This window comes from Passer domesticus, chromosome 13 (genome assembly GCF_036417665.1).
Source record: "Passer domesticus isolate bPasDom1 chromosome 13, bPasDom1.hap1, whole genome shotgun sequence".
Classification (NCBI taxonomy): Eukaryota; Metazoa; Chordata; class Aves; order Passeriformes; family Passeridae; genus Passer; species Passer domesticus.
In genome coordinates this window covers 5,441,712-5,510,532 of record NC_087486.1, presented here as the reverse complement: position 1 = coordinate 5,510,532, position 68,821 = coordinate 5,441,712, and the positions used below count along the sequence as shown (strand labels likewise).

At 49.5% G+C, this 68,821-nt stretch overlaps 4 protein-coding genes across 5 annotated transcripts; 1 reads left to right on the top strand and 3 right to left on the bottom strand.

The window, feature by feature from the left end:
* Positions 1–12,137: 12,137 nt before the first annotated feature.
* Positions 12,138–25,747, bottom strand: LOC135279999 (LON peptidase N-terminal domain and RING finger protein 1-like). The gene is made up of 12 exons (XM_064387663.1): positions 25,206–25,747; positions 21,458–21,576; positions 20,868–20,990; positions 20,534–20,659; positions 19,774–19,909; positions 18,883–18,976; positions 17,637–17,751; positions 16,881–17,002; positions 16,329–16,487; positions 15,700–15,862; positions 15,470–15,616; positions 12,138–14,347 (listed from the first exon to the last, which is right to left on the bottom strand). Exons 1-12 carry the CDS (start codon positions 25,570–25,572, stop codon positions 14,150–14,152), a joined length of 1,869 nt encoding a protein of 622 aa, XP_064243733.1. The 5' UTR covers positions 25,573–25,747; the 3' UTR covers positions 12,138–14,149.
* Positions 25,748–34,956: 9,209 nt separating this feature from the next.
* LOC135280473 (myb-like protein X) lies at positions 34,957–38,466 on the bottom strand. The gene is made up of 5 exons (XM_064388398.1): positions 38,065–38,466; positions 35,908–35,985; positions 35,689–35,813; positions 35,231–35,287; positions 34,957–35,073 (listed from the first exon to the last, which is right to left on the bottom strand). Exons 1-5 carry the CDS (start codon positions 38,192–38,194, stop codon positions 35,029–35,031), a joined length of 435 nt encoding a protein of 144 aa, XP_064244468.1. The 5' UTR covers positions 38,195–38,466; the 3' UTR covers positions 34,957–35,028.
* Positions 38,467–41,072: 2,606 nt separating this feature from the next.
* FAM114A2 (family with sequence similarity 114 member A2) lies at positions 41,073–51,490 on the bottom strand. Of its 2 annotated transcripts, XM_064388395.1 has the most exons (14): positions 51,362–51,490; positions 50,089–50,294; positions 49,779–49,875; positions 49,254–49,349; positions 48,849–48,961; positions 47,766–47,900; positions 47,441–47,599; positions 46,957–47,080; positions 45,915–45,994; positions 45,177–45,305; positions 44,823–44,962; positions 44,030–44,102; positions 43,429–43,482; positions 41,073–42,700 (listed from the first exon to the last, which is right to left on the bottom strand). In XM_064388395.1, exons 2-14 carry the CDS (start codon positions 50,290–50,292, stop codon positions 42,602–42,604), a joined length of 1,503 nt encoding a protein of 500 aa, XP_064244465.1. In that variant the 5' UTR covers positions 50,293–50,294; positions 51,362–51,490; the 3' UTR covers positions 41,073–42,601. The 2 variants fall into 2 exon arrangements, with proteins under 2 accessions (XP_064244465.1, XP_064244464.1); XM_064388394.1 differs by lacking the exon at positions 51,362–51,490 and having other exon boundaries at positions 50,089–50,782.
* Positions 51,444–61,802, top strand: MFAP3 (microfibril associated protein 3). Its single transcript, XM_064388396.1, has 3 exons — positions 51,444–51,548; positions 56,005–56,465; positions 57,828–61,802. Exons 2-3 carry the CDS (start codon positions 56,186–56,188, stop codon positions 58,571–58,573), a joined length of 1,026 nt encoding a protein of 341 aa, XP_064244466.1. The 5' UTR covers positions 51,444–51,548; positions 56,005–56,185; the 3' UTR covers positions 58,574–61,802.
* The last annotated feature ends 7,019 nt before the right edge of the window (positions 61,803–68,821 follow it).

Genomic DNA, 68,821 nt, shown 5'->3' with positions numbered 1-68,821 from the left:
TCCACCCCAGCTTGACCCTGGGCAAGCAGCCCCTTTCACAGTGCCTGGGAGCAGTGTTGGACAGGGCTGGGGAGGGCACAGCTCCTCCACAGGGAGCTGTAATTAATATCTGGGAGCTGCTGGCTGCTCCGGCAATGCCAAGCTATCCACGTTGAGCCTGTGCCATTCACATCCCTCCTGCTTTGTGAAGCGTATTTATTATTATCTTTATTAATTGCATCCTGCAGTGCAGTTAAAAAGGGAGGAGGGGAAGGAATGGCCAGTACTTTCCCACCATGGAAAAGCAAAATGCTACATTTTGTACTTGTTGAAAGCAAAAAATCTTTCGTTTCATGGAGTGTGAGATGCATTACTAATTGCACAATTATTTTGTTCCATGGCACTCGCAAAACAGAACTTGGAGTGCTTTCAGCAAATTCTGGTGTAGAGGAAATAAGGAATTGGGTTTTTCAAAAATGTACTAAATTACATGCTCTTCCTTTATGACAGTTATTTCTTGGGTTTCTAGGATATTTCTGCCCTAACCCTTCGAAAGATGTCAGAAGCAAAGCTTTGCTGCATTAGCAGTATGCCAGTGTGGATGCTGAGGAGAGGAAGGGGCTGAGCAGGGACTGTCCCCTACCCACCTCCCACCACCCCAGGCAGCAGCTGAGCCCCTCTCTGACAGGGGTCAGGCTGCAGGAGTCACTTGCTCCCCCTTGAAGGATGGTCCCATGAAGGCTGGATGATGCCTTGCCTGCCAAATCCATCCTGTGCCCTGCAGAGGTGCCAACAAACATCAGGAATGCAAAGAGCTGGAGCAGCTCCTGCTCCCGGGGGGCAGAGGGGATGATGCAGGTGCAGTACAACGCTTGAGGAGGACAATGTGTGTTTGCACTCAGTGAGAGGGACAGGGAGCTGGAATAGGACAGATGAGCTCCTTTCAAAAGGTGTGCACAGACTGCAATGTACAAATGCTCCCAGGGAGGTGGATTGTGCAGATCTTTAAATTTAGGGTCCCTAAAAGTTCTCCTGAGGTGAGAGGTGTGTTAGCCCCACCTCTGCAGTGCTGGGCTGCAGTGTGTCCTTCCTTCCATGGCTGCTCTGTGCCAGCCCAGCCTGCACGGTGTCCCACCGCATCCTGTCGAGACAAACTCAATTTAATAAACTGTAAAACTAATGACATTGAAAATAGTTCCGTGGACTTCTTTCCTCGGTGTGTTCCTCCCTCACTGTTCTCCCACCACACACATAAAAATCCAGCAGCTGGCCAGCCTCAGGTCTCTCTTCCAGCCCTGCCCTGGGCTGAGGATGTGCCTGGCAGCAAGGACGAGCAAGAGCAATCTCGCTCTGCTCAGCAGGTAAGCACAGATGTTTGGAAAACTAACCTCTTCAAGATGAGAAGAAAAATAAGTCTATTTCAGCGAGATTGATCTGCTGGCACCAACGGAGCAATCAGCTGGACTTCTAGGAGAGCAGCAACAAACAGCAAATTAGAAGGTGCCAGCCCGCTGAGAGTTCAGGCAAATTAGAAAGCAGAATGTGCATCTCAGCAGTGGCTGGCTGGGCTGAGCCAACTTCTTGTGGCCCTGCAAGCCAGCCTCTGACCCTGCTGTGGTGGCCAGTGGCCAGTGCCAGGCTGAGGGAGCCAGTGGTGCACCAACTGCAGGCACCAGGCACCTTCAGGCCAAGCTGTTCCTCCTGCCTGCCAAAACCCTGACTTGTTGTCAATTAGCAGTATTCTTAAACAATTAACTGTATTCTTAAACAATTTGTGCTTCTCTTAGAAACTTTGAAGTACAGCTACAACTACAAACACCAAAATGCCAACACCTGTGTACAGCAGAGCAGTAGCACAAGCAGTGCATCACCCTCCTGCTATAGCCTGCAGCCCCTAGAGCTGGATTTTCCTAAATGCCCCAAATTCCACCTAAATGTGCTGATTCTGAGTCTCTCTCCTTCTGACAGCTAGCTGCTCCTCGCTGGGCAGCTGAGGAGGAGAGAGTTGTGTTCAGAGTCAATCATTCCCACGGGGGTCAGGGGGGTCAATCAGCTCAAGTTCCCTTCATGGACTGAGAGGCTCTGATGACAGATGCTTCCACCAAGGCACGATATTTCAGGAGCTGTTGTTTAGCTGCACTAAGGAGGATCTGAGCACCCCACAGAAACTCTGCCTTTATCTGTAAATGCTGACCCAATGTATACTTTAAATTCTCATCCCAAGGGAAAGATGGTGCTGATGTTTTCCTCCACCAAACCTGAAATGGCTCCAAATGAGATGGATAATTAAACATCTCTGCTAAAGACCTCAGAAAAAAAATTTCCAGGTTATAACAGCACAGAGGCACATCACCAAGGAGTACAGATTGACAGTCAAATTCTGCTCAGGTAAAGGCAATTACAGCTGTGTTTTTTTCTTTCTCTGAAGTCACAGAATTTTAAAGAAATGTTTGTCCTTGGTTTTAAGGAGAAAAAACTTCACCTGATATTTTTGAATTCAGTTTAACAAGTTTGCTCTCATTCTTTCCCCCATTCCTGTTGAATAAAGGCAAATGCTTTCCATTTTGTTGTGCCACTTCTACCACAGAAATTAATGCTCCTTTTTGGCTGAAATGTCTGGAATGAGTTAAGCTATCCCTGAAAATTACTGCAATGCTGGGTGTGCAAGACAGGCAAAGTGAAGAGTCTGCTAACAAAGTGGAGGAGGGAGAATGCTTTTGAGTGCTTTATAATTGCTAAGACTTTTTTTAATCCTGTTTACATTTAACTTGGCACATTAAGTTCATAACCGTGGTGTGTAACCAGGTGCAGTAGCAATATACAAAATCTTATTAAGAGGAGCAAATGAAGAAGATGGAAGGATCTGGGATGGGAGAGGAGGGGCATTGAGATGGAATTAGCACCTGCTGATTCTCATCCTTTCTAACAATATATTGCTTGTCAAGAAACTTGAAGGGGACCAACTTCTTCCAGTTAACAATACACTTGAGAGAAATAATTGGAATGGAAAATGCAATGGCTCCCAGCATTCTCCAGAATGTCCTGGCTCCTCTGTTTTCCATGAAGTGAGCGCTGCCTTGCTGCAGCTTGGCACCATTCAAGGTCCCTCCTGCTGCTCTTCTCCCCTTGTTTTGCTAATTGCAGTGGTTTTTTAACAAACCTTAAATACAAAAGGGTCTTGAGCAGTTCTAGCTGGATTGAACTATTGTGTCAGCCCTGTCAGGAATGCTCAAAATAAAAGATTTAGATTTTTAACCAGGTTGCTATTAGAATGGAAACAAGGATCAACTGATTACTGGTCTCTCTTTAGGAAGTCTCTCACACTGGTGCTCAATATTATCAACCCCTTTACATTACTGCATGTAGGAATGAAATTTAAGTGTAATCATCCTTAAAGAGAGACACAAGTCCTGGACCCAGTGAGAAGTGACTTGTTAAGATAGCTCAGAAAGAAAAATAGGTGCAAAATCAGAAATTTAATCTTCACCTTGGAATTATTGCTGCCAGAGGACTAGAAAGACCTGTACAGAGAAAAACAATGGAGATGTGGGTATACCTCAGGGTTTCTCTTTCTGTGACTTTTCTGTGGTCAATGGGTACCTGCTCCATCCTGCACCCTCCCTTAAGAGGGGGTCGTGAGAGCCCTCCCTGCTTCCCAGCATCTTTGCAAAGGGAGGTAAGGTGCCAAATCAAGGGCTGAACCTGGGCTAAAATCTTCTGTCAGGCATTCAGAGAAATCCCCAGCCTCAGGCAGCTGGAGGCAGCACTGTTGGGCAGGTGAGTTATCCTCAGTCAGCTGGAGGATCCCACAATCCCAGTGGCAGGCTCTGCTGAGCATCCCTGGGGCAGCCTGGATGCATTATCCTGCTCCCAACAAAACCCTGGAGCCCCCCAGACTGGGAAAAGACACTGGGAAAGCAGCTGGACCCCATTCCCCTGCAAACCCACCCCTGCAAGCCCAGACCTGAGACAGCCCAGGCTCCCCATGAGCACCTGCAAAATGGAAATTCAGTTCAGCACAAGCCCAGCAGCCCAGCCAGCCTGAGCCTGCTCAGCAGTGGGGTCTTTTCCTTAACATAAGAAAACATCTTCTGCAGGAAACAGGGGAATGAGAGTTTTTTTTTCTGATATGTCATCTCCCTCTGCCACCTTTAGCTCAGTGCTAGCATGGAGCTGCCAGGGGGACTCTGACCTTTGTGGGAAATGTAAAAATCATTGAGGCTTTCATATTGTTTAATATTGCTCATTGATTAGTTTCCATCTCCCTGAAGGCAAGAGATTTGAGTTAGAGCCAGAGCTCAGCAGTACCCAGTGCTGTGGGTGGTACTGAGCTTTCAAGAGAGAGAGAAAGCTGACAAAATAAAACAGAGAATGACTTTGAAAAATAAGGACAAGAAAATTAATAACTCTCAGGGTGGATGTCTTTTTTCCTGACCTGGACTAAAATCTCACTACCATTTGCATAAAGCTTTAACTCCCAGAGAGAGTCAAACATTGACAGCTTTTTTCAGCTCCAAGCCATGGAACTCATTTGTTGCAGCTACAGAAATGTTATGTGGGCCTGGTTTTAATTTTTTTTTGTGCCAGAAATTGGCTGTATTTGCTGTGCCCACCCCAGAGCAGGCTTGTGGGTGCACCAGCCCTGTGTCCTCGCCGATGATCTGGGATGCTGGTGACACAAATCTCTCACTTCACCCCTCTTGGCAACAGGACTTTCAAGTCCAGCCTCAAGGAGGAGGCAGAGCTGCTGTTCAGGTGGCACAGCAGAGCAGCTGCCAGGGAAAAGTCCAGGAGAAACAGGGCACAGAGCTCAGGGTGGGGCAGTTTGCACTGACTGGAGGCCAGGGCAGCCCCCACGAGGATCTCCTGCTTCTGCAGACCCAGAGCATCCAACCTCACATAAATCCATCCCCAGCCAGACAAGCTGATGATGAATGGAGCAGAGCTGCTGAGTAAGAAAGGGCCCCGTTGAAAAGCCTGTTTAATTGCCTTGAAACTTGTTTTGAGGAACCATAGGCACTAATCTCCCTTCTAATAAAACAGCCAAGAATAGCCATGTCTGGGCAGCTCTTGCTACTTGATTAATCTCATCTCAGCTCTGGCTTCTTTCTCCCAAAGCTTCTTCCACAAAGCCCTGACTCGCCTCATTCCACTGACTCATCCAGAGCTCAGATCCCTCTGCTCCCAGGCTGGCTCTTCAGCCTCATTATATTTTTAAAGCCTGGGCTGGTTCTCTTCCTCCCTCTGTGTCCAGCCAAGTAAATGTTGGGATCTGCTGTGTGAGCCCAGGTTTCACACAGCCTGCCAGGAATGCCAGTGAGATCCTCTGCACATCCCATGCCAGGCTGGCCATGCCACAGCTTTTGGCATCAGCAGAGGAGCAGTCAGAGGGAGGAACACACTGCTCTCTTCTGCCCAGTCATTCCCTCCCTGGTCCCAAGCTTTTGGGATCTCTGGCATTTTCAAATGCTCGTCACAACTCTCCCCTGTTTGCTTTAAGGGGTTTGTGCTATCCTGTATCAGCTTAGCTGAGGTCACTGTAATAACAGCAGTAGATAATGAAGAAATAATGAGCATTAAGAACTCCCTTCAAATTAATCTCATCTTTATTTATCCATTTCTAGGTACAACAGGGTACCTCCAGGCTCCCTTATCTTTTTGGGTGCACCTGGAACTGTGAAAGCTTTAAACTTGCAAATCCAAAGCTTTAACAGGGTAAATAGTTTTGCTTCAAACATTCCAGTATGGCAATTAAAAAAAAAAAAAAACCCATAAAGAAGAAGAAAAATCATGTTCTATTCTTGGAATTGTCGGGTGTGCAGGAGAGGAAGGTTTGGGGGAGCTTATAGGTTTGTACAGGAGCTGCAAAGCTTCTGCTTGCTTAGCAGCCTTCACTGCACTGTGTGCAGAAAAGAGAGAGCTGCTCCTGCCAGTGTCAGCCCCAGCATTGCTCCCATCCCTGCTGAATGGTTCTGCTGCAATGTGGACACTGGGCATGGATTTCCCCCAGTTCTACTCAATGCCTTTAAAAATTGCCTTTTAAGCATCTTTTTTCCCATCTGAAAATAAAACTTGCCCTCCTACTGCAGTTTTCTGTTGGAGCTTTATAAATTGTCCAGGAAGGAGAATAATTTTCCCACATCACTTCTGGACCCTTCAAAATTCTTTAAAAAATAGATTTAATCACCTTCTTGGAAAAACAGTAGTGATGTCAGTGTATCTGAGTTACAATGGATGTGGTAACCCCTCAGTCTGAGCTGGAACCAGGAATCAAGAATGGGATTTTCACAGCATTTGGGATACGTCACACCTGACTCCTCAAGGTTTAACTTTTGACCAGGGTCTTGCAGGCTCTCCAAGCTTGTAAAAAAGGATTTGTGCTACACCGTCCATCCTTTAGCTATTTGCAGCAAATCTGGGCAGTGCACGTGAGAAAAAGAAAAGACACAGTGGCAATTCACTGACCCATGAATAAAATTTGATGAGGAGATGCCTCCATTCAGTCCTGACCACTTTTTCCATTTCCAAAACACTCCCAAAGTACTGGGTGGCTGACTGAGCAGTGAGTAAATCTGTGCAGAGGACAGAACTCAGGTGAGCCTGCATTTAATGTGAGTGAGAAGCCCTAATACGAGTGGTTAAACCCTCTGTTTTTCAATAACTTCTGGAATTCAAGAGCAGGTAAATGTACCAGTGAAGTCAGATCCATTTCCCATCTTTTCTTTTTTTTTTTTTTTTTTTTTTTTTTTGAAGAAAAGACAAGGCGTCCAGGTGCTTTCTGCAGGCTCAAAAAGCCAGGAGCCAGGGAGAGTTTCCATTCTGGTCATATTTGTTGTCTTTCCAGCCTTAGCTTTCACAGCACTCCCCAGTTTGAGCTCATTTTTCAGTGTTTGGGGCTGGCTGGCAGGTTTTCAGTTTCCATCAGTGGAGTAAAGGAGGATGATAAGCCCCAAGTGCCCGGGAGTGCTCAGAAGAGCCGGGGGAAGCCTGGAGGAGGCAGTGAGACAGCAGAGGAGACAATGAGGAGGGACAGCTGCGCCACAGCCCAGCCCTACCTGCTGCTTTTCAGTAATCACCCAACTGCGCTGCTTTTTTCCCCCCTCCCTCCTTTCCTGCTATTAAGATTTACGGGCAGGAAGGTGCCCAGCTGTGTCTGAGCACAATAAACCTCTCGTGGCTGCTAAAAGCTGACGAGATGCGCTCCCCGCTTGTTAGCGGTAAGGAAGATGGAAGGAAGTGGGAGGAATCCAGAGGGTGAGGTTTTCTAATGCCTCACTCTTCACTGCCGAACCCGGAGCTATTTATGGTGCAATTATCACTGCAGACAGACTCCTTTATCATCCAGCCAATATTCTGGGTAGAAATCCTATTGCAGCCCAGCCACTCCATCCATCATCACGGCTCAGGCGATGGCCAGGTGAAGAGGTTTGCTTGCAGGAAACATATCTGCCAGACACTTCTGGCCCTGGCACTCTGCTCACCCTCTGTGTATGGCCAGGCTGTGTCCTCCTGCCCTCCCAGCAGAGCCCAGTGCAGTGGGAGCGGGTGAGAACAGTGGGGGGTTGTTCAGCACAGCGATGCCAGTGGGAATTCCCACGGGAATCTGCTCCTGTTGGGGCATGGTGGAGGGGTTTTACCAGGAACACAAACAGCAGTGGGTCTTCTGGACTGAGCATGGCTCAGGGCAGCAGTGGATGGAGAGGGATGGCAGGGAAGTGACAGGGGGTGAGTTTAGGATCCTCTGTGGTTTCTCACAAGGGAGGGGAGTGAAGCACCTTACACACTGCCCATGTCTCTGCAGAGCAGTTCCCTGGGTGTCTGTGTGCCCCCACAGCTCTGGGACACCCTCCTCACATCCCGCCTGGCCCCACTGCTGCAAGAACCATCCCTCAGGAGTCAGCACAGCTCCACCAACTGAAATTTGGATTCTCTTTTTCCTTTTTCCTCTCCCCAGAATTCCTTTCACTCTAGAGAGGAAACTGCACCATTCTTCTTAGCCTGAGCTGGAATCCCTCATGAAGTTTGGCTGCACTTCTCCGTGGGGCTAGAGGAGCAAGCTCACACTCAGCCTGCTCCTGTGGCTGGTTTGGGACAAGACCAGATAAGATGAAGTCACAGATGAGACCAGTGAAGCAGGGTTTCCTCTTTAATGCTCATCCTGAAAAAAAAACTGTGGTGTAGATTCTCTGCTGGCTGAGCATCCCCTTCCCCTCCCCATTAGGAAGAGGCATTTTTTTATCCATTTCATTTCACAGACCTTGCCAGGACCTCGGTATATCTGGAAGCCTCTTCCCCTGTGTCAAACGTGGGTGGTACTGGGCAGCTGCTGGTGGGAACGAGCAGGAACACACGCAAGGCTGCTGAGTCACACAGCCTGATTTTCCTGGAGAATTGGACTAAACTCCCACCCACGTCACTGTTCCACTGCCAGGGCAGAGCTGGGATGTGCCCTGGTCCCTGCTCCACCATCTCCCCTTTATCTTTCTTTGCACAGAGCTGGTCATCCATTTGTTATGGAATGAGCCTCAATAGTTGCAAAGAGTGAAATTCTTGAGGCACAGGAACTAAAATAACCATCACTCACACTGCCTGTTTACCCTTTAATTGTCACTGACTTCTGCCTTTTCACGTTCGTGGTGCTTGAAAAGGGAAGAATAGATCTAGGAAATGTAATTTAATACACCAAACATACCAGCTTAATTGCAATCCCCATAAGCCAGACACACAAAACTCTAAACAAATTCGATTAATTTATTTCAATTTGCACAAGTCTTCCTCTCAGACTGTAATTAATGGAGGGAAACAATTAAGGTAAACACAGCCCAGCTGAGAGAGCTGTCCTTGCTAAAAGTCACATTTTATTTTAATAATGCTGTATTTAGATAAGTTCTACACTTTTAACAAGTTTCCCATTTCCTCGATATTTAATCAATCCTGTAAATATTTTGCCTGGGCTCAAAGGGGTTTGTGATATCGGGAATCAGTGACAGTCAGGAGCTGAGAGCCCAAATCACCAATGGGCACTTGGGATGGATGTGGCTGTGGGCAGAGACTCAGGGGTTAATCCCTCCTCCAGGTGCTCCCAGGGGCTGAAAGGTGGCCCTGAATCAGGTGGTGTGAGAGGCAGCTCCTTGTTACTGTCCCAAATCCAGAGCTTCTCAGTTGCAGGTTGGTGTGCTTCTCTCATTGTTGGTGTGAGGGAGCTAAATGGGTTTGGAAAGGCCTTTGGAAAAAGGCTGTCACTGTAAATCAGTTTATGAATGGAGAAAATTACCAAGCGTCATGCTAAGGCAGCTCCACCTGATGCATCATCCCAGATCCCTGCTCCTGCTTGGATCAGGGCTTGGCTTTGCACAGTTCCCACGTTCAGCACAGCCAGGGAATGCCATTGCAGCACCTCCAGAATGCCACTGCACAGGAGACAAAGGCATTTGTCCAGCTGCCACTTGAACTCTGCCCTGGGTCACCGTCAGCACATGCCTGGGATCACCACGGTCTGCTCTGTACAGGACAGGGGTGAATTTCACCCCCTCGTGCAGCCTGGCCAGAGGAAAGGACAGCACCATCATGGGATCCCAAACATTGTCATGGTGCTTTTTGGGGCTGTCCTGTGCAGGGCCAGGAGCTGGACTCAATGTTCCTCATGGGTCCCTTGTAACTAAGGATATTCAATGTTTCTCCAGGTGAATAGGCAGGTCCCATTCCACTCCAACTGCTTCAGCACTGACTTTGAGTCACTTTTTTTTCATCACTTGTCATTTTCCAGCTTTGAATACATCTCGTGGGTGAGTTTCTTGAAAGAGACGGCACATCTGTCTTCATTGCTTTCCTTTGCTTTTTTTTTTTCCTTCAGAAAAAGTAGGAACAATACAACCCGTCTTTCATTGCACCAACTGGTATTGCTAAAGGGTGGAAAAAATTAGGTGCTGGTTTTTTCCTTTTTCTTCCCACCTTCATTAACTGTAACATGTACTGTGTTCCTCTTCCAGCATGAACGTAGCATTGCTAGAGAAGAAAATCTTAGCTCGAACAATCTTGTGTTGATTCTCCGTTCTCTCAAGTACCGGCTGGTCTAATTAGTTTGGAAATGCACCATTTGTTAAAGAAAGATGAGGCACAGTCTGACACCTGCTGTATTAATTATTTACCTCTTTATCTAATTGCCTGCCTATGCTGTTAGGTGAGGGAAGTTGTCACCCAGGTCTGGATTTGAGGGTGTTGAACAGGAAGGGAGGAAATGGTGCTGGTGCTATTGGGGAGCTCACATTTTGGGGTGATGGAAGTGGGGCCAGTGCTAGCACTGGTTTACACCTCAATTAAACCCTGGCACCCAGTGCCACGTTCAGTCTCTTTTTAAACACATCCAGGGATGGTGACCCCACCACCTCCCTGGGCAGGACATTCCAGTATTTACCACTCTTTCTGTAAAAAAAAAATTCCTGATATCCAGCCTGTATTTCCCTTGACACAGCTTAAGACTGTGTCCTCTGGTTCTGTCAGTGCTGCCTGGAGAAAGAGCCCAGCCCCAGCTGAGCACAGGCACCTTTCAGGAGCTGTGCAGAGTGATGAGGGCACCCCTGAGTCTCCTTTTCTCCAGGCTGAGCACCCCCAGCTCCCTCAGGGGTTCCTCTCAGGGTTTGTGTTCCCAGCCCCTCTCCAGCCTCGCTGCCTCCTCTGGATGTGCTCGAGCATCCCAAAGTCCTTCCCAAACTGAGAGGCCAGAGCTGGGCACAGCACTCGAGGTGTGGCCTCACCAGTGCAGGGACAGGGACAGAGTGACCTCCCTGCTCCTGCTGCCACACCATTCCTGACACAGGCCAGGAGCCATTGGCCTGCTTGGCCACCAGGGCACTCTGCTGGCTCATGTTCAGGGGGCTGCTGACCAGTGCCCCCAGCTCCTTTTCCACCTGGGCACTGATGTTGGGGAGCAGGACACCCCCAAGTGCCCCAGTGCCCTGAGAGACAGCAAGCACTCGAGACAGCAAACTGGCTGGGGTGGGGAGAGGAGCCTGCAGCACAGTGCCTGGGGAGCTGGAGGTGGGCTCAAAGTGACCCAGCTCTCCTGGGCTGATGGAGAGCTCAGGGCAGCCCGGTTGGGGCCAGGGCTGGGAGTAGGGCTGGTTTTGGGGCTGAGGGAGAGAAAAGCCAAGGCTCTGGCACAATGCTGCACATCCCTTCTGCTGTGCCTTCCTCCTCGCCCGCACTCAGCCTCTTCCTGACATCTAGTGGGAGCAGGACAACACGGCACAGGGATCCTTGTCAGCTCCAGGCTCCCGGGCACACACCAGCCACACATCAGGCACTATGCCGGGCTGCCAGAGCCACCAAGCGGGCTGGCACCAGCCACAGCCCACAGCTGGGCTTCAGCAGGGCACAGCTGCTTCTCTGGAGCATTGCTGGGGAGGAATTCAAGTGGAATTCCTCATGGAGGCAGTTATTGATGGCATAGCAGGGACTCTGCTCTGAGCTGTGGGATCTGTTTAGGGTTATCTGCCATCTCAGCCCACTTGAGCCCTCTCCCTCTCTGCTGCAGCTGTTCCATGTTCCCAGGAAAGGTGCACAGCACATCTGGGCAGTTCCCTTCTGTGTCCCTTCTTGTCCTTGCTCTGGATGGCACCTTTGGGAAGCAGAGGGAAGAGGCAAGATGGGAGCAAGAGACAGGTGAGAGCAGTCCCAGCAGAACATCACCTTCCATCCAGGACCACGCTCTCATTTCAGACCCCATGCACAGCTCCCTGGATCACCTCTCATCCCCAGTGCCAGAAGATAACCTGCTCCCAGCCCTCTGCCCATGGCTGCAAAGGCAGGACAGGGACAGATGCTGGCCACAGCATCTGGGGACATTGCCTCCAGTGTCATCCCACACTGGCCAGCATCTCTACTGGACTCATCTCCCACCCCATCCTTCTCCACAGCCTTTAGCTGCAAGGACAGGCAGGAACTCATTCCTCCTGTCTTGTTTCACACACATTCTGTGAGCAAAATCACCTTTTTTTCCCCTTGTTGCCATCTGCCCTTGCTGGACCATGGTCACTGGGCTGACCTTGCTGTCTGAAGGCCAGGGTGTCACCTCTCCACGTGTCCCCAAACCTCCCTGGGGATGCCCAAGCACTTTTATTAATGAGCAGCTAAAAGTTAAACACCAGCAACAAAACAACAACAACATCAAAGGTCTTTATTTCAATGACCTGAAAGAAAATGTAACTCCAAGAGCACAGATAATAATAAAAACCACAAAGGTGCTCCAAGCAAACTGGAGCAATTTGCACGGATCCCTTCCCAAAGCAGCCAGGCAGAGGTGGCTCTGGGCCCTGGCTCCTCCCCAGTGTGACAGGGGACTCCTGCATCCCCCCCATGCCAACCCCTTGCTGGAGGCACCCACAGGGACCTCTCAACCCTGGGGACACAGCAGCTCAGGGGTGGGTGAGTGGCTTGGGGTGGGGAATGTCACAGGGTGAGCCCACACTGACCCTGGGGAAAAGAAAGGCACTTCCTGAACTTCAGTGTCATCCTGCCACCTGCCCCGGGACTGCAAAGCATCCCTTCATCACCCACCCCAGTCCCTGCCAATGTGGCATCCCAGGGATGTGGCTGCTGGGGAGCCGTGGTGCTCCTGGGCCAGCACTGTGGCTCAAAGGTGCAGATCCAGCTCTGAGCTGCCCTGAGCTGCCCTGTGCTCACAGGGGCTCCTGGGGAGCCAGCCCTCAGCTCCTGACTGTCACTCCAGGGAGGCACTTGGATGGAGAGGAGGGACAGGGAGAGGTGGTGGCCCTGAGCAGGGGCCTCTCTGGAGCTATGCCCAGTGTCCCACCCAGGCTCAGCCCAGAAGCACCTGCAGTAAGGATCAGTGCCCTGATTTTCTCTCCCACACACACATCCAACAGCTCTCTGAGGGGGTGTGGTGCCTTTGAGAAATGCAGGGATAAAATTCCAGAAGAAATCTTAGGTGGATGTCACTCCTACGATTGACCCCAAGGCCACTAAAATTATGGATGAAAGACAAAAACCCCAAATCTTCAGGATTTCCCTGGAGCCTGGTCTGTCCAGAGAGTCTTTCCCCTGTGTCTAGACACAAGCAGCAGCCAAGCACTCGCTCCCCTGACATGTGGCTCATGGCCTGGGTCACTGATCCTACCCCCTCCCTGCCTCCCCAGAGATCTGGATCCCTTTGACTTTGCTATCCTCTTTTGGGGGATCCTGAACTATTCTGGGTCCCGAGTGCAAGAGTCCAGCCGCAGCTGAGATCCTGATTTTCTCCTGAGGAAGCAGAAAGTTCACAACAAACACAGAACAGGGGGAAATTGCATTAGTCAAGGAACAGAAAGTCTCAAAACAAAATTTCCAGACTTAACTCCCTTGTGCTATCAGCTCCTCCCAGCCCCCAGGTCCAACCCTGTAACCTGAACCCAGCCAGGGTCGGGAACAGCAGCCTTTGGGTAGGGGGACAAGCACCAAAGCTGACAGAATCCCCCCTCCCACGGGCTGGCAGTGTCCCAGGGAAGGGTCTGGCCAGCAAACAGCACAGCACCGAGCAGAGCAGTGGGAAGGGGGTGTCTGCACCTGAGAGCATTCAAAGAGAACCACCTCCTCACCATGTGGCCATGGAGGTGGTTGGGAGCAACACCATGAGTTTCAGATTGTTTAATTTAACCTTTCTTCTTGTTCAAAGACAAACTAAGTCAAAGCTGTAAGCAGTGGCAGAACTGTCAGCATCCTCCAAAGGAAGCCTTTGGAACTTCTCTGCTTCCCCAGTGCCACCTCTCCCCAGCCTCTAAATTTCCTGTGTGAATCAGGATCATCTACCAAAACCCCTAAGGTGTCCTTCAAAGTGGAAGAACCAAAACTGAGGCAATCCCTGCACTCAGTCCTCTCCCTGAGGAGAATCCTCCTCAGTGCAGAAGCCACTCAAGCAGTTGATTTTGCCTTTGGAGACACAAGCCAGCTCTGCAGCCCAGTATCCCCTTTGGTGGCACAGCAAGCAGCAGTGGCACCAAGCAGCTCCCAGAGGTGGCACGGACGGCACAGTGTCGCTGCCGGCGCGGCTGGGCGGAGTGCCCAGCTCATCGCTGAGGTCACGTTTTTGGGGGATGGCAGGGGGGGCTCAAACCACCAGCAAACCGTGGAGGAACACAGAGAGAAAGCCGAGGGCGGAGGTGAGTCCTTGGGAGGGTCAGACGCGGCCGCGGGGGCTGCGCTCGGGCAGGAGGTGGCGGGGAGGGGGCTGCTGCAGCAGCGCCGTGAGGATGCGCTGCAGCTGCGACAGGCGGGCGCGCAGCGACGTGCAGGAGAAGAGGCTCAGCTGGTAGGACGGGTCGAGGGGCAGGATGGAGATCAGCCACCAGCACCACGTCGGGCCGTCTGCGGAGGCCTGGAGAGGAGAGAGGGAGAGATCCCCAGGTCAGGAGCGGCTAGGTGGATGCAGGGGTGGCCTTCAGGCAGAGTCGCTGATGGCAAAGAGTTGCTCTTGTCAGGACAGCCAGCTTTGGCCAAGGTACTCATCTGAACAGCCCTTTTGTTATCCAAGCTCAAAACTGCTGGATAAACTAATTTAACTTCCAGACAAGCATTCCCCAGGGAGCCTCCTGGCTCGTCTGCATCCAGATGCAGATGTAGCTGGTAAAAAGCCTATACTAAAGAGACAATGAAATATCTTGTGCGTTTCCTTGTTTAAGCCGGTGCTTTTTGCAAACACAGACCAAACCCTTCATGGCCAATGTTCTTGGGACACTGCTGTCACTTGAAGAGGTGAGGTGCAGGCCAGGCAGGCACAGTTGTTGGGCACTGCTCTTGTAAAGTGGCTTTTCTATAACCTGAGCCAAACTAAGAGGGAAAAGCTCAATTCAGCTGCAGGAGGGTGAGTTGTTTTGTAATTCCTGAACATATTAATGTGACTGCTGGCCAGGACAGCCTTAGCCTGGGACAAGCCAGCAAGAGTATATTTGTAACGATCCACAGAGGAAATGCTTTCTTTAAGGAGTGAAAATTAAATTTTGGGATTTTTTTTCTCCTACAGAACCTGAATTTGTCAGAGCCATATAATAAGCAAATTGGATCCTGTCCTCTTAGCTCCTTACCTCTGGCCAGCCATGGCTGTCTCAAAGGATCACAGTGAGAAAGGAGACTGCAGACTCAACAAGCTGCAGGGTTTGCTTCTTTGCCAATTTGTTTGGTTTCTTTTTCCCAAAGTGTTTTCAAACACACACAGTTCAGTTTCGCAGTTCTTATTTAGGAAAAGACTCTGGGAAAGATTTTAAAACTCAGTGTTTCCAAGAACAGTTTAAAACCATAAAGAAACATCAAGCAGTTTTACAAAACAAGCCCTACCAACTGTCTGGATGAGAGATGCTGTAACAGGGGTGAAAAACTGGACTTTTTTTGTTCATCCTGGGAGGAAGCTGAGTAGGGAAGCAGGGTGGTTACTGCAGGAACAGCACTGCTGCAGAGGCTCTCTTGGTACTCTGATGGTGCATCCCTTCCCTCTGAGCATTACCTGGATGTCCTCTTCCTTCTCTGGCAGTGGTCCATGCTGCATCAGGATGTGCCTGGAGGTGAGGTCCCCGTGCTCACAGAACCGCTGGGCCAGGCGATAGGTGCTCTCGTGCAGGCACTGCAGCTCCTGCAGCTCCTCCCCGGACACCTGAACAGAGGCAAGAGGGACATGTCTGTGGGGGGGGGATCTATCCCACTGCAGCCCAGGATTCTGCTCAGCCCTGCCCTCACCTTCTTGTCCTCCAGGTACTCGATGTCAGCAGTGTGGTAGCCGTCCCTGTGCCCGCGGCTCAGCACACGGAACCGCTGCCGGCCGATGGTGTCCACCAAGGACCTGCCGTCGGCCAGCAGCTCCACCTGACGGATCTCCAGCATGCAGCCGTAGTCAGCGAAGCTGCAGGGACACAGGGACAGGAAACAGGGGCTGAGCTGGGATAACAGGCGGCAAGAGAGCTGCTTCTCCTAAAGGTATCGTCTCCAAAGCAGGAAAAGGCAGAGGACAAGGGAAAAATTCAGGGCAGGGGCAAATTGAGACATTCAATCAAGTCACCCCCCAGTGCTCACTAAGTGGAGCTGGAGGTCACAGCCAGAGAACCATGGAACTCAGAGACATCCTGAGTCAGAAGCTGTTCCAAGAATTGTATTGAATTGTATTTGACAGCTACCACTGTCTCTGTCCAGCTCCAGTGCTGACCTCATTCCCTGATCCCATTTCACTCTGCACTGGGGGAACACACCACCTCCCTGCAAGATGGCACTGATAGGAAATCTTTCAGAACTACTGAGTATTTTAGACATTTGGGGCTGGAGCAGAGAGAGGCAAACCAGCTGGGGCAGGGGGAAGCTTGCCAGGAGCTCACCTTTTCCCGTTCTCATATATGCACATGCCAAACCTCCTGGTGCCGCTCTCCTGGCACCGCCGGATCATCAGGCGGTACCGAGGCTCGAAGACGTGCAGAGGGCAGGGGATGCCAGGGAAGGACATTGTGCACACAAAGATGGGGATGTTCTTGGTCAGGCTGAGGGACAGAAGGAGAAACAACTGTGACATCTCGCCAGGCAAATCCCATCCCTGCATCAGCTGCTCTCCCAAACCAGGTGTGTCTTTAAGCACAAGAAGTGGTGCTCCAGCACAGAGCAACACTAAAGTTCCACTTGGCTCACCAAGAGACCAAGGACAGATTCTGCCCACAAAACAGCTCCTTGCAAAGATGGTCCCTCACCCCCAGGTGCCTCATGGGGCACGTCCACACCCACACAGCACAGCTGCAATGTGGTCCTGGAGGTGGGACAGACATCACTTGAGAGAACCAAGCCACAGCAACGGTATGGGGTGTGGACAGCCCTCTCAGAGCCCCTTCCAGTCCCCATGAGCACCCACCCACACACAGACAGGAGCAGTCCCTGCTTACTTGGAGAGCTCTGCCATCTCTGCCCGGTGCAGCTCCCGGCGCTCAGCCAGCTGTGTGGGGAAGGTGGCCAGCATGATGTCCTGCAGCAGCACCGTGGGGCTGTACCTCCCAGCCTTCAGGTACTGAAAGGAATTAGACCCAAAAAAGGTTGGAGAAGAGGAGGGAGGAAGCCCTGAGGCCCTGACGGACTCTGAATCACGCTCACTTTTATTGGAACTGAAGGTAATTTTAGACCAGAGAAAGTCAAGGATAAAACCTATCATGGGATGTTGAGCCGTTGAGCAGGATGGGATGTCAGCTCCACTGAGACCTCCAGACACAGCTCAGAGCCAGGGCCCGTCCAACACAGCGTCCTGTCTCTGACAGTGATGCAGCCCTTGTATGACAACCTAATTTCCCTGATGGTCTCATCCGAATCCCTTTTCATTAAAGATTAAATCAAATCTCCAGGCTAGCAGGTTTTCCATCCATTTCCATTTTTTAAAGTCATTAGCATTTTCTTCTCTCTCTCTCTCTCTCTCCTCTTCTGTTTACAATCTCACTAAATCACTGTGGCATCTTGTGGAAATGAATCTCTTGGTCTTAATTATCAACTGTCTGGTCATTCCCATGTGAGTGGAGCTGACACCGCCGTGCCAGGGAGCTGCTAATGTAAGAACATTGCACCTTCCCAGCCCAGCCCTGGGCACACAGCCAGCAGCTGGAGCTGGTTCCCAGCTCCCCTTGGGCTCCATCCCAGGGGACTCGTGCCCTCACCTCTCTCAGGCTCTGTTTGCAGAGGGGGCAGTTGGGCCGGTGGTCCAGGCAGCGCTCCAGGCACTCCTTGCAGAAGGTGTGACCACAGGGCGTCGTCACCGGCTCGAAGAACATCCTGCAAAGAGTGATCAGTCAGTGGAATTGCTGAGAGCAACAAAGGGAAAGGAGCACAGATAAGTCTGGCAGAGAGGGACTTTAATTAGCCCTTTAATTAGAAAGTCTGGGCTCAGACTGCAGGGCTTGCACAATGATGTAAGATGAGAACTGTTCCAGGCCTGAGCTCTGCTCCCCGTCCCTGCAGGGTCTCCATGGAGTCCCAGCAAACCCCATCAGTACACACATGGCACCCCTTGGTCCTGCCAGGTCTGTGTTTCCCCAGACACCCACAGTGGTGTGTAATCCAAAGGGCAGTGACAGGAAAGTTCCTCCTTCTCCCATGCTCCAGGAGCAGAGGCAGCAGCAGCTGCTCAGGCTGCTCACAGGTAGCTCCACGATCAGAAATTAAATTAAGGTCTTGAGAAAGCCCTAACTCCTCCTAAACACTGTTTTCTTCTTTCATAAGAGACCCAAATTCACATAATTCAGAGCAGATGCAGGCTCAAATCTCTCTCCCCCATGCACAGACCTGGAAAAAGCTGCCATGCAGGACCTTGACCAACTTGCACGTCTGGCAGTGCAACACCCACCCAGCTCCCTGCCAGGAGCCACTTGCACAACTGCTCCGTGTCCTGGGACACACCAGGAATAACAGCCTGTTTTCAGCATGCCCTGTGGCAGGGCAACACCAGTCCCTCCCCAGCCCTGAGCCAGCCGACAAACACAGGCTCTGTCCTGTTCCCTCTTCCACCTGCACCAGGCAAAGAGCTCCAAAATGCTCTCCTCTAGGTCTGCAATATCCCCATCATGGAGGGAATTTCCCCGGGCAACACCTTCCTGTCCCAGCCTGCAGGTACAAAGGGCAACCACTGTTTGGTCTTTGACCCCAGTGAACATCCCCACCTGCACATCTCTGTCCCAAGGGATACAGCCCCAGTGATGCTGCACCCTGAGACAGGGTGATGTGAGCTCCAGCAGCCTGGCAGGGTGTTCCAGCCCTGCCTTCCCCTCTTATCTGTACCAAAACCTACATCTCAGCAGCTCTCAGGACTGAGCTTGCTATTAAGATGTGAAGAAAGATGCACACCAGTAAAGAAAACCCAGCAAGTGCCAATTCTTCATCCTAAAAGCTCTCCTGAGGAGAACTCACCGTATGCAGAGGGAGCACTCCAAGTCAGATATGCTCAGTGACTCCCCAAGGCATGGCTGGGAGCACTTTGCTGCTGCTGTTTCCTCCTTGTTATCTAGTGGTAAAAGAGAAGACAATTCCCCATTTCAATATAGGAAACTAAATTTTGCTTTCTGACCTCATTCTGAGGTATAACTGCCCCACAAAGTGTTTTGAAAGTGTCAAAGAAAAACAAAACCAAGGAAATGGAAGATAATTCCATAGGAAATGCAACATAAACCCATTTATTAACCCATCTGTGTTCATCCATAGCTGGTGTGTCAGTGGCTCTCATGGTGCTTGGTAGGGGAAGGTGGCATCTCCTCCTTTTGCAGGCAGGGAAAATGAGGCACTGGGCAGCAAAGTGGCCCAGAAAGCTCCAGGATGGAACTCTCTGGAGACCTGCCATGAGCTATCACTGCTTTATGCAAACCCAGATATGTGGCAGCCCCCTGGCTGGACACTGATGGCAAGTTAATGCTGATGGAGGTGCTGCTTCCCCAGCTCACGGCATGTCCTGTCCCTGACTCGGGAATTTAATCTGAACAAAACCCATCTAAACACAAAGAAAGCCTCTCCCTGACTCCACACAGGGAACAAGTGATGGCTGGCTGGCTTTAGCAATAACTTGTCACCAAGCTGGACACAAAGGTTTGGTGTAAGTTCACCTGCTCACACAGGAAGATCAGGTGGATCCTCACCACATCCATGAGAAGCAGTGACTGTCCCAGCCAGAGCTGCCCCATCATGTGCCCCTGGGATATTTGTTTGTTGAGCTGCACACAGTGCAAACACCACATTTTCAGAGCCAAACTGGATTTCAAACAAGTATTTTGCATGACACAACACTGTGGTACCTCTGATGACACTCACCCAACAAGCACTGGCCCCGACTCTCTGCCGACGTGTCCAGCTCTTGCTGTTGTCCTGGCTGGGAATGGGTGGCTCTGTCCTGGCTGTGCTCACAGCCAGCATCCCCTTGGCCATCTGCCAGCTCTCCCTCCTGATCCTAGGCACAGCAAGATGAAATTGAGCCCAAACCCTCTTCTCCCTCTGAATGCACAGCCCCATCTGTCCCACCAAGCCCGACAGCACCAGGAGGTTTTCTGGTGTGTTGCTGTACATTAACAGCTTGCATCTGCAGGACAGCAGGAGAGTGGCCATTGCTGCCCATCACATGCTGAAAACATGGTTCACTCTGTCCAGACACACCAACTGCTATTTGGGTGCATCTGAGTCCATTTTCTGAACTCCCTCCTCTCTCCAAGCCTGCTAAATTTGTTTATAGAAGGCAAAGAGGAACATAAAAGCTTCCTTAACAGCTGCTAACGGTCTGAACTATTCTCAAGTGTGTCTTTTAGATGAAAAAAAAAAACCTGAAACTCACTTTTTGTTTTCCTCTTTTTTCTCTGTATGTAGTGAGATGAATAGAAAGTCTCCCCAGTTTCCTGAGTCCCCACAACATCAGCCCTGTTGACACCTGCTCTCCCAGCCTCCACCAGATTCTCATCCCAGCACACAACCAGGACATGGCTACATGTCCTGACAACCTCCCCTTCCCATCACTGGGCAGCTGGGATGTCCCAGAGGAACAAGAAGTCTTCTTGCAGACTCAGATATTGCAGGCTCTTACCTGAGCTTGTGTGGAAGATGGGAGCACTGGGCTCCCTCCATCAACCTGGGAATCAGCTGAGCTCAGGTGAGCATCACCCAGGTGTGCAGCCATGCATGGCTGAGGAGTATCAGCTTCCATGATGATCTGCAAGGACAAAGCAAGGGTTGGGGGATGCTAGGAGGAAAAAGCAAGGAGATGGGAGGGCTGCCAGGCTCCCTTTTTTCCCCCAAAGCACCCTTCTGCTCACTGCAGGAGGTGTCTGTGCTGGCTGAGCACTCTGTGGAGTCCTTCAGAGGACAAAGACATCTCCCTGTGTGATGAGAGCAGAGGGACATGGCAGAGGCCCACACACCTTCTCCATCTCTCTCCGAGCCAGCTGGAAATGGGGACTGAGCGTCAGGCAGTGTTCCCACGCCAGCAGGGCTTCAGCCCTCTGCCCCATCTCCAGGAGCGCCTTCCCTTTCCTGAAGAAGGCCTGCAGAGCAGAAAAAACATGTGGTGACTATGAGACAGTGACCAGCTGAGCATGTGCCCCTCCAGATCCTATGCCAGCCCCAAGGGAATGTCCCTTTGCCTCCTGCCTGCTCCCATCCCTTTGTCTCCTGCCTGCTCCCATCCCTTTGTCTCCTGCCTGCTCCCATCCCAAAGCACCCAGACATGTCGCTGTTCCCCTGATTAGATCTGCCTTAAAAAACCCAGGACTCTCCAAAGTGCAGCAGCTGCAAAAGCCAAGCCTAGGGAGAGTTGGAGAAGGAGTGAAGGATGGACACGGTGCCAGACCTCTCCTGTGAGAGCAAAACAGCACCTGCCACCCTGATTAGCAACCCAAAGGGTCTGCAAAGTGCATTTGTGAGCAGGATGAACCCAGTGGAGAACTGAGGAGAGGTGGAGGCTGCTCCTGTGCAGTGAGATGTGGCTCCAGTCGATGTGGCCTTCACTCACCTCGTGGTGCCCAGGCTCAGCCCTGCACACAGCATCCAGGTCCTCCAGTGCCTCTGGGTACTGCCCCAGTGCCACCAAGGCCTCTGCCCGGCACAGCCGCAGGGAGCTGCAGTCCAGGGCTGCAAAGAGAACGTGTGACATGAGCCCTGGTGGGGCAGGGGGGCTGGATCAGCCCGGGGAGAGGCCACCACAGTGGGACAGACCCTGTGCCACTGCCCCACAAAGAGCACAGCCTGCAGTGCTCTTCATTCTTCATCAGGAGACACTGGCTTTGTAAGCCTCTGCAAGGAAGTTATTTCCCCCAAACACTCAGTTTTAAACTGCTTGAGGCTCTTCCCTTTTGTTTTTTTCCCCATCTTCCCTAAAACACCCTCAGCCAAGAGGCCCCACTGCCTCAGGGCTCAGCCATGCTGGGATCTGGGCTTCCATCCATCTTTTTTTGGATACAGCAAAAAAAGCTTTACCATACACGTACAGGGCTGTGGCCACAGCAGGCTCTGTGATGTGACTCACCCAGCAGAGTGACAATAGCATGTTACCAAACAGGACTCCAGTGCTGCATACCTGACTTCCCAGACCCACCTGGCTGTCACTGCTCTCCCGGGGCAGATGAGAAGCCAAAGGGGTGTAAGAATCTGCCTGCACCACATGACCTGGGGTTTCCAAGTATGAGAAAAGGCTAAGATTTCCCAAAAATGAGGAAGAGAACTGAAAATCCCATTCCTTCCATCCAATTCCTTCCATCAGCAAGATGTCACTGATGGGACATTAGGGTGCTGGGGGGCACAGGTCCCACAGACATTGCTAGTCATGACACCAAGCATTACATGCTCCTGCCTTTTCCTAAAAAACTGACAGTGAGATCCTCTTCTTTCCTGCCTCAGAAAACCACATAAAGACCTTCCTTCCTATCAGCACAGCCAGTGGCAGAATTGGGTTGGGGGATGTCAGGGAGAGTGAGGAAGCAGCACCCCAAGAGCCCACACTCGTGGAGTATCCAGGTGTGGCAATGTTTGTGGGTTTTGAAATGCAGAGATGCCCAGACCCACCCCGTTATATCACTCACGGAGGTGACCTACATCCAGGGCAGTGCTGGTGTTCCAGCTCAGGTAACAGCTCTGTGCATCCAGCCCTGAATCCCCCCAGCTCTGGGCATCAGCTCAAAGCTGCTGAGGGTTGGAGTTGGGGATTTGTTGAGTCCTGGGGAGGCCTCCAGTGTCATGCAGGACAGTGGCTCCCAGTTCCCTGTGGGATGATGGCAGGTCCAGCACAGGTAACTTGTGGTGACCCTGCAGGATGCTGGCACTGAGGCCAGCCTTGTTTCACAAATTAGGCACCATTTGCAGGCACTGCTGCTGCACTGGCAAATGTGGTGTGGGTAACATCACCTTGCTGAAGGGCCAGGAGCTCTCTCAGGGGCAAGCTGGGTCCCTGGGCCTGGCTGGCAGCTGATCAGCAACCACCAGGAAACATCACTGTTGGTGATGTCTCTCCTGCACTTCCAAAGCCAGCAGCATTTCCTCCTGGCCCGGTTCAAACGCGGTGCTGATGCAGCTCTGCCAGCAAACTGCAGGTCAGGACTGGCAGCTCCACGACTGCTGGGTGCAGCAAGCATCTGCCCATTCCCCTGTCACCCTGCCCAGGCACCCACCACGTCTTATCACAGAGGAGCAAACTCTGCCATGGCTATTGCCTCCTTGTGCCCGTGCCCAGCATGCAGCACAGAGAGACTTTGCTCCCTGCCTGTGTCACCCTAACCCTGAGATCAGCAGAGCCAGCCACAGCCACTCCTGCACCAAAAGCTGCACTGGCCATGCTGGGCTGTGCAGCAGAGCATGGTCCCTGGGAGATTGTTTTCCTTTATAATATTAGCCAAGACCTTAGGGCTCGAGTGAGGAAACATGGGAGCTTGCTGCTCAGTACCCCATCCCACAAGCAGCCATCCAAAGATGAAATATCCCAGCCCCTAACAACGGGTAGGGATGAACAAATAGGTACAAAGTCTAGAGGGTTATTTTCCATGTGGGCAAACCCATTCAAACATTTGCACAGCCCAGCAATAAAGCAAATGATTTGGCAAAAAAAAAAAAATCAAACCACCCCAGATGTGTAAAACAGGGCAATGAATTCTGCATTTCTCTGCTGCTGCAGCTATTTTTGATCCATGATATCATTACACACCAGGGCCATCAGCCAGCTGGCAGCCTCAGAGACTCGTCAGCCTCCACGCTCCAGGCATGTCAGAGGCCTCCTGTGCTACACATTACACTGCATTTTGCTGATGTTCACTCGGAAAGAATGAAGATAAAAAGTTGACAGTTTATTTCCACCCAAGCAAAGCGAGCAGCTCTACAGGCTGGGCACTGCAAACTGACCTACCACATCACACTGAACCACAAATAAAACATCCCCATGGGTCAAACATTTATCAGTGGCTCTGTTTCAAAGTGAAAGGCAGCCAGTAAAAAAAGTGTGCAGCTGAAAGCTGGCTGCAGGAGCTGGAAAACACATCCTGAAAGCACCACCCACGTGGCTGAGCCTGGCAGCCCCAGCAAGCAAAGGTTCACTGGAGCTCAGGCTGTGACTGCAATTTCCTTGCTGCCCTCAGCCAAACTTTCCTGTCTTTCGGGGAACAGAACGTGCAGGGAAGAGTGAGGACAGCGTTTGCAACGTTTCCTCTTTATGCTAGCAAAGGCTTTTTAAAGAACAGTGTAACTGTACACCCCAACCAGGCAAAAGCCTGGCAAATGAGTACTAGAGGAGTGTGCATGTGCCTTTGCTCTGGAGGAGGGTGAGCAGCGAGAGACGGATGCCTCCGGAGGTTGCATAAAAGGACCTGTTTTCTGCTGCCAACGCCAGGATCGACCGGTCCGCTCAGCCCTTCGTTTCCAGGCTTATCCTGAACCTCTGGCACTTGTCTCGCAGAAGGCGATGAATAAGAGCCTTCGCTGCGGGAGGAGAGCTCAGTGCTGTCATAGAAACGACGCGGAGAAAGGAAATTCTGCCCCCGTCGCCCCAACCCCCTGCTCCAGACGCATTGTATAACCCCTTTTATTTACTTTCCAAGAAATCCACTTACAGCCACACATTAAAGCAGATCAAACCCCACCTCCCCCCCCGGGCCCGATCCCGGCCCTGCAGGCTAATGTCTGGCCGGAGCCGGCTGCAGAAGGGGCCGGGCCGGGCGCTGACCCGCACGGTGGGGCTGGCACAGGAGCTCTGCCAGGGCTGTGTCCTCGCCAGGCTCCGGGGGACAGGACGTGTCCATCCCCGACTGGACAGGTCCCAGCCGCTTTACATAATGGTCACCCCCTGGGCAGAGCTCTTTCTCTGACCCGGCAATACTGCCGGGCTGCAGGACGGGAGTGTCCGCTGCTCTTCCCAATCCAGAAGCACGTGGCTGATGGGACACAGGGGCAGGGCAGGAGCAGCGCGGTGTGTCGGGCAGCCCACCGCTCCCAGCACCTCGGGACATCCAGGGATGTGGAAGAAATGCCCAGCATTCCCCCTTCCCATCCCCACCAGCCCTGCTTTACAACACTCCCAGCTTCCCACGTCTTCCAGCTCCGGACCGTGCAGGCTTGGAGCGCGCTGAGCCGCAGGGACACGGTGACCTACATTGTCACCCACGGCGGTGCTCGCTGCTGCAACAGCTCAACCCGTGCATCTCGTCTCGGTGCTGGGCTGTCCCTTCGCACCCCGCAGCCCACCGCCCGCCCTGCCAGCCCCCGAGCCCGGTGCTCCTTACCCAGCTCGACCCCTCTCTGCGCCATCCTCAGCGCCTCCCGCGCGTCCCCGCGGGCCAGGCGGTCCCGGGCGCGCTCCGCCAGCCCGGCCAGCCGCCGCTGCCGCGGCACGCATCGCTCCAGGATCCCGCACAGCACCACGCTGCACCTCGCCGCCGCGGTGCCCAGCAGCTCCAGCCGCTCCTGGCACAGCGGGCAGCGGGACGGCCCGGCCCCGCCGAGGCACGGCTTGCAGAAGGAGTGACCGCAGGACGCGGTCACCGGCTCCCAGAGGAGCAGGCGGCAGCAGGGGCAGCGCAGCAGGTCCAGCCCGAGGGGCTGCCCGCGGGGGCTCTCCCCGGGCGGAGCGCAGCTCGGGCTGGAGCTCATGGCGGCGGTCGGGGGAGCTGTCCCTAAAGCCGGCGGTGCCCGCACGCCCCGGCCGCCGCCGCGCCCCCGCGCATCGCCCCGCGCCGCTCCGCCCCGGCCGAGGCTGCGGCTGCCGGCCCGGCCCGGCCCGGCCCGCCGGAGCGACCCGGGGCAGGCGCCGGTGGCGGGGCTGCCCGGGCCACCATTGGCCGCCGCCGCCCGCGCCGCCCCGCCCCGGCCGCGTTTCGTAACGGAGCCCGCGGTACCGGGGGCGCCGCGGCGCTGGAGCCGGGCCCCCGGGGTCGGTGTGCCGGTGGCTGCCCACCCCCCGAGCCGGGATGCTGGGGGGCCCGGAGCGGCCGGGGTGCGGGAACGAGCCGGACACCGGCTCTGAGCCGGGCGAGGAGAGCTCTGCACCGGATGGGCACAGAGGGTCTGGGGCACCCCGAAGCAGGAGCAAGAGTGCTGGGGGTGTTTCAGGGTGCCCCAGAGTGGGGCCAGGGCCATTTGGAGCCAGCCGCGGTGCGGGCTGCCTGGGGTATCCGCGGGGCTGTGGAGCAGAGTGAGGCACAAGTCCTGCGGACACAGGGGGCTCTGTGATGGGGACAGGAGGGTGGGATGCTCCAGAGTGGCTGGCACAGGATACCTGGGGTCCCTCAGCTGTCTGACGTTCTCCAGAGTGGTGCGGGGTGCCGGCTGTTGCGGTGCTCCGGAGCAGGGCAGGCTGGTGAGGCTGGGTTGCACCCGATGCCTCTTTGCATTACCCTCCATCAAGCCCATCACATCTGGGGACAAAGGGGCACTTCTCCAATGTACATGGGAAGCTGTGTCTCCCTCAGATGCTCTACTTACCCAGAACTGAATGAATTCAGACTCTGTATGTGGACAGTCCCCTTCCCACTCACAGACCCCCAGGATGGGCTCGGTGTCACAAGGGAGATGCATCCCCCCACCCCACAGTCATCCAGCAAAAAGCCAGCAGCTCTTGCACAGCAGGTGCCGAGAAAAACAGCTGAAATCTGTCAGTTCTGGAGCTCAGTAGATCAGAATTTATGTAAGGATGATGCACATTCCCCAAGGGCTCATTTGTGTGTCCCCAAAAACAGCCCAAACCGATGCACACACTGGCAGGGCTGCTCAGGGAGGGAGATCATCAATGGGACGTCAGTGCTGGTGAAACCTGTGCCCCACTGAGGGAGTGGCTGGTGGAGGTTTGGGCTGTGAAGCAGGTTTTGTTTCCAAATCTATTGCAATTATATTAAACGGCTCATAAGTGGTTTTAAAAGCTCAACAACTAAGCATTTTATGTGGGCTTGATAGGCTTCATTGCTTTCTCCGTTATCTTTTTAAGTTATCCCTCCAGACTGGAGAAATCTCAGGTGACATTTGGTACCACTGCCCTGAAAAGCTGAGCATGGCATGAGGGACAGTGGTCACCCTGGGAGCATTGGAGTCTGTCTGGGACTCTGCCCAGCAGGGCACATTTTCCATGCCCCCATCTGCAGGGTCAGTCTTTAGCTCCCCCCTCCTGCCCCTGCCTCAGTGGACCTTGCCCATCCCTTCCCCCAGCAGTTCTCCCATGGGCATTCCTCAGGTGGGCAAAGATCATTCACCCCAGACAGTCTCATGGTTTAGTTCTCACCACAGCTCCTTTTTCCACCAAAGCCTGGCTACTGACTAAAAACCAAAGATTGCCACCAAGGAGGCTTCACCAGTTTTGCCTCTAGCTTACCCCTCGAGAAGGGCACGTTCCTGGCTGGTGAGCCATGAAATGAGGCTGATTTTAGCTACCACAGCCCACATTGCAGCCAAGTGCACAATAACCTGTTTGTGTGGCTCAGCCTGGGAGCAGCAGCCCTTTGCCAGGGGCAGCTGCTGTCAGGTGAGGAGCACAGCATCTCTCATCACCCCTGCCAGTTCCTGTGGGAGACACGGGGCTGTTCTCCTGGGATCTGCCTCATTCCCTCCCTCACCTCCTGATTCACTGCCCAGCCACGTGTGGGCTCTCCAGCGCCTCACAAGCAGAGCAGACGTGCTGCTGCTTTGCATAATGCAGTTTAAAATCAATGAACCACGACACACGAGGCCATGGCAAACCAGGCTTCATTAGCACCAGTGTGCAGGAACATTTTGTTTTCTTCAATCTGTCCAGAGCTGAGCTGGTTCAGAGCTCCGAATGCTTTCTCTTGTCACTGCCCTGTTTGTGCTGACTCAGTACATAACTGAAAAAGAAAAAAAAAAAGCTTTAAATGCTTAATGCTAACCATTCTGCTGGCCAGATGAGAACTTCACATGTTGCATAACACAGGACAGATCACACTGTGTGTAGGAACTATTTGCTAAGCAAAACGGGATTTTAATTTTATTTTTTCAGTTTAGAGGTGGGAAATATCCCAGGGTCAGTGCAGGGTGAGGAGTTCCAGGTGTTGCTGCAGCTCCTCCTCTGGCTCCCAGCCACACGTCCACTTGTGCTTCAGCTCCAGCACAGACTCATTAATGTGGTCCAGACTGCTGACAGCCCAGCACTGGGATCAGGGATTGCACACCAGCTGTGTTTGCTCATTTTTAGTGCATAAATATTTGTTGCAAGCATTGACACTTGTTTTTGACACATTAGGGTTTAAGGAGTGGCTCTGAGGTGACAGCATCTTCACAGTGTTGCCTTTTTTTGTTCAGAGAAGAGGCCTGCGTGCTCCTGAGGGTGTCTTCAAAGGCACCACAAGAACTTGTAAACAGGAACGTGCACCCTGAATGTCATGACCCCTTTTCCACACTGCTCTGCCTGCTCTACCAACAAGCACCATCAGACCTGAAAGTCCTGTTGCACAGAGGTGAAACAAGTTCTCCCATTTCTAAACCCACACAAGGAGGAAAGCATCAGAATCCCAGCCAAGGAGGGAGTGTTGCTATCAACAAGTGCTAACGCTGGCCTTACAGTGGCATGTCCAAGTGCCAGGCAGGCTGCTGGGTGATCAGGCAAAGAGCCTCAGCACCTGTGCAGGCACACTTGTGCCCCAGCAGTGCTGCACCTGGATCCTGGATGTCTGCATGCCTCGAGTTGGCCTAAGGAATTATTTTTATACCTCAGTACGTGCCTGTGACATGCAAGGAGTTATTTGCATCATCCCCCCTTCCCCCCACCCCAGCCCAAAGCTGTCAACAAACACATCAGCTTCCTGGAATTTTTTCTTTCTTTCTTTACACCATAGTATTTCTAGATCCAGGATGTTATTCAACCGCCAGGTTTCCCCACTTGCTACATGTGGTTCAAAGCCTTTCCTGGGAAGTGGAGCAAAAGGAAGTGGAAGCAGGTGGTGTGGGAGACTCTTTGTCCTGAGCTCATCTTTTATAACCTGCATCTTTGTGTGCAGTTAGGAGAGCTGCTGGTTTGCTCTTGGCAGAGGCAGGCAGATGGCCACAGTGCTCTGTGAGGGTTGGCATTCCAGTTCTGCTCTGTGCTGACCAGCACTGGGCAGGGAGCAATCATGTAAATTACATGGTGTTGTTCCCAAGTCCTGAAACTCTGCTGCTTGAGTGCTCAGAGGGCTCCTGACTCTCAGCACAGAGGATCAGATGTAAACAGGGTCAGGGAATTAAGAAAACTTTAATATTTTTTTCCTTCTGACTCATAGAGGCTTTGCCTGAGGCAGCATCATTCCTAGAGAAATGAGCTGACTTTCACATGGAGTGGTGGGACAGAGAGCTGCAAAGGAGCATTATCTCATTGTTCATGTAACTAGGCTTATGCCTGAACTCCTGGAAACTGGAGAGTCACAGCGGGACAGCCCAGATCCGTATCTGGCTCATGTTAGTCTCTCGAGCCAAACATCTTGGCAAAGAGGTTGGCAGAACATTATCAGTCAGCCTTGGAAACAAGTCCCACATAAAATAGATGGAGATGTCTTTTTCCACAGCATGGGCAGTCATGTACAAACCACAAACCCTGAGGAGAGAATACAAAACCAGATCAGAACTGTCCCCATTATCCTGGGGGGAAGCCCTGGGATGGGTGACAAGACCATGGGCTGTGGTGCAGGGTGCTGTAAGCTTGCCTTGATGCCTTGCAATTGTTTTATTGGTATTTTTACTGAAGATCCTCCATCTATAGGAGCTCCCAAGGAGGAGCCCAAAGTCAGCAGGGCTTGTTCAGCACCACCTAAGCCATGGATAACATAACAGAGTGACTAAAGGAGGAAAAGTCATAACAAGCCAACTCCCTGAGCACACCTCCACACTGCAGCAAGGTCCACCACTTCCAAGAAGATTGGTGTCCAGAGGGAGCTGCATCCCAGTGGGCCAGGCCTGGAGGCCACATCACCCTCTTAATCTTCTGGCTGGGGAGAGCAGATTTGTAATCAGCCTTTACTGCAGGGTCAGACAGAAGCTGCCCACTCCACACGCTGCTGTGTCCGTGTGCCTGACCTGTGGCCCGGGGTGACACCGTGGTGGCCCCACCACTGCAGCTGGGGACTCGCCACTGCCCTGCCCCACTCTCTCAAGCTCTGTGGCCTTGGCTCCTTGCCTCAGCAAGAAGGGACTACGTGCTGCCTCCCTCATTTCTTCCTTTTTCCACTTTTCCTGCGCAGCTCCCCCAGCTGCCAGAGATGCCAGCAGGGCTGGCGGGCACCCAGAGCTGCCTTTTCTCCGTGCCAGGGAGGCTGCGGGTGGCAGCGGGTGGGCTCTGCAGCTGGCACAGCCTGCTCTGCAGGGACCCTCGGGGCTGTCAGGCCAGATGCAGGGGCTGACTCCCTCATCCCCTACCCTGCTCCTTATTCCTCCAGCATCTCCACCACCCCTGTGTGTCCTTCTTGGCGAGGACAGAAGAGCTCTTGCAAAGCCAGTGGCTCAATTCCATCCAAAAGTGTCTGACCATGTGGAGAAGGAAGCACCCTGAAGCCTCGGAGAGAAATGCAAATGGCTCTCAGGGTCTCCCTGCAGTTTTCCTGTAAAAGCCAGACAGAACAAAGCCCTAAACACAGCCTGGGCTGGATTTCAGGCAGGATGAGCAGGTCTGTCTCTCCCACAGTTATAAATAGCTGCCTGTGGGCCCCTGGCCTGTTCGCAGCAGTGGTGGCCTGGGCAGAGCTTTCTGCTCAAGGAGCAGACAAATATTTCTGTCTGTGCCTTTTTGTTCCACAGACTGGCTGGCCTCCACCTCTGCTGCACTTTGAACAGCAGGTGAATCATGTTTGGGTAAGCCCGTCACCAGCTCCTCCTTTCATAACGCACAGACGTCACGGCTTCTAAAGAGGTCAGGTTGTTAGTGCTCGGAACATTTGTCACCCAGAAACCTGTCCTGGTGAATCTGCCAGAGCAAATTGAAGGTTTTCCTTCGCAAGAAGCCTGGCACCATTCCACTGTGGGTTTTAGGAAGCTATTGCAGTAAGGCTTGGGGAGTAAGGAGCCTGCTCTGCTCTTCTGAAAGAGAAAATCCTAGAGAAGTTTTCAGGGGAGGGAAAGGTGCTGGGAAAGATGTGTATCCTTAGCATCATTTTTATGAAAACTAATCCCATTAATAAAGCTCTGCTATAACTTTTAGCTGCTAATTAACATAGTGAAGAGTCTTAGTTTACAGATATTCAGAGTGAAGGGATAAGTTGTAGAAGGATGCAGCACAGAGAGGAGCAAGTCTGAGTGCTGTGCAAGGAAGTAAGAGCAGGGATTTCACCTTCCAAAACAGCCTTCACTTGTATGACTCCAGTTCCATTTGAGTTTTGCTTTTCTTTTTATTCAGCTCAAAAATAGAAGAGTAGTTTCATAGGAAACCTCTGCCCAGCACTCTGCAGAGATTAGCAGATCATAAGCAGGGCTGCAGGAATCAGCTTTTCTGGGAAAGTGAGGATTTTTAACTGTTCCCATTTTTTAGTGGAATGAAAAAGCAGCTTGAAATTTTCCATGAAGAAGGTCACTTGGGAACAGAGGAAAGATTTCTTTTTGATCTCTACCTTAGAGAGCCTTGTTTCCCTAATAGGACACTTTATATAATAAAGCCCCTAGATGCAAGATGAAAAGTCTCATCACAATGTAAAGGCCCAACCTTTCTGTTCTGAAATTTTTGGCATTTATAGAAAAATGCCTTTTTCTGGGGGCATCTCTGCATGGAATGATATAGGAAACAATTCTTTCTCCACATCTAAACTCTCTTGCCATCTCTGCTCTATGAGGCCCCAGACAGCCAGGTGCTGTGCAGGATCCCTGCAGGCACCCCCAGATGCTGTGAGCAGGGGCAGCACAACCCCTCCTGCTCCCCGAGGACCAGCCAAAGTTATTATATAAATTTGTGTAAACAAGACTTGCTTAAGTAACTCCACGGCTGCCAGTTCCTCTTGCTGGTCTTCTTTTCCTACTCCGCCCCTCCAGAGCCTGGTGTGATGGGCATTTGGCCCAGCTCTGTGCTCCATGCTCCTCTCCCAGCCAGCTGAAGACACAGCAGCTCCAAGGAGCCCCTGGCTGAACCTTGCAGATGCTTCCAGCAGGGGAGGTGGTTAAAACACGCTGGTGAAGTCAGACTCACCCCAGCAGTGCTTGGGCAGCTCTGTCTGGCACGTCTGCGGGCAAACACTCATCTCAGCACACCCAGGTCATGCTGGGGGACGTGTCCCTCAGCAGAGCTACTCAACTGCTGTGACTGAAGGGCTTCAGCATCCCCAAAACCAGATGCTCCACCTGCCTTTTGTCTCCTCCACTGTGTTTTTAGAGCCATACTCCCCGTGGCTGGCAAATGTTTGTGCTCTGTGCCCATTCATGTCACCTGGCTTCAAGCCAGGGCTGAGATGCAATGAGGAATTAGGGACACCAGGGAACGTGAAATGGTTTTCTCCTGCACAACTTTTTGGGCAGACTTCGCCAGTTCTATGAAGGTAGGACAAGGGCACAGAGGGGAGAGGACAAGGTGCAGGGCAAGCTGCTGGAGGCAGGATGGAGAAGCTCAGCTGCTGGAGGAGGCAGCTGGATGTTCACAGCCAGTCCCTGGGTGTGTTTGGCTCTTTGCCCTTGTGCCACAGGGATCTGGCTGCACAAGCTGTATTTGCAGAGAGCTTGGTGCAGTGGCCTGAAGCAGGGACTGTAAAACATGAGCAGTAGCAGGAAGACTTCACCTGGCTTGGGGCTCACCATCACCCAGCACTGCAGGAGTGCCCAGTGCTGGCCCTGAGCACGTGAAGATGCTGAGATTTGGGGCATTGTGAGGACATGGCTGTGGGGTGAGCTGCAGACAGACATTTTCAGGCTCCACCCATTTTGGGAGTTGGAGCACAAGGCACAGAGGACAATTTCAGGGCTTTCAGATTAAATACCTGAAGCTGGGAAGCAGAATCCCACTCCTGTGAGATGCAGCACCTCTCAGCTCCAACTGAGCATCTGTGGGCAGGCTTCACCTCAGAGTCTGGCACACCATGCTTGAAAGGTTTCCAGCCTTTATCTTGGAAAGCAAAGGCAAGGCCTCTCCTTTTCCTGTCCAAACACAGAGTTTATTCCAAGATATTCCCATCCTTTAGTAGCATGGCCTGAGGGAACTGTAAAATTCAGCAACTCCATCTACTATTTGGAAATAGTTTGTGTCTTGTGCAAGAGTCCTGTGTACTTGCACAGAGAGAGGAATAAAATATGCAAAATAACCCCACACAGGATTATTTTACATTAATGCACCCAAGGGTTCATGAAGCAATAAGGCAGTTAAAATCAATCCTTTCCTGCTGAAGCCAAACCAGCTCACTGAAACCCAGTTTAGCTTTTGGGGTTGTTTGTTTTTCCCATCTTCATGTTTTCCCTTTAATCTTTGTGCTGGATAATTAAGACAACATTCCTCAGCATCTTTCCTGCTGTTTGTTGTGCTTATACAAGAGCTGGCTGCATTTGTTCCAGGGAAAGAACATCCAAAGCCACATTCTGTGGTTTCAAGTAAAATCCTCCACGGTGTTGACTTTTAATCTCGGGTTTGCCTGAAATCTGCATTACTCAAGAAAATACTCATAAAAAATAGACTCCTTAAGGGAAACAAACCAAGGCAGCAACACAGCAGGGAGAGCTTATGCTCAAGTTGGCATTGAAGTTTTTATTGGTGGTGAGACTTGTGGGCTTGTCCTAATACTGCCGGCAGCAGCAGTGGGCCGGGCTGCTGGCCCTGTGTCCCCCTCCAGGGTCCCTTTTGCTGCCGGCTGGACCCTGCCAGCATCCAGGGCCCCTGGAGCGCTCCCTGCTCCCGGTGCTCTCCCTGTCCTCTGAGCACTTCTTGATCCTGGAGCGCTCCTTGTTCCTGGGGCGCTTCCTGTCCCCGATGCTGTCCCTGTCCCCGGTGCCCTCTCCCTGTCCCCAATGCTCTCCCTGTCCCCAATGCTCTCTCCCTGTCCCCGGTGCCCTCTCCCTGTCCCCGATGCCCTCTCCCTGTCCCCAATGCTCTCTCCCTGTCCCCGATGTCCTCTCCCTGTCCCCAATGCTCTCTCCCTGTCCCCGATGTCCTCTCCCTGTCCCCAATGCTCTCTCCCTGTCCCCGATGCCCTCTCCCTGTCCCCGATGCCCTCTCCCTGTCCCCGATGCTCTCCCTGTCCCCGATGCCCTCTCCCTGTCCCCGATGCTGTCCCTGTCCCCGATGCTGTCCCTGTCCCCGGTGCCCTCTCCCTGTCCCCGATGCCCTCTCCCTGTCCCCAATGCTCTCTCCCTGTCCCCGATGCTCTCTCCCTGTCCCCGACGCTCTCTCCCTGTCCCCGATGCTCTCTCCCTGTCCCCGATGCCCTCTCCCTGTCCCCGATGCCTTCTCCCTGTCCCCGATGCTCTCCCTGCCCCCGGAGCGCTGCGGGAACCTTACAAAACAGCCGAGCTGTTATGAAACCGGTGGCCCCGCTGCCAGACGTCTCATTCCCGGTAGATGGCGGTGCCAGCTCATTTTTCCTAATTTTTCCCACTTGTTTTTTTCCTGGCGCCGCGCCCGATGCCAGCCCGCGGCTGCGGCGGGGCTGGGGATGAGCAGGCGCAGCCCCTGCGCTGGGGTCAGCGCTGCAAAAAGAGAGGAGTTTGTCGGCTTTTCCCCTATAACTGCTTTTCCTTTGCTTTTGATAAATTTGAAATCAGTTTTGACAGCTCAGCACAGCTCCAGGCGTCTGTCCCTGCTCACGCTGCTCCATCCCACAGCAAACAGCGTGGAGGGCACAGGGAGATGTTGGCGATGCCAAATCTGGAGGGACTCTGCAGAGCCAGACAGACAGAGCCCAGAGCCCCTGCATTTCTCTCCAGACTCTGTCATGGTCTTGTACAAAACCTGCTCACCCAGCTCCCACCTATGATTGCCTTTTCTTGAGTGTTTCCTTTTGCAGAGGGACAGACAGCACTGGGTAGGCAGTGTGACTGGGTGAATAAATAGCATTTCTCTTTGGAGATCACAACATCTTTATTTGGCTAACAGTGACCCAGTCACTCTCCAGCCCAAGCTGCCATTTCCATCTCCACCTCCATGGCACGCCCAGGGCATGCACTGCTGCAAGACTAATCCTTGTCTTCCTTCTCCTCATCCTTGGCAATGCCTTGGTCCTGGGGCAGAAATAAAAGGGACAGCATGTGAGGGGAGTGCTGAGTGTCCCATCCCAGGTATTTGGTAGCATCCACACTGGGGTTTGCAGGTGCAAACCCCACAGGGCTGGGGTGCAAGGGGGAGCCAGGCCCCAGCGCAGAGCTGGGGTGAGGTTACCTCCTCCGAGTCACTGTCAGAGCTGCTGCTGCTCCTGTCCTCTTCCCCTTCTCCCTGCTGGGGTGAAGAGAGAGGGACAAGCATCACTGGGAACCCTGGGAATCCTGGCAGTTCAGAGTCAGGAGTCAGAGAGACTCCTGGTCCTGTGGGTATCTAGAGTGGGCTTGGCACCACTGGTGCTGCTGTGGGACCAAGAGCAAGGACTAAACAGTGTGTGCAGTGCAGGCAGCATCACTGTCCACACCAACATCCCATCTGGAGAGACAAGGGAGGGAGATCTAAGTGAAGCTTAGGAGTGAAGCTGTCCCTCGGTGGAAAAGCCATGGACATGGTGATTTCTAGGCTGTGGGCAGCATAGCTCCACCTGCTACAGGTGTGGGTTTGCTGTGGGTCAGACATGGCTTCCCTTTACAGCCAGGATGTAAATGGTTCTGCAGACAACTCCATCATTCCCCTACCTTTTCTTCTTCCTTCTTCCTCCTCTTCTGCTTCTCCTTCTCTTTTTCTCCCTCAGTCTTTTCCTTCTCCTTTTCTTCCTTCTCTTTTTTGTCCTCCTCTTTCTCCTTATCCTCCCGTCCAAACCCTGCAGCAGGGCACAGAGGAAGGTTCACTGCCAGCTGCAGCATCCAGCACACCCACACCCTGCAGGTGCCCCTGGGCCCACACCAAACACTCACATTTCAGGATTGTCGACATTTCACCAAACCAGAGAGCTCTGGGGCACGAGACAGTCACACCTAGGGAGCAGAGAGGACCTGAAGGAGCAACAAGAGAGTGGAGGAAGGTGAGTTTTTCAGGGATGAAAACGCCTCCCTGGAACATTCAGTTTTTACAGAGGCCCTGTGTAATTCCTACCCCCCAAAACAGCAGGGAAGGAGATCAGACAATCTGTGGATGACATAAAAACCAAAAGGACCAGACCTTGTGCCCACCCAGGCAGCCCCCTCTGCCCAGCAAGTGGAGAGTGATGGAGGCAGAGAAGGCAGAGAAATATCAGGGCAAATGTGTGTCTTAACCCCCCACCATGAGCAGGTGCAAATTACAGAAGAATTTCAAATTAAATTCGAAAGAAATAATAAACAGTGGGAGCTCCTAGGAATCCCCAGCAGAAAGGACACCTTCCCTGAGGGACAGGGTGATGGAGAGAGGGAGAGGGAGATGGAGACAGCAGCAAGCAGAGAAGAAGCCAAGAGCAAGGGTAAGAAAACTCCCAAGCATTGATTAGGTGCCTGAAAGGTGGCAGATGAAAAGAAAGGCAAGGAAATAGCTTGCTTTAAAAATAGAAGGCCCAGACAAAGCCTAAGAAATAGCCTGGGCAGGTCAAACCCTCCCTCTCATACACAAACAGGGCAGCAGGGATGGGGGGATCAGGTCCTTCTGCTCAGTGGGGAGAGCAGATCCACCCCTGTGGCAGCAGGTAATTAGGAAATAGTTTCTCTTCCAGCCAGTGTTGGAGGGAGGCAGAATATTAATGCTTCCTTTTAATGGTTTTTAGCCACAAAATGACATCATCTGGTTGGTGTTATTGGCCCTTTTGAAGGAGCCAGTTGCAGCCTCTGAGCCGATAACATTGATTTGTATTTTCTAGGCAGGTTTTTAAACCCCCAGGATGCTGCAGGGGAGCAGGAAGCAGTGGGGTTTGGGGAGAGGGAGTTTGGATGGGAAGGAAAGGAGTGTGGGAAGTGACTGATAGAAGATGTAATCAGTGCAAAGTTAAAATCTAATTAATAATGAACAGCAATCTAATTCATCTCCGTAATTAAGAAGTGCAACCACTAATTGAAAATAATCACATTTTAATCTAAAATCATTAAAAATAATCAAACATTAACAAAAGAAAAGGCAGCCCTGGGAAGGGAGAGGAGAAGGTGCAGGTGACGCTCTGGCCCCAGGTCCTGCTCACCAAAGCTGCCCCATGGCTCCCATGGTGTGCCCAGCCCCAAATCCATGAGGATTCCCCTGCCCTGAGCCTGCACTGCCAGAGGGGAGCAGTTGGGGAAGGCACAGGGTACAGATGGGTACAGACAGGCAAGGCACAGAGGGGGACATGGAGTTTTGCACCAGGAGATGGAGAACCAGACCACAGTCCAGCAGCCAGGGCTGGGAAGGGATGGCTCTGCCCCAACACATGCCAAGAAATGCCTCTGGGGGGAGGGTTAAACCCCTTTAATCCCCCCCTGCACTGCTACCTCGGTCCCTGGGGACCAACCCTGCTGATTTCCAAGAGATGGGGTGGGCTCTGCAAGCTTCTGTCTGGGGGTGCCACCCAGCCCTCTGTGCAGCCCCTGCTGTAGGTGCTGCCTCCGTGGGTGCTGCCTCCATGCCAACCCTCAGTTTTTTCCTCTTCCATCCCACCCCGGACCAGCAGATCTGGTTTTGCCTGTTCCTCTGGAGCCTCACATTTCATGCAGGCAGGTTTGCCTGCCCCAGATGAGCTGGTTTCCTAAAGCCCAGGCAGACAAACCAGCAGAACCCAGAGAGCAGCTGATGGTCCCCACGGAGCAGCTGCAATTGTCCACAGCCAAGCTGGGCACAAGGTGCAGCTGGATCAGACCTCTGTCTAGCAGAGCAAACCTGTGTATTGTAGGAGAAGCCTGAGTGATCTTAGCCCTCCAGGCACAACCAGCTCACAGTGAGCCCACTCCCATCTCAGCCAGGGCACTGAAGTCCTTCCCACAAAGCTCAGCCCCCCATTGCCATCCCCAAGAGCTGCCCCAGGGGTGCTCCTGCACCCTCATTCACCCCGCTGTCCTGCTCTGCTTCTCCAGCCTGTAAAATACACAGCTGAGTCTCAATTCTCTGGGTGGCATAAGGGAGAAAAGGAAGGGCTTTACCTGGAGCTGAAAAAGAAGTGATCTCCTCGATGCCTGGCTGGCAGCAGCCAGGGCTCCGGGTATTTGAGGGTTGCGGTCTCCTCCCCAGTCCCACTTTTGGAGCAGAAAAACTGGCTCTGCCATCCGTCATGGACAGCACATGACACCGGAAACGTGACCAGTCCCACTGGTACCCACACCAGGCATTGCCTCCAGCACAGGCAGGAGCACAAAGACCTTCTGCAAGCAAGTCAGGGCAGCTCTGGAGGCTGCAGATCCATGGGAACAGGCCTGGGACCAGGGAGAGCACTGGGGACGCACTCTGGGAATGTGCTACAGTCAGGACCCTGCTGGAAGTACAGAAAGGGGCTTTGGGGGATGCCTGCTGTGGGTGGGAGGTGTCAGGCAGCTCCAGGAGGTCCAGACAAGGCTGGACCAGGCAGATCCCAGCACTTCCATCTCCCTCCAATGCTTGTCCTTGCTGCTAGCTTTCACTCCAACATATCATTAAGTAAATACCTGTCAGCAGAGAGCAGTTACCAGCAGGTCTAAACACTTGCATAATGTGCCTTCCCTCTAATGCAATGCCCTCATTTCTAACAGCACCAGTAAGGGATAATAACAGTAACAATAGTGTCAGAAAGTGCTTGTGTACCCAGCTAATTTGTTTTCCCCTCCTAATAAAAAGAATTAGCTCTCCCATAAGATTTGTCCCATTTAATGCCTTCAACTCTACAACAAAGTTGCTCCCACAATCATTTGACTTTCATTTACAGTAATTGCAGGGTTTTGGAGCCCCCTCCAACAGAGTGAACCTAACTCTGGGTAACCCATGCAGGGAGCAAGCAGCTCTGCAGGAGTCACTTGTCCCAAAACCTGGCAATTTCTGCCCCAGACCCGCTCCACCACAGCCTGCACTGGCCCCAAACCCAGAGCAAGGGTCCCATTGGCAGGTTTAGGTCAGAAATGAGGGATGGGTTTTAATGTCCAGGGCGGATAAATCCTGGAGCAGCTCAGCCAAGCTGGTGGCAGAGTCCCTGTCACTGCCCAGTTTACAATCAGTAGCTCTGGTCTCTTACAGAGGCTTCAGCTCACACACAAATCACTCAGGGAACTCCTGCTGCCAGCACTTGGTCTTGGGATAAATGCTGGCAGCAATCCCATCTGGGATGGCACAGCAGAATCCCAGCATGGCACAGCCACCAGGTCAGCACAGCCAGGGAATTTGAGATGATGGAGATGTGCACATGGAGCACCCTGGAAACAGATCCAGGGTGTTGGGATCTGTTTGGTGCTGGGAGCAGCACAGGCATCCAACCCACACCTCTGAGCAGCTCCTGCCACCTTAGGAGGATCCTCCCCCACAAATACCAAACTCAAACTTATTTTAAGCTGGTGACCACATTGCTCACTCCCTGCCAGCCCCAGCTGGGCTCTCAGTCTCTGGTGCCTCCAGCATCCTCCAGTGAGAACAGCCCAGGGGACAGCCCTGCCATTGCTCTCTGGACACGGGGACACAAAGTGACACCCACAGAAGTAGGACCATGCTGACCAGCAGGCCAGGCTGCAGCCACCAGCCTCTCCCTGCAGCAGGACAGCAGAGTGGCAGCCAGGGACACTCGCAGGTGCCAGCCCCCAGACTGCACAGGCTCTGGCCTCACCCTGCAGTGGGCACAAAGCTGCCCTTGAAGGAGGGAAAGCAGCCTGCTGGCCAGCACCCAAAGCACCAGTGCAGGGTAACCTCGAGCTGCTGTCACAGGAGACTCCCAGAAGACACGGGCTAGCACAGTACAGCCACTTTTGTCCTCTGTTTCTGTGCCAAGGAGCCTTGGACTACGGAACGCCCATCTCTGCTTAGGTCACAAGACCTCAGACCACTCTTTATTTTGGATTCAATGAACACACCAGAAGGAAATGCCAGAGCCCTCCCCCTGCCACGAGCTCCCCCATTCCTGCCTGTGAGTCAGACCCTTTAATTTGTACTGTGGGTGACCTGGGACCAGTGTCCCTTTAGTTAGGGCCACCAGTGGCAGCCAAGCTGCTTCTTCCAAACCAGGACAACTGCTCATCCTGCCAGAGGTTCTGCTGCTACTGACCATGTGTGTTTTAATAATGGAAATGGAGTCCCTGGGAAAGTGGCTGGCAAGGCCTGGGAGCACATCCCAAAGGCCACTGGGAAGCCCAAGCCTTTTTTATGTTTTAAACCATTCCAGAGCAGCTGCCAGGAAGCAGCTTTTACAGCTGCAACTAACAGAATCACTCCCAAGAAAACAATTGTGGAAGGCTTTTTCTTTTCCCTCCAAGTCACTGCCAGCATCTTAGCTGACTCTTATCTATTCTCAGCCACCTCTCACCTCCCCAAACACTACCAGAAGTGTTCAAATTACTGTCAGCTATCATTAAGTTCACACAGAAGGCAAGGCCAAGCAGGAAGACCTCCAGACAGTTGGATGCTGAATTCTGATGAATCCTTTGGGTAGAAAGACTTCAGCAGCCATGGAACTGTTTTTGTTGTCTGTCTATTGCAGCCCTTGCACTGGCACACAAATGAAGCTGGTGCACGTTTGATTATTGGCTGCTATAACAAAATCCAGGAGGGCACATGACTGAAGGAATTACTGTCTGCATGTTAAAAAAAAATCACCTCATTTCCTTTAATTATTAAACTACTCTACACTAAAGCACTGCAGGTCAGTAGAATTTATCTGCAAAAAAGCAGCTGCTGCTTCATAAAACTCCATTACCTTTATTTCTTCTCTTGTGACATTCCTGTACATTTTGGCTTTTGGGCAGGAGCAAAGCTGCCTTTTTGCACTGACACGGGAACTGGGAGCTCATCTGTGGGAGCTCTCACTCCCCAGCCTGGGTTGAGAGCACTGTTTCCTGCCATGAGAAAAATCCCAGCTGTCCTGGCCCCAGAGCTGCACCCAGCTCTGCCCCAAAAAACACAATTAGGCCTGAGAAAAACCCCACAGTTCTTTTATTTCATTTGTGCCCACTGCTGTCTTGATAGTTGTTAACTGAAACAGTTGTCAAAACAAATCCTTTATTTAATAATGCTATCAACCAAAAGAAGAAAAAAAATACAGATTTTATTGTAGTGCAGATTTTTTTACCCCAGACACACTCCTTTCAAGTCCAGTTTTAAGATGCCAGAAAAAGCTTTCCCTTTTGAGATCTGATCAGTCTAACCATGACTAAGGCAGGGGTTTTTTTCCATACATATATAAAATCAGAGCATTAGCCAAAAGGTATTCTAATACAAAAAAACACTTCTCTACTGCACAACTAGAGCAGAGGAATATTCTAAGCCTTCAGTATAGCAGAGATGTGCAAGACCTGCTAAAACCCAGAGGATTTTCAAAAGGGGATTTGAGCATCATTGTTACCAATGAGCAAGTGCAGAGGCAGGTGTGACACTCAGTCACCTCTGATTAGCTATTACGGACTTCTTGGAATTCCATTTCAGCTGTGCATTTCTGCTCTTGTGATTCCAACAGAGGCTGCTGCCTCCCCATAGGCAGGCTCAAAAGATAAAGGAACAAAGCAGGGAACTTGCACAGCACAAAGAAACAGATACCATACATGGAGCAGCTTCTGAGGCAAATTAGGACTCCTACTAACAGAACCAAATTGCTGCCTCTCTCCCTACTTTAACAGATACCTTCCAAGAAGGAGCACTGCATTATAGTGTTTTTCCACAGAAAGAGAAGACAAGCAGTATGTGAGTCTGTGAACAGTCTGTGGCTGACATGTCAAGCTGCACTGAAAAACGGGAATCCTCCTGCTGAATTCTCTCATTAAAGTGCCCAAACACGAATCAATCCCTTTTAGTCAGCTCTCATTTATTGCTATAAAGCCAAGTACCTGCATTCTCAGGGCCAGATCAGCATTTTCCCAGCCCATGCTGAAGCAAGCACAGCATGAGAGAATGAGAAACAGCCCCCTGGTGAGAGTCCCTGTCCCACATCCCTGAGTCAGTACAGACATCTTCAGGAAGCTGAGCTTCTCTTCAGCAACAGCTTGATCAGGAATTCTCTCTGCTCCATTCTGCCCAGTCTAGGAACTGCAAGGTTCATAATGACAAAAATTTGCCTCTTCTTGCACTTCCTATCTAATATTCACTTCAACAGGAATGCAGAGCTATCAGGAACCCAATTATGTCTGACTTAAAAATCACACCATGATTTTAGCTAACTAACTAGCCAGCTGCTACTCCTCTCTTCAGCACTGGAGAAGCTCTCTGGACTGTGAACACAAAGAGCTTGTTAACACATACAGCAGAGAGATTTCAGTGAAAAGACACAGACAGTCCATGAAACAGAGGAGCAATCTGCACTTTAAGTCTGTCACGTTGTCCACCAGCCTGGACTATGCTAATCACATCTCTCAGTGTGCTGTAAGAGCTGTCATTGCCAGACTGCACTTAATCACCATTCTTGCAGCAGCAGTGAGCAGAGTTCATCTTTTTCCCTTTAATAAGAGCCATTACATCATTCTCCAGCATGGAAACTACGAAGTGGGAAGGTCAAAAAGTTCTTAATTAGAAGGATTTTTATTACTGTGATAGTTCCGTTCTAGCCTCAATAAGAGAGATCTGCAGTACAGGCAGCAAGAGCTGGAAGGCATCTTGGATATAGGAAGCACTGTTTGAAGCCTGTGGAAAAAAAAATCAAAATACACACATGAATAGCCATGCTACCAATCAGCTTTACTCACCACATACTCATTTCAAACAGCATTGATTATTGCACAGAAAAAAACAGAAGCCTAGTGCTTGCTGGATTTTAAAGGCTTCATTCTAGAAATCAATTTTATGTCAAGTTTTTGAGGGGCTTTATGCCAGTAGGCAAAAAAAAGCAAATGGCTTAAAGACTGCCAGACAAGATCAGTTTCAATCCAAATGCAGAATGCTGCTCTCAGTAAGAGCAGAAAAGTGTTTATTTCTAAGTGAAGCATAGCATGCTGTGACAGGAAGGAAGAACACAGGAACATGAAACACCCCCTTCCTACCACACCTCAGAGCTCCGAAAGCTTGAGAACCAATTTAACAGTAGGGAAGTGTTAGGACTCTTTTATGCTAATTTCTGAACTTGTCTAAGATTTGACTTTGGACACTTAAATTCTAAAAATCCAGACTGCTGAATTTAATATGTATCTCCTGACCCATCACAACTGTGAGCTGACACTCACTCCTCACTAAGTAACTCATCTTTTGTGCAAATCTACAAACATTTATCAAAACTTTCAAGTTATTAGACAGGTAAGCACTATTTTAGACCATGGGTTAGAGAACTTGGCATGACTAAGGATCCTAAAGTAGGAAGAACCAGCACATCTATTTTTAAAGTATTAGCTTAAAGTTTTAACGTTAGCATAACTGACCTCCAAAAACACTCCAGTGATTAAGGGATTAAGCACATCTGCTTTCTCTTTGACCTGCAGAGATCAGACATATATTATCCTGATTGAAAATTTGATCACATTTTTTCAAGCAAGATAAAGCTAAACCCTCAGTAAGCTTAAAACCACCACTCCTCCCTTACCTAGAGGAAACCTAAGCCACAAGCTTAGCAGCCCTGGAGCATGCAAAGAAGAACAAAATAACCTGCATGTGCCCAGCACAGGTTGGGTATGAATACACATCACACCTTCAAATGAACTGGGGACAAGTGGGGAATACAGAGATGATGATACCATCTTCAGGAACACCTGAGTGCTTTGGAAAATCCACAACAGGCTCACAAACTTCATTTGCCTCTGTCTCCTTAGACCTGTGAGCATCAATTCCCACCCCCACTCTGTGCCAGGCTCTCAAAAGCTCAGATGCCACAGTTTGAGGAACAAACTGGCCTAAAAGATCAGTTCACAAGTTAAAAACTGCATATGTAAACATGCAAAAACAAAAAGAAGTTCCTGGCAAAGATCCCAAGGTTGTTATCAAATAAGCACATCTCATTCCTAAGAACTGTGGTGTAACTCTTACCCCTGCAGTCGTCAAGCATGTTGTGAACTCTTTAGAGAAAGCTGACAGTTCTTTACACAGCATGATAGTCAATCTGTGCAAGAAGACAGGGAAAACAATGAGGGAAACACAGTCCACAAGATTAGGTTTCTTTCAGCATTCCTCTAAAACATAAATGCTCTATTCCTATGCTTACCAAGTTAAATTAAACCAAGACTGATATAAATGGTGTATGAAGATTCAGAAATTTGCCAAATAAAATAGAGAGGGAAAAAATGGGGAAATAAATAATTAAAGCAGAAGATCTTAAAGAGTACTCAGAGGACACACATCCATTCCAGAAGGAACAGTACTAGCTTGCCTTTTTTTACAGGCAAGTATCATTTTCTGAATTAGAAAGTACTGCACATTTCAGACACATGCCAAGTTCTCCTGTGCAGTAATTTTGCCATCTCATGTACCAAGCATACTAAATGATTAACAAAGAGGTGATCGGGAATCACTTCTGTGCATCTGTTTTGTCATGTTTTAAATCTCTGCCCACTGACTGGCACAAGCTTAATGCAAATATCCTTCTAGGCTACACAAAGCTTTCAAGAAGAGTTTCCTCTTAACAAGAAATGCCTTTAAGCTGGAAAGAGACAGCTGAGCTCTGTTGGAAGATAATGATGCCACCCATCACAAATTCGCCCAATTCCCAAATTTAAACACCTATGCAGAATTCAAGAGCCCTACATTGTATGGATTTCCAAAGAATTATTAGACAGTTTAATCAGTAATTATATGCTATCCATTTACTGAGAGATGCACTCACTGTGACAGGGACTTGGCTCTGTCTGTGGCTGTCACCTCCTGTTTCTGACCATAGAGAAACAAAGCTGCAGTTTTGTGAAACATTTCAATGGAGCAGGCTGTCAGTTCTGCCAGGCTTCTTATGGCAAATGCATGAATATCCTGCAAGAGTGACAAAAATTCTGCATACAACATGAAAACTAGCAGCTTTTATTATTTAAAACAAGTCAATCACACAGCATACTATCACTGTCCTTTCAGACCTCAGAACCCACACAGAAATAGAAACCCATAAACCCTGTGAGTCACAACTGCAACTCAGCAGCCAGACAAACACTCTGCAGGCAGATATTCTTTTCCTTGATTACCCAGTTACCTCTACTGATTTCTTAGCCTCCTGGTCACCGTCTCTAGATTCTTCTTCTTGGTTTTCTTCATTTTCTTTTTCTTCTTTGGGAAGACTGCTGTTGAATCGTGCAATCCACTCATAAGCAGATGTCCTCACCTGGAGCAAGATATGTCATAATATTTAATGACTGGAATGAAGCCCCCCTTCACACCAAGACAATGGAATATTGGCTCTCTCCAGAGGAAAGAAGCAGCTACAACTCCTTTTGAGCTTCTGAGAAGAACCAGGACAAATGAGCCCAGTGCCTTCAGGATTTTGCAGAAGTTTGGCTGCACTGATGCAGTTGAGGGCATTTGTTTCTCTAGCACCAGAAGCTGGAGTTTACCAACAAGACCAAACTATCAGAGGTGCTCTAAAAACATGTCTGCAGAATGCTGCTGCCACTTGGTGGATCTGAAGGGTAGTGAAATAATGGCAGAAAATATGAATCTTCCTCACACCAGCTCCTGAACATAGTAAAACGAGGTGCTTTGTACCAAGAGCAGGCCTTCAGTTCATGACTGTAGGTTTTTTCACCGTGGTGGCTGAAGGCTCACATGATTCTGCCCCATAAAGTTAAAGGCCCATCTCCTTTGCCTACCATTGCCAAAAGATCTAAAATATGGCTTGGTTTTGTGCAGTTGATATTTTCACAAGCAAAGCAGGTGAAGAGAAGGCCTTCCTGTGAGGAAACTCTCCAGCTTTTAGAATATGAAAATAACTCACCGTGATCACTTTGTCTGGCGTGGAGGAGATGTGCAATTCTGAAAACAACTCTGTTACTTCTTTTGTGAACTCTTCATCTCCTAAAGGACACGAAAGGTTAAAGAATCCACACAAAGCACAGATTCAGGAATAAGCACCACTTCAATGCACAACTAGTTCTGCACAAGTCTGTCAACTGTTTCCTTTATTTCTCTTTGAATCATCACCTCAGGCAAGAATGCATCAAACCCAGTCTTTTCAAATACAATTTCTAAGGTAAGTTCTGCAAAGGTGGAGACATCAGTGCCTGAAGGTTAGTTCCTGCTTTCTCAATTCTGGTTTTGTAGCTAAGGTAACTCCTCTTTCTTATTTTTTATTTTTTTACAGGCAGCCTTTTATAACACACTAACTTGCACATCACCTTGGAGAGTCTGAAATATCACTTAGAGCCTATGGTTCTCCTATTATATATGGCACAGCAGATGTGAAATCCATTATGTGCAAATATAAAAGATACATTAAATGTTGAATGATAGCAAGTGCAGGTGTGTAAGCCCTCCCTGATGAGCATTTAGGTAAAAGCAATGCAAGAAATTTACATTTAAATTCATGTAATTCTCAGGAATCAGGGCTCTTGTGTGTGAAGGTACCTCTGAGTCTTTTGCTCTGTGTGGCTAACTCTCATTTAAAAAACAAATAAAAAGGCTTTTTGCTCTCCCACATGTTGGACAACTCTGTTCACAGTTTCCCCTCCTGGTCAAGGAAACCCACTTTCTCTCTGAATTAGCATCTTGGCTCAGGGTCAGTTGTATGAACTGCCCATGAGTCAAACAACTATAACCCTGCTCTGGCAAGAAATCATTCCTGCTACAAAATTACAGCTCATCTTCTCAGAGGGGAAGGGTGTTGCTACCTGTCATGCCCTTGGACCAAGACGGCTTTAGGATTAAACATCTAGCTAAAGAATAATTTAAATTTGGCATCATGCCCATTGCTACTGATCAGGGCTGGCTGGTTCTGCACTAGGACCAGCTTCTCTTCTCAGAACCTGGGGCTCTCTTACCCTTCTTTTCTTCCTCTTCTTCTTCAAAGAATTCAGGCAAAGAAAATGCTTCTTTGAGTTGTTCCATTTCTTCCTTCAGTGTGTCCAACTTCTCTCCAGAGAGGGCATTCAGAACTGCTTTCACCTGGTTAGGGGCAGCACAACCAAAGAGAGAATCAATAAATCAATCCAACAGGATGGAAAATGCAGGCCAAGGTAGCAAACCAGCAGGTGTGAGGAGAGTAACTTGTGAGAAGTTGGAGGAACAGAACTGCAGGAACTGAGACTGGCTGGGGTAAAGGGAATGGCTTTAGGAGCTGAGGACAGGACAAACTGCTCCCAAGGTAAACACTGGATCCTAATGCAAGGATCAAAGTGAAGTTCTGTAATCATTTTACAGCAAGTTCTGAGCACTTGATTTTACATGGATATACATATATTTCTAATCTTTTTCCCCCTGCTCAGCTGAACTCAAAATAGAAAGCAAAATGCTCAAGGCCATTACCTTTGATTCACTCTCTCTGGAAAGCATCTCTAAGGCCTCCAGATGCGAAAGACCCTGAAACTCATCAAACAGTAACCCATAATGGGCTTTCTTCTCAGTAGCCATGGTAACCTCGGTAGCTGTCTGCTGCTCTTCTTTCTCCTTTGCTTCTCGTAAGACCTGAAAAAGAAAAGCAGAGGCCTCGTGACAGTGCCGGGAGATAGAGAATAGAGGAGGAGAAGGCTTTTGGCTCAATAGCAAAAAACGGTTGCTTAATGACAGGACCACAAAAGAAGGGAGAAGAGATGAGAGAAACCAATGAGGTGCTGATAGGGAAGTGCTGTACCTGAGATAATGTAGAGGTTCTGTTTATTAGGCCCTTTGTTTTTTTGAATCCAGGGTCTCCCTCAGCTATTACATCCATTGTCTTTTTGCCGATGAATTCCAAGGCATCCAGACCTCCACTAATAACACTTTTACCCTAGGAATCAGATTTGGATAAAGACAGCACATAAAACTCAGAGAAGATTACACAATGGAAGAAATTGAATTGGGAGGGTTTTATCAGCAATCTTACTCTGGGCACTCACATAAAAGCCAAATTGGTCCTTGTCACCCTAAATTCAACCCTAATCGTCACAAAGAGAGCAGCAGGACATAGAAAGAGCCACAACACATTATCACCCAACAGCTTATTACAGCACCCAGACAGCTGCAGCAATCTGATGGGAAATACATTTTTTTAGTTTGTGAACAAGCTGGTTCTCAGCACATTACAGTATTCAGTTCTCATCCTTCCAATGAGAAAACAGCAGACCTGTGGATTTTGACTGCTGACTTTTGTTCGAGCCTTAAAAGCAAAAAAACAGAAGCCAGCTTTCCATCTGCAGCTCTTTCAGATTCCCAGGCAAATTGACAAGACAGCAGATCACAAAAGCAGTTTCTAAGGGTAATGGCTTCCTTTGAAGTGCATTTCTCTTGGTCACAGGAGCAAGCTGATTTCCAAGCAAACTGAGCTAGTTTCACATAGGTTTTTGAAGAGGAGAATGGATTTCATCTCTAGTTCTGTGGAAATCAGTGGAAATACTCCAGGAATGAGTCTGACCCTGCATTTAGCAGACTACTCCAAAGGAAAGGCAGAGCACAGAGGTGACACGCACAGAAATGAGTGCTCTGCACAATCCACCATTAGGATTTTTTTGTTAGGTACCAACATTCAATACAGAACTATCAAAATTCATAACATCTTTCACATTAGGTGCCAGTAGAAGCAAGGCCCAAGATAATGGTTTTTTGAAGGCTGGAAGAGTTTATCACCATGCATCCCACAAATGTCAAATTAAGTTTCTTCTTACAGTGTTTCAGATGAAAGGCCAAAACCCCAAAGCTCCCTTAAACCCATTTTCTCCTGCATTCCCAACTCACTCACTGTGCTTTGGACAGCAGTAGAGATGGTTGATAAAACTTCAAGAGCCCCAGCAATAGGGAAGGAGCTGCCATCATCAGCTGCATCAGCGTTGCTGGCAGCAGGATTCTCACTTCCTGCATTAGAAGGCAGAAAATTAACTTCCTGACTTCCAAAAGAAAAAAGATCCTGTCAGCCACAGAGTGGAGAAAACCAACAGACACTAAATATCAGCTAGGAGCAAGCCTACAATTCAGATTATTTTCCTCTCTGCTTTTCAGAGCTAACAGAACTAAGCAAGAGAGTATTAGTTAAATTATTTTATTATCAGTCTCAAGGTGCAAGGTGCAGAGTAAGGTGATGTTATTTTGGGGCTCATTATGTTGTGAAAAACATTCCAGGGTTGTTTTTATGCAGTACAAAACTGACCTCTTGCACCATCTTTAGACTCTGATGAGATTTCAGTAGGACTGGGGATCCCAAGGGTTGTTTCTGCTTTTTCTATGACATTTGAAATACCTTGACCTAGAGAACAACAGAAACAGGATTAGAGCTGCTTATTCTTTTTTATTATTCAAGATTCCTTCTGTTCAAAACAATTTAACCAGCACTAAAACCTCCTTCTATCCAGCTCACCTATAATGTAATGAACCAAGGTTTCATCTTAGCTTTTAAATAAAGTTGTAAATACTGGCAGAATACTAGTTTAAAATACCAGGTGAAAATTACACAAACGCCTTAAAAACCTGAAAGTAATTCTGCCTGTGCATATCTCCTTAATCTCACTGTACCTTTTGGTACAAGCTTTTCCCATTACTTGAACAATTCTCTTGACATTTTTCCAATAACGGCAGCTATAACTGAAATCCTCTTCTCTAGAAACAAGTTCTAAAGCACCAGCTTGAGACACAAAACTTGATTAAAATATTTATCAAATACTACAAAGAGCCTTACCTACAGTAGCTACGGTAGCAGACGCAGTTGACAGAAGAGATTTCCCCCAGCTTCCCCAGTAGCCCCACCCTGTCTGAACTGCAGGAGGATCTGAGACCTTTAATGAAGAAAAACAGAAGACTGATGCAGGCATTACAGTGAGGAAAGGAACACAAGCAGCCAGTGACATGTGACTTTTGTGCAGCTTTTTCATTTCAGAGAACAGCAATGTGAATTTTCAGAAAGGAGTGGGGCTTGTGCTCAGAGTTCTCCTGTGCTCAAAGCCATGAAATGTGAAGTCCCATCTTTCCGAGCAAGCACAGGAGCTTACCTTGATGGCATCCCCTGCAGGCTTTTCTGTGGCAGCAGGCTGGCTTGGGGGCTTGGGTTCAGGTCTTTTCCGAGTCACAGGCACAGTCTCTTGTTCTCTCCCTTCATTGCTCTCAGAGCAGCCAAGTTCCTCTGTCTTCTGTTCATTTTCAGCTTTGTAAGAGGTTTCATCTTTCAGATTTTCCCCACTGCCTTCCTCAGACATGACTACAAACATCCATAGAAAGCAAAGCACATAAAATAATCACTCCCTCGCACTTTGACATTCGTTCAAGAGCATCACACTGGTGTTTTAAATAATTAAACACAACAGTGTTGCCACATGTACCCACATGTGTGTACACCGAATTACGTCTGACTCAAAAATAGCCTATTTGGAAGTTTAAAGTCCCACAGGGACACGTGGCTTTATCTAACTGACACACCCTCTCCACAAGAAAATAAACCAGTTTGCTAACTCTGAAAAACAAACGGAGGTACAAAAGATAATTAAATCCATTACATGCACAACCAAAATAAAAGTGAAAACAAATCGCTTGGCATGGCTGGTTGGAGGAGCGTAGGGGACAGATGGGGACAGCAGTCAGAGAGCAGAGCAGGCAGGGAGGCAGACTGGCTCTGTCCTGTACGGGGGATCAGGGCATGGCCACCGCAGGAGCTGCGGCCAGCTCCAGCTGCCACAGCCGCGCCAGCACCGCGGACCGGCCCGGGGAGCCCCGGGGAGCTCCGGGGAGCCGGCAGCGGGGCTGCCACGCTGCTCTCGGGGCCCGTGTGTCACCCCTCCGGGCTCCTCTGGCAGCAGCTGAAATGACTCGCAGGCCAGGCAGGGACAAGCCGAGAAGCCCCGGGATCACGCTGGGGTGACACTGCTGTGTCCCCCCCCGGCCAGGCGCTCACTGATGCAGTCGGGGCGGCCGCCCCGCCACGGCGCAGCGGTGCCTCAAGGCAGGGAACGCGACAGCCCCGGGCGCGGGCTGGGGACGCCACCGCATCTGCCGGGACCCCCGGCTCACCCCGCACCGTCCCCACCCCGCAGCCCTGCAGGCCTCCCTGTGCCTCCGCTTCCCCGGGAGACCCCCACAGTCCCATGACCCCCAATGGGGCTGCTCCATATGGCACCCCAAGTTCCCTAAACCTCCCCGTGGGGCTCCTGCCGCCAGGAGCCCGCCAGGTGCCCACACCGCCCGGCCACGGTCCCGCCTGCCCCTCAGCGGCCCCCAACGCCCGTGTCCCCGCGGGGCTCGCTGTGCCCCGCACGCTGTGCCGCCCCTCACCGTCGGCGGTCGGCGCGGCCCCCGCGGCTCCGGGCGGACCGAGAGCAGCGAGGCCGGCGCAGAGCGGCCCCGGCGCTGCCCCGGAAGCGGCCTCAGCTCGGGGAAGCGCGTCCGGGCGGCGGGGCCGGCGGCGGCGGCGGAGCTGCGGGACGGGCCGGGCCGGGCCGGGCACGGCAGCCTCGTCCCGGTGAGAGCGGCGGTGCCGCCAGGTTCACCTGGCGAGGTCGGGGTCGGAGGGGGAGGCCGCGGGGCCATGTCCCGCTTCGCTGTTTTGGCGTGGAAACAGGGGCAGGTTTGGAGGGCAGCGAAAGCGGTAGAAGGCCTCGAGGGGAAGCCACAGGAGGAGGCTTGTTGTCACTTCCCTTGGTCAGGCCGGAGAACGGGAGACTGCGGGCAGAGCTCATCGGGGTGTGCAGCTCCTCCCGAGGGGCAGCGGAGGGACAGCTCCGAGCTCTGCTCTGGGTGACAGTGACAGCACCAGGGAACGGCTGGAGCTGTGCCAGGGAGGTTTAGGTTGGAGATCAGGGAAAGGTTTTTTCCCCAGAGGGTGCTGGGCACTGCCCAGGCTCCCCAGAGAATGGGCAGGGCCCGAGGCTGCCCGAGCTCCGGGGCCGTTTGGACAGCGCTGCCCGGTGGGGCTGTTGGGGTGTCCTGAGCAGGACCACAGTCGGTCTGGATGAGCCGTGTGGTTTTCTTCCAAGTCAGAATAGCCTATTTGTGTTCCTGGCATGATGTCATGCCCCAGTGACACCAGCCCGCGTGATGTCACCCTCCCTGTGGCCCGCTGCCCTCGGCCACAGTGTGGTCGTGTGCGTGTCCTGTGTCCCACTGCCACCACCAGCTGGAGCAGGGCTTTTCCACGGGTGAACTGTGAGCATGCAGGGGCTGTGAGGACAGGGTAGCGTTAAGTGAAACTTCGTGCCTGGTCGTTTTTAGCTGACAGGACAGAAAAACCTGTTTTGATGCACGGTCGATGCCGTGTCGTGGCGAGTTAGCCCGTGACAGGTGTCACACACCCAAGGGATAAGCACAGCAAAACACCGTGTCCTGTCAGGCAGCCAAGGGATGTGCAAAAACAACAAATCCCATCAGGCAGCAGTGAGGCTGGCCCTGGGGTGCTGTGGATTTGCCCCTCAGGTTGGTTTTTGGGCTGTGGGACTCCCCTGCAGAGCTTTGGCTGGTCCCAGCAGAAGGTGAGCCCTCCCTGCAGCCTCTCCCATGCTGGAGCACCCCAAATGGCTCTTGTCACGACCATGCTGGCTGTGTTCATAAACTTCCCAAGAGTTCCTTTCTGCAGGGCTCTGCCAAATGTTTGACAGAGGGTCAGAGGGGGCTTGCAAATGGTATTTCTGCAAGACATCTGCAGCCTGTGCTCTGTCAGGTGTGTCTGGGTTTATTGCCTCACGTTACTCCAGGTATGAAGTGATGTTATAAGCAGTGAATGTAAAACCATATAACTTGCAACCTCCTGGGCCCCAATTTTGCAGTGCCATATAAATGTGTGTAATTTTAAGTACTATCAGTGCTTCCACTGACCTCAGTGGGACTACTTAGAGTGCTCTAAGTTAGACACAAATACACTTCTTCAGGGTAGGAGCCAAGGATGACTCATACAAGCACATGCATCACAGATTTTTATCTTTCCACTGCTATTTGTTGTTACAACTTATGGTTTAATAAAGGTTAAATGTGTTGAGTTCAGCTTCAGGTTCAGTTGTAAAATAGCCAGTTTCTATTCTGGCACATTTCATCTTGATTGAGCTTAACACTTTGTTGAAGAATTGTGATGTTGGCACTGATCACACTTTATCCTTTTTGGGTCCTTTAGCAGCTGTTTTGCATAAGTGCAATGGATGAAGAATATGGATTTTGCAAATCATTTTATTGTTCCCAGCACTCGGCAGTGAGAGATCATTGTCTGCTTAGCAATAATGGCTTTTCCAAAAGACAAACAATTTCTAATAAATCAGACCTCGAAGAATTTAATAGTAAAATTAAATGACCCATCACCAATGGTTTATGCATTATGCAGGCTCAGTGCAAGTGTAGTGGAGAGCATATGCAATTACTGAAGATAATTATTCTTATGAGAGAAAATGTTGCTGAGTACTTCTTGTGTTAAATAAATGAGTGAGATTCCTAATGTCATTTAAGAACAGACGTCAGAGACACTTGGAAACCTTAACAATTCAAATTTAATAATTTAAAATTACAACGGCACAGGCAAAGTACAAGAGGCACTGGGATTATTCTCTAATAAATCTAAAGTATCAGTTGGGATGTTATTGTTTTAGAAGACTGGAAGTTATAATGTGCCTGTGATTCAAGGGTGAAGATGAGGGTTTGTGTTTGCTGCAGAACTGTGGTCTGTTTTAATTGCATCAGGTGCTGTGAAGTCAAGTCTGATACATGCAAAAGTGCATTTTTAGCTGGGTCATAGGGTGATGTCTGCTGCAGGTCTGGGACCACAGCACCTCGCTTGCCACCACAAGCTGTGACAGACCTTTAAAGCAGCCCCAATGTCCACAGCCTGTCTGTGTGGGGTGTGCATAAGGCTGCCAAAGCAAGCAGGTCAGTGTCAGCAGCCTTTTGCAGACTCTGAAACACTGAAAATACCAGAGGTCTAAAAATGGAAGGTTAAAACCACTCCCTCAAACAGAAGAATAATTGCTGATCAACAGCAGCCTTAGCTTTTTTTTTTTTTTCAGACCTGTGCTGTTGCTGTGGATGGGATGCTCTTCAGAGGCAGCAGGACTCAGTAATGCTTTCCCTAAAGTGTAGCTGGTGAAAAACAGGAATGAAAGAGGCCTTGGTAGTGGTTTTAACTGTTTAGCTGTGGGAAAGTAGCTCCTCCAGCACAATGGTATAATTGAGTTCTCTGCACTAGTCTCATCTTAAATGAAAGGACAAGAGGCATGATAGAAAACAGAGTGGGGCCAATGATTAAAAAAAAAAAAAAAAAAGCAAATGAAGGGATTGCTGTTTACAGAGAAACAAGCAGGGAGCCTGTTTTCCAGTTTCTCTTGCAGGATTCAGTGGGTGAGTTGGTTAGTCAAGCTTGAAGGAGAGTTGGACACAGCTGTCTTCTTTGCCTTCTTTGTTAAACTGGTTTTGGCAATAGCTGCAACAGAAATGGAAATGGGTCAGATAACACATTTCTCATCAGTTGTCAAGTCTGGAATCTGGTTTGACCTTCGACAAATTAACTTTCACTGAAAAAAATTCCCAGTCTGGATAGCATCAGCAGAATTCCCCCTTTTGAATATGCTTAGTTTGTCTGTGATGAAAGACAATTACTAGAAATCACCTGTTTTTATGCATGTTGCATTATTTTTCAGAAGTGCTTTAGATAGTGCTAATCAGTAATTCTAGAAAGATGAAAAGTGTCTGCATTATTTATTAAGTCAAAGGTCCCTTTGTGTTGTGATATTTATGAAATTCCCTTCCACTAACATCTGTTATTTGTAGAATAAAAGATGATAAATTTGAAGTCACACAGTCAATGATATGAAGTGAGATATTTTTTAGGAGAATATTTGAGCTTGTGGCTTCTGTACTTTGTAAATGTTTTTTTAAAGCTCTGGAGCTAGATGGAATCATAACTTCAGGGAACACATATTGGATTAGAAATTTTCTTGAACCAGGCTTCCAGGAAAATTGATTACAGATTGTCTCTTATCAGTGTCATCTCCTTTTGTTACAAGTTGGTTTTATTCTGGCTTGTGTGCAAAAGACAGAAAATTAGTTGTATCCTAATGTCTTAAAATATCTTTTGTGCACATTAATTTGAAGAGTATCTGTCCCTAGACAAAACAATTTTTTCATGTTTCTATTAAGTTTGGGTGGAGAAGACAATGAAGAATATATGACTGCTTAGATGAAACAGCATAAACTAAAAGATTTTCAACAGGAGTAAAATAAACAAGAATAACAGGGAGCAGACTTAGAGAATGCAGCAGCAACAAGAGATATTGCAAAAAAGGAAATATGTGTAAGCATCAGTGTCCTGCTGTTCAGAAAAGGACTTCCTCTTCTGGCTGTACATAACAACCAGGAGACTTTTCCAAGTAATTAAATCATATTATATAGTATTTAGATATCTAATATCAGTTGTGCCCCTAAAATCAAGTAAGTAGATGTAAATGCTAAATATCAGATGTGTGTGTGTGCACTTTGGTTTTTCTCTGGGCAGTGAATGAAAGACTGGCTTTAGAAAACCAGGGCTTAAAAGCACTTTGATATTGGTGGAGAGGGAGGCAGAAATTACATCCTCTTTCTTGCTTTTCTTCCTCTATTAAGAAAGCACTTTTTCTCTGGTAACAAATGCAGAACCCACTTTTAAAGATAATTGTGCATTTCGAGTAGTCTGAACAATTTGTTCTTTTTGTAAAACCTTTTTCCCCTTAATGATTATTGTTCCAGAGATTATTTATTTGGTTGGGAAGATGAACATCTAGTGGACTGGAGGTTGTGCTAATGCCTTCTTACCCTCATTTTATCCCTGTGTTCTGAGCAAAGCTCTGATTTGGAACCTCTCGGCTGACAGTTTATGTTATGATATTTGAAATCTGTTTATTGCAAATTAAATTTGAATATACGGTAACCTTGAGGTCATTAATAAACTTATTGCTTTTTTTTTCCAGTTTTACTTCCAGTTTCCACTTCAAATATTGATGGTCTTGAAAGTGCATTTGGATCCCAGACATTTTCCATCACAGAACAAATCAAGAGCTCCTCTCCTATCTCAGACCAATACAGACAGCTTAATATCATATGACCTCATTTCTCCAAATTAAATGAAAGAAGAATTTTCACTAGATTTCCATGAAGCTCAGCTATTGCCTGTTAATTTTGACTGTTAGTGCTGGTCTTTCAGTTGGATTCACAGTGGAAAATGTAGCTTTTAACAGGACAGTTGCTTTCAGGTCTTTCAATGCATCACTTCATGCAGTGTCTCAAGCTTTAATAAGTTCTCCAGCACACCATGATATCATAGCCAAAGAGGGGAGCAGTATTTTAATTGAATGTAAACTGAACATCAGCCAGTATGAACATATCCTTTGGTATAACTCCAGAGGACACCTGCTTGAACAGAAAGATGAAGGTGAGTTTTCCTGCTGTTTTCTATCCATCATTATTCCCCTTTTAAACAGTATTGGAAAAACCCTGGGACTTTATTATAGTTTTCACTTCCTATCCTCCCATTTTTACAATTGGGAGATAAGGAGAGAGCAAAACAAAGTCCTTTGCCCTCTGAAATGTTGCATGGGAATTACACCTGAGTACTTCTGTTCCATCCTGCTTTGGTGCCCCACAGAATGATGTTGTTCAAGAGTCATCCCAGTGTTCCATACAGAAGAAATGAGTCTTCATCTTACCCAATACTAACTGATGGGTTTATTTATTATTGCTCTGGTTGAAATTGTATTTTTCCAAATGCATGAATTAAACACAGTTCTCCACAACTTGTGACCTTTTGAGCTGGCAATTTGTGCTTTAATTTTGTTACAGGATATGTTTTAAAACATACTTAGTACATTTATTTCTTGGTTTATGCACCAATGAGATTGTGGAAAGTAACACAATATGTAATGGCCAACGATGGAATTCATGCTATTTAACCCTTTTGAACTGAAGGGGAATATATTTTCCTAGCCATTGGCTCCTATACTTCTATCCCTGCAGTTTTTAATTTAAAAAAATGTTTTAGAGATACATGTGTTTTTCTCTATTAGTATTAATGAAGGTCATCGAACTAATTGATAGGATCTTGTTGGAGGCATCTTTCTGCCTTAAGTATTCAGTAACCTTTTTGTAGTTGTAATGCCATCTGGAGATTAGTTCAAAGTAGAGTAATTAGAAGAATAAGTTATGAAAACAGTTCAAAGCAGAGTAATTAGAAGAAATGAGTTATGAAAACAGTTTTCCCCCTAAGTTATGAATGCACAGCAAATGCTGTATAAAGCTTCTTGTATTGATTTCTCTTTTACTTGGGTTTTGCATGTCAGCACTGCATGCTCAGCAGAAAACTGTCTCAAGAAAATTCTGGGTTCTTTTGCCAACAGAGCCATTTACAGACTGATCTTTTTCATGGGTTGCTTGACTTTTGACTCTGAATGTATGGAAAATTAGACTTTATGGAGGACAGTCTTTTAACACAGGGTGAGAAGCCCTAGTTAAGAATTAGGATCCCTATCAGAAAGAACCAGAAGCACACTGGAAAGTGCAGATGAGAGGAGGAAGTAAAAGTAGTGTAGCAAGCATGCAGAATAATTTACCATTAAGCAGCATGAGGGGTAAGTGGGTTATGGTTTTCTGTGTCACAAGCATGAAAAGGACATTTCAGTCCTTGGTGTACTGTTACTATGCTACAAGTAGAATGCTCACTGCCAAGCTTTGACTCCTGATGATGTTTACCCTGGGATTTTTGTTTCATGAGCTCTGTTTATTTCTTGCCCCTCTGCAGATGACCGGTGGAGGATTGCTGATAATTCCCTCAACATCACCAAGGTCAGCTTTGCTGACCGGGGCCGGTACACGTGTGCAGGCATTAATCATAACGAGACCTTGTACTACACAGTCACCCTGAGGGTTATCTTCACCTCAGGGGACATGAGCATCTACTACATGATTGTGTGCCTCGTTGCCTTTGCCATCACCCTCATTTTGAACATCACCCGCCTGTGCATGATGAGCAGCCACCTCCGCAAAACGGAGAAGGCCATCAACGAGTTCTTCCGGACGGAAGGGGCCGAGAAGCTGCAGAAGGCTTTCGAGATCGCCAAGCGCATCCCCATCATCACATCTGCCAAAACGCTCGAGCTGGCCAAAGTCACTCAGTTTAAAACCATGGAGTTTGCTCGGTACATCGAGGAGCTCGCCAGGAGCATTCCCCTCCCGCCTCTGATCCTTAACTGCAGGGCGTTCATGGAGGAGATCTTCGAGGCCGTGCGGGTGGAGGAGCCCGACGAGGCGGGCAAGGAGGAGAAGCAGCCCCCGGGCTGCGGGGCGCAGGCCGCGCTGTTCCCCGGCAGCGCGCAGGTGCAGCGCAGCGAGTCCCCGGCCGGCGACTCGGACGACGGCTCCCTGAGCGAGCAGGGCCAGGAGATCGCCGTGCAGGTGTCCATCCACCCCCAGGCCCAAGGGCAGAGCATCGACACCGTGTCCCACGGCAGCTGCCACTCTGTGCCTGCTGAGGAAGGCACCTGCTGATCCACAGAGCGGTGAAGGAAGCTCGAGGGATCCAAGGGCACTGTGAGAAAAGGGTCTGCAAACAAGCTGCCTCATCCCATGTGCACAAGTGTTTTCCAAATTACAAGGTGCCAGAAGTAGTTTGAAGTGTGTATTTTCTGTCTGTGTTGATTTAACAATTCCAGTCTGCTAGAAAAGGCCATGTGGAATATTGTGCGGGGGCTTTTCTTTCTAAAGCAGGCTTGCTATATTTAAAATAGTTACAAAACAGGAATTCTTTGTCCTTGGCTCCTTGGTAGCTTTTGATACTTCAGATCTGTGTGAGAAGTGACCAAGCTGAGCAGTACAACTTGCAATAAGAACTTTTCCTTTGTGAGCTCCTTCTTTCTTCACGAAGTTGAGCTGAAATTCCTTTGAGTCAGTGTTGTTATCCTGATGAATTGAGTTCTGTGCTCTTTTTGAGTTGCCTCTTGGTGCGTGTAGCCCATCAGAACCACAGTGAGCTTGAACAAATCTGTTTTGTGTCACATGCTTGTGTTGCTATCAAAATGTACTGTACTTTGGAAAAAATAGTGCCAGGATCTGCTGCTGGATTAAATGAATTGTTGTAGTTTCAAAGCAGCTTAGAGAACAACCAGGAGGTCTCAAGTTTTCTGTGCATCTGCAGGAAACTTGTGGATATTTTAAAAGCTTCTTGCTTAAACTTGGTGCTGATTGCCAAAGCGCCTTACCCTGGTCCTGTCCCACAGAATGGAGCAGTGACAGCTCTCCTGGCACTGCCTGGCTTTTCATTATGCTGATTTCACTCACTATAGAAAATCCAAAGTTTTATATTGTATTTGCCGTCGTGGTGAGAAAAGGATGACAGTAATCACATCGTGGTAAAACTCAGAAATGAATTCATCATCTACAGACAGGTGTCTGAGGCACATCTTCCTGAACAGCATTACAATAAAGCAGGTGAAAAGTAGTGACACAGTTGCTCTGCTCTGGCTGGTCCTGTCAGAAGGCAGTGGCAGAGAGCAGGGGGCTGGCTGAGCTGTTTGCCAGCCACTGCTTGCAGGAGGGGAGTGACTGACTGCTAGAGCCCAGCCTCGTGTGCTGAGAGGTGGCAGAAGGGAGAGCTGCAGCTGCTGACATGTGCACAAGTACTCCACCAAGGATCTCCCACCTGGCTTCCTCAGGTGGAGATCCAGCCTCCAGGAATCAGAGTGCAGACAAGAATCTAGTTTCTTCTTCCACTCTTTGGTGCTGTTTTTTTTTCTCCTTAACATTTGTATCACTTAAATAGCATTTTATATCCTGTTGAGATTTAGTAGATGTAAAGCTTGTAAGCACTCCACATATTAATTTCTTACAACTACTGGAAGCATATTGCCATATAATTTTAACAGCTTGGCAACAGGAGTGCTATTTAATTTCACACAACTCTTTTTTCTTTCCTTATTATTACAGAAATGTCACTTGAACAAGTGATTCTGGAGGACTGCTCAGGATTCTTAAGAGGATTTGACATTACATTTACATGAGTAGAGGTGGAAAACAAGCAGGCACAGTGGTAATAGCAGGGTGGGGCTGTCTGTGGTAATACATGCTCAGAAAGAAGGGGCTGAATGAATTACAGTTACCATATCAGAGACAGGGAAATGACAGCATCTATAACCATTTTAAACTACCTTCTGGGGAAATTCCTGCAGTCAGCCACCAGTTAAATCACCCTAGTTGCCTTTGGCCTGTCAGTAAGAGTGGTGTTAGTCAGGAAGGAAATTGCTAGCCTTTATTGCAGTAACATTCCCACCAGCTTGGTGCCATTTCCAAGACTGTAGCAAACTGTCTTTTCCAGGGGAATAAACCTTCTGTACGTATTTCAGGTAGCTGCCTCAACAGTGACTTCTTTTTTTGCTTCCATAGTTTGATGGCACTTTATGTCCAGGTGAAGATTTTGTATAGTTTTGTGTAACCTGTCTGGTTTCTTTTAAGTTTTTTGAGATTATCAGTGTTAAAAGATACTCTGAGGATAAATATCTATTTCTCTTAGAAGGAAGCTGCTGGCTTCACTTCTGTGCTGCAGTGGGTTCTGCAGATTTGTTGCACATGTGTGAGGGGAGATTTGAGAGTTTGCAACCCACGGTTGAAAGAGCTGAAGGCTACAAGAGAAAATGATCTGTTCAAACTCCTTTGTGCCACAGGCCATCAGAATGTAGCTGCACCTGCCTTATTTCCCTCTAAACAGCTCTCCTTGCTTCTCTGGAACTGTTGCATGATATGCAACATATGGATGTGTTACCCCTAAATCCACACACACAGAGATGCCACTACAAAATCTAAACTATTTAATTGCTTCCTAAGAAGCAGTTATGATTGACAGATGTCACATCAGAAGTGGCAGCTTACAGGCAGCAGAATGACACTGGAGGTGTGTAAGATGAGTGCCAGGAGAGCTGTTTTGAGACTGATTTGATCTCTTTTTTGATTTTTATACTTTATTTGCATAGCTCCAAGTTCTTACTGAGCAGTTACCTGGTGTCTTCATACGTCCTATTGCTGGTTGAGAGGAAAGAGTGACCATGCATAAAGGTCCCTAGAAATGCAGTTGCAGTGTCAATTGCTGGATAACAAAGCTGAGATTTTTCCTGAATTACTACAGTATTTTGTTCCTTCCATGAATTTCATTCCTGAGAAGGAGGATGTTCTGTAAGGATTTTAGTATATCAGGGGTATCTTCTGAATGGAGGAACTGATCCTACTCCCACTGAATTCAATTAGAGAGGATTTGGAGCTCTGTGCATTTTACAGGATTTTTATGCATCTGAAAGCAAGGATGAAGGTGATGTTAAATGGTAAAAGGGATTTCCAGAGAATGAAATTTGACATCAGTTTCCAAACAACTTGTGAACTATTCTTGTTACCCTGAGAGTAGATGAGTGCACTTAATGTCTTTGATGAATCTAATTGAACATTAACATTGAAAGTGTTTCTCTCTTTTTGTAGGATGAGGAGAATCTACAGTGGTTTCCTTGCTTTAAACTAAAGTCTCTGACAATCAGAAGGCTATTCTCTCTCTCTTCTTTGTGACTTATTTTAAAAAATATGAAATCTACTTGTTATCCAAGAGTACCTAAAACTAACTTTGTAGTGATTATTTGTATTACCTGGATTGTCAGTAACTGTTTAATGTAACCACGTAGGATTTCATACTTTCATAAAATGAACTGGTAGATTTGCAAAATAAACTGAAAAGAAAAACCTTGTTCTGCTGGAATTTTCTGTTTTTCAAGTGAGGAGTGCCTTCTCTCTAAGGTTACGTAGCAGCTGCATTGAGCTCAGCAGAATGTTGTTAATCAGCCTGACAGAGGTTATTGGGATATTCAGTCATCTGAAGGACCATTCCTCCTATGACACCTTTGGATTTTATTTCTTTTTTTGTCTCAGTATTCAACAGCATCTAATAATTGTTCCCAGCTGCATATACAAACAGGTACTGACCTAAAATTGTTTCAAGAAGGCCCTCAAACCTTTACTTCTTTGTTTCACATTGTGTGTGTGACCTTCAACCATGAATCTGTTTTATTTTGTCACCTTTTTCATATGCTGGTAGTATTCTATATTGTAAGCACCTTTCATTTTGTAACCACTCACCCCAAACTCCAAAAATCCACCTCGCTGAGAAGTCCTCTGTAGTGCCTTCCATGGGGGTGTGCAAGTGTGAATGAGAGCAGAATTCACCCAGATTGCTTTTAAAGAAGAGTCTCTGGTTGCCAGTCTCTGCACAAGGCAGATAATGCCATTACAGCTGAATATTTGGGGATTTTCCCATGAGAATCAGCTGCCTAAAGGAAGAATTATTGGATCCATACTCTTCAGGCTAGGTCAGTGCTCAGTCAGCATCTGCTTTCTGTCTCCTTGTTGTGAGAGATGCATGAATGATAACAGTTCAGTTTTTAAAGCTCCTGTAACCTGATCCCTCATGATCCTATCCACAGTGAACAAATTCATTGCATCCATTTAGAGCACTTTTCCATCTGGTAACAACAGATCATTGAGAAGGGAGCTGCATTAAGGATGATTGTACTTTAATTTTAGGTGCACGCCTTAAAAAATACATTTTTTTCTTAATGTTACAGCACTTCTGTGAGTGAAGTCTCCAGCTGGAGACACCACGGTGTCATTCAGCTCAGGCAAGTTACAGCTTTATCGACTTCCCTTCAGCCAGGTCATTTCACACCAGCTGAGTCTCTTTCCTCTCCTCTTTTTTAATTGGATAGCAGCTCATTCAGATGTCTTCAAATACTGCCAGCTTTTTTGCATGTGGAAGTGAGAATTACACCATCATTCAAAAAAAAAAAAATCGTTCTGCTAGATGCTGAAATATCAAAAAAGCCCTGAAAGCTGGGAAGTTGTTCTTTATCCCTGGTAAAACAGTACCTATTCTTTGGTCATGCCTGGCTGCCAATGAGTGCAATAACGCTGAGCAATTAGGCCTTTCATTTGCGTTAGGCTAATTAATTGTTTGCACAGTGCCCTGAATATGGAATCATTTTCCTTTTGGAAAGAATAAAAGGATTAGAATGGCTTTATCCCAAGTTGCTCTGAACGTCTTTTATTTATTTAATAGGAGAAAAATCCTCTGTTGCCCCAAACGCAAAGCACACACTCGAGCGTTACGGCTGCTCGGGGACGTCTCCATCAGTGGGGATGTGAGCACATCCACAGATGTCCGTCCGTCTGCAGCCACGCTCCAGATGGGATCTGGGGGTCCTGCTGCATGGCAATGAGCGTGCAGAGGCTGCAGGGTTTGGATGCCGGCGCTGTCAGGGGCTGCAGAGGGATGAGCATCCCTCGGATTTCAGCTGCCTGCAGCAGCACAGTCACTGTGAGCTGTGGTGGCACTGGGAGGGCAGAGCTGTGACTGGACACTCAAGAGGTTTGTGCTGAGGGAGTCCAAGGCAAATGGAGCCTGGGCTAGGATTTCATGGAGAAGGGACCCAGTGGACACAATAATGCAGAGGCTATTGTCATCTCTTCTTTATGTTTGTCCTATTCAGTGCCTCTTTGTGCTACCATATTATTAAGTATATATTTCATGTTAAATGGTTCTACAAATGTGAAAAAAGCCATCTCAGTGGAAAGTGAAGGAAGATACTCAGCTCTAAGTGCAAGGCAGAGGCTGCCATCCCACAAACTTCCACTGAAGGGGCTGGAGGTAACTGGCTGGAGTTCCTCCTGACTTCCTATTAGGAGAGCTCCCTGCCCTCCTATCAGACCTGTTATGGGCCATCTGCAAGAGCTGAAAGTGAAAATTCTGTCCCGTCCTTTCTCTTCATCTAAAGATCAGGACACTGAGAACAGCCCTGGGTCTGAAGGGAGCATGAGAGGCCACCTAGGACGTGTTCTCAGCCACAGATGTCCATCCTGGCTTAAAAACAGCTGCTGGCAGAGACATTGCATCTCCCAGGCAATCTGTTCTCCAGCTAAGCCCTCCAGACTACTGGAAAGATTTCCCTCATATCTGCCACAAAGCATCTCTTAATGCATCACCCATCTCATCCTTTCCATGCCTACTGCTGCTACATCTGCAACCCAAATCAGGGCCACCCCAAAAATGCAGGACAGGAACTGGAGGGCAACACAAAGCATGCTTGGCTCCATGTGCCTGCATTGCCTGGAGAGATCCTTCTGTGTTCAGCCTAAGCTGGCAGGATTTAACTGGAAGTCAAACTCCTTTTGTTTATTTAATGCCTGGATGTCTGAGTGATGCTTCTTGGGCTTTGGACCTCTTGCTGTCTGTGCTGGGTCATGGAAATGTCCCTGACACCAGAGCTGTTCATATCAAAGGAGTAGCTCTGTTATTCTGGGTGCAGCAGTACCATGATAGCTTTGTATTTTTATGTGGTAGGGGAATGGAAAGCAGTCACTGCAAAACACATGAGCCTGTCCCACCATTATCTCAAGAGATTTTCTGCATTTCACTCACTTTCTCTCCTTGGTGTCTTCACTTTAATGCACAAAAATATTCAGAAATATCTTGCCTAGTCAATGGGAGAATCCCAGGCTTTTTTTTTTTTTTTCTTTCTTTCTTTTCTGAGTTTTTCTCAAGCTTAACTCTCCTAAATAATGACTAGGGAGGGAGACAGTGGACCAGAACAGACATGAAGGAGTTTGGACAACTGTCCTAAATTAGAGGACAGGTTTGCTTTGGAAATCCTATATGCATCACACTCTGTTACAGAAAGTTGGCCTTAACAGCAAATCTCTTGCAGCAGGGTGTCACTTCACTTCCACAGATTACTTGAAATGCTTTATTAATTCGATGACCTTGTGGGCTCTCAGAAAAAGCCATTTCTCACTGTTTTGGGGAAAGAGAACAACTCTGAGCTAAAGGGACTGTTTTGTTGCTCAGATTTATTGCTTGGCTGACTTAATTCACCATTCAAACACGATGATTTTTAGCTGCTGGGCAGTGGGCCTTGCAATGTTGAAACTAATTAACTGCTAGAACTCTTCTGAGCAAGGCTGTTTTCTTACTGGGTTTTGGGGCTTTTTTTTTAATCCACAGAAATAAAGCAAACATGATCCTTGGAACACAGGGTTGCATGGATGTAATATCAGCACAGACACAGCCCCATGCTGGTGACTCTGTGTCACAAAGGAAGAAAGGCTGCCAGCTGTCCCTGCTGCCAGCGGTCCCCACTGCCAGCACACAAAGGTAAGAGGAAAAAAGATATAACATCTGAAGACAGAAGACAGGAGGGGTGCCATAGTTGTGACAAAGGGAGAACTCAAAGAATAGCAAGAGATTTCCACTCTACAGCTCTGGATCCACAGCCTGGATCAAAGACCTGAGCTGTGGATCTGGCTGGCAGGCCAAGGTCAATGGCTCTGCAGCTGGGAGCCCTCACACCTCTCTCCCCTTCCTTCATCTCCACCACTGGTGTTGCAGACTGTATTTCTGAAAGAACCTTGAACCTCGTAGCTCAGATAGATCTAAAGAGCTGCAGTTCCTGCCAGCAGGGCCTCATCAAAGCCTTGAGAGAGAGGACAAGGAAGGGAAGAATGCACCTGGCTGCAGGAAGTTTCCTGTTGTTATCCCATCAGGGACTTCTGTTCATCAAAATATTTTCTGGGAAAAGTTTATAACCCCTGCAATATTTCCTAGTGATGTCTAAAGATGGCATAAAAAGGTCTTGAAGCTCAAGCAGAGACAAATTCAGTGTTCCTTTCTCCTGTGATTTTGCAAAGCACTTCTGCCCTGCTCCTTGCTCTGAGTCCACAGTGTAAGTGAAATGTAAGTGGCTACAGCTCACTGAAAGCAGGGAATCCCTCACTGGCTCCAGGGAGCTCCCCATCTGTCTGTTCCTGACAGTTTGATTACCTTTATCATCATTTTTAAATGCAGAGCTGCAAATACCATTAGCGGTCGTAGAGAATGGCAACTCTCTTGACATGCCTCAACCACAGTGACCTTCCTCCATGGCAGCAGGGAGCTCAGGCCAGCCCCTCTTCCTCCTATGAGTTTGGGCTGGGAGTGTCAGCCCCAGCTGCCAATTCACCTCTATCTCATTGTCTTCTTCCCTGCATTTCGATTCCAATGTTCCCAGGATTTCCAGCCTTCTTCTGAAGCCCCACAGCCTTGTTGCTCATTCCTCGAGCACAGAAGTTTAGAGCAGCACCCCTGGGTGTGTGATCAAGGAAATCTTTCTTATGTCACTTGACTTGCTCTGAACAAAGGGGGAAGTGCAGAGGATCAGCAGCATGTGGGAGAGGAGACCTCTGCTTCCCGTGGGTGTTGGTGGAGCTCCCCTGGCCAGGAGCTCCAAAAGGACCATGAGGTTTTCTGCCTGCTCATTCTCTAGGTGAAGCCAGAGGACAGTTAGTGGAGGTTTGTCACAGGGAGGTTTTTGAATAAGAGAAAACAGAATTTGGTGGCTGTGAGAGTCTAAAAACCACCTGGGGGTGTTGTTCTCATGAGCTGCCCCATCTCTTAGCCCTCAGCCAGAGCATGTTCCAGCATCCCCTGGCTTGGATGTCCTTAGGTGTGAGGTGAGGTGAGGTTCCATAGTGACACAGGGTCCCCAGGCAGGTGCAAAGGAGAGCTGCTTTATTCCAAAAACCAGGCCTTTTAAAGCAATTAGGTGTGATCAGCTACATAGTTTTAAATCATAACAAACATAATTCAACCAACCACCACACACCACAATGTGAACACACCATGGTTACCTGACTTGTTTTTCCAGCTCTTAATTCAGCTGAGTCACTTTCCCACAGCCCTTTACTGCTTAGCCAAAGTAGCAGCCTGAGCCATGGTTTTACAAGGTTTGTAAGGTTTCTTTGTAAGGTTTTACCTACATGCAACACTCAGAGGCAGAACAGGACACAGGGTGTGAGGGGGCAGTGCTGAGGGCTGAGCATGACCCCTCAGGCATGAGGACAACCAATTCTCCTCAGTCCCTGACATTTCCCAGGGCACCAGTGAAACCACTCCCGGAAAGGAGCACACGTTTCCACATGTTTATCTTTTGCCAGCCATCCCTGCTGTTCTCTCCTTGTGCTGTGAGCATCTGTGCTTTTCTTCCCCTCAAACTGTCCTTGGAGTGACGCAGCAAAGCGCCAGGTGTACCTTTGCTGCCACTCTCAGCAGCCAAGGCTTTCTTCCGTTCAGCTGAAACGGAGCCTGGGTCAAGGTTTTTATGTGCCAAGCAGAATCCAAACACGAGAACACGCAGGTGAGCTCAGAGCCAGGATCTGGGCTGACAGTGGCAGGAGGGGCAGCACCGTGCCGGGAACCAGGGAAACGGGGATAACAAAGGGGATGGGATGGGATGGGATGGGATGGGATGGGATGGGATGGGATGGGATGCGATGCGATGCGATGCGATGCGATGCGATGCGATGCGATGCGATGCGATGCGATGCGATGCGATGCGATGCGGTGGGATGCGGTGGGATGCGGTGGGATCCCTCTCCGTGCCGTTCTTGGTTGATGGCGACACACCGCAGCCAGGCAGCATCCCCAGGGCAGGGCCGGGCAGCAGCTGCTCGCCTGGAGCCCCGCGAAGCCCCGCTAGAGGCAGCTCTTGGTTTGCTGTGAGCGCGGAGCAGCAGCCGAGCGCTGTGCCCGGAGCCAGGGGCTGCTCCTGCCCGCCCTTCTCCGCCGGGGAGCTGCAGCCCCTGGGCACAGCCCAGGCGGGACCCCACGGCACCCTCGGCAGCCGCTGTTCCCCACATACAGTGTGTTGAAGCACCCTCGGCAGCCGCTGTTCCCCACACACAGGTTAAAGCACCCTCGGCAGCCGCTGTTCCCCACACACAGTGTGTTGAAGCACCCTCGGCAGCCGCTGTTCCCCACACACAGTGTGTCAAAGCACCCTCGGCAGCCGCTGTTCCCCACACACAGTGTGTTAAAGCACCCTCGGCAGCCGCTGTTCCCCACACACAGGTTACAGCACCCTCAGCAGCCGCTGTTCCCCACACACACTGTGTTAAAGCACCCTCAGCAGCCGCTGTTCCCCACACACAGTGTGTTAAAGCACCCTCAGCAGCCGCTGTTCCCCACACACGGGTTAAAGCACCCTCAGCAGCCGCTGTTCCCCACACACAGTGTGTTAAAGCACCCTCAGCAGCCGCTGTTCCCCACACACAGTGTGTTAAAGCACCCTCAGCAGCCGCTGTTCCCCACACACAGGTTACAGCACCCTCAGCAGCCGCTGTTCCCCACACACAGTGTGTTAAAGCACCCTCGGCAGCCGCTGTTCCCCACACACAGGTTACAGCACCCTCAGCAGCCGCTGTTCCCCACACACAGTGTGTTAAAGCCTGGGTGGGCGAAGGATCCCCCGTGGGAGCCAGCCTGAGCCCAAAGGAGGAGCGGGTGCAGGGACATGGGGGGCTCAGGGAGCAGCGATATCCGAAAGAGAAGGTTGGGATTTGAAGTGTGTGCCCCCATTCCTGCCCGCACCGAGAGCAATTCCCACCCCTGGCATCCTGCAGCGGGAGGGTGGGAGCTAACAGCCAGCCAGGAACGGATTTGATTTGTCCTTTTTTCCTCTCTAGATCAACAGATCCAGCTCTGACTGAACTATTTAGTGATCACAGCGACTTAATTGCACGGGGAAAACATTTCCTGGCAGTGACTCGTGTGGCCGCCTTGGCTCGCTGCACGGCGGAGGGCAGAGCAGCCTGGCACGGCCACAGCCCGGGTGACACAAGCCCTGCCATTCGGATGACACCTGCAGCGGTGCCCCTGCCTGCTCCGTGCCCTGGGGGGCTCTG

Bases quoted from the DNA above. Each gene is read 5' to 3' on its own strand.
- LOC135279999 (XM_064387663.1), bottom strand. From the start codon at position 25,572: ATGAGCTCCAGCCCGAGCTGCGCTCCGCCCGGGGAGAGCCCCCGCGGG. The intron at 20,991-21,457 runs GTGAGTGAAGGC...TCTGCTCTGCAG, and splicing joins CTGAGCCTGGGCACCACGAG to GCCTTCTTCAGGAAAGGGAA. The intron at 17,003-17,636 runs GTGAGGGCACGA...AATTCCTTTCAG, and splicing joins GCAAACAGAGCCTGAGAGAG to TACCTGAAGGCTGGGAGGTA.
- FAM114A2 (XM_064388394.1), bottom strand. From the start codon at position 50,304: ATGTTTGTAGTCATGTCTGAGGAAGGCAGTGGGGAAAATCTGAAAGAT. The intron at 47,901-48,848 runs GTGAGTGAGTTG...TCTGATTCCTAG, and splicing joins CTACTGCTGTCCAAAGCACA to GGTAAAAGTGTTATTAGTGG. The intron at 45,995-46,956 runs GTAAGAGAGCCC...CGTGTCCTTTAG, and splicing joins AGAAGAGGAAGAAAAGAAGG to GAGATGAAGAGTTCACAAAA.
- LOC135280473 (XM_064388398.1), bottom strand. From the start codon at position 38,194: ATGACGGATGGCAGAGCCAGTTTTTCTGCTCCAAAAGTGGGACTGGGG. The intron at 35,986-38,064 runs GTAAAGCCCTTC...TTGCTCCTTCAG, and splicing joins CACTTCTTTTTCAGCTCCAG to GTCCTCTCTGCTCCCTAGGT. The intron at 35,814-35,907 runs GTGAGTGTTTGG...GCCCTGCTGCAG, and splicing joins AATGTCGACAATCCTGAAAT to GGTTTGGACGGGAGGATAAG.
- MFAP3 (XM_064388396.1), top strand. From the start codon at position 56,186: ATGAAGCTCAGCTATTGCCTGTTAATTTTGACTGTTAGTGCTGGTCTT. The intron at 56,466-57,827 runs GTGAGTTTTCCT...GCCCCTCTGCAG, and splicing joins GCTTGAACAGAAAGATGAAG to ATGACCGGTGGAGGATTGCT.